Below are 72,089 nucleotides of genomic sequence, written 5' to 3' on the forward strand. Positions count from 1 at the left end.
TGTATACAGGCATAAGCTGCGTTCACCATGTGAACAAGGATGGATCTTTTGATGTGGAAGGTGTTGTGGTATAATAGGAAAAAGGCCAGGTTTTTGAGTACTGGATTATCTGTAAAGTTTTGAATGATAGAATGCACTTGGCCTAAAAAAATGTCCCAATTTAGGGCAAGACCAAAAAATAAGAGATAATCCGGAGAAGGCCTGCATTTCCAGTAGAAAACTGACTGTATTCAGCAACATAAGGTGAATTGTCTATAGCGATCGGTTAGGAGCTTGTATCCCGACTCTTGATATTTATTGCTAAAGGAAGATTTAAGGGGCAAGGACAGGATTTGGGTTCTCTCCTTTGGGGCAAAATGAATAATAAAGTATGTTTTCCATCTATCCAAGAGGGGGGGGGGGGGGGGCAGTGGAATTCTCTTGTAGAGGAACCCTGTAAGGTAAAGTATGGAATGTGTTAGTCTCCTGCAGTGTTAGAGCATTCCTGCTCAAAGAGTGTCAAAAGGCATTTAAAAGTAGAGGCAAAGGGAAAAGAAATGAGAAAATTCATGAGTTGTCTCTGTCTAGGATAGAGCAGAACAGGATTGATTGATATGGTAGTATACGTGAGCCACTGGTGATGCACCGTCTTACCTTTTTCTTTCTTTTTAGTAATGTAAAGGGATGACTTTGAATGCCACAGGGGAAGGTGGTGTTCTATAGAATGGGAACAAGGGAAAAGGTCACAGAGATAGGTTTTTCCTGTTGAGAAAGGTTTGTGACCATGCACAGGTTGGTCTCACATTGGGAACTGTATGTCATACCACAGAAGCACATTCCATCCAAAGTTTCAAGACTCACTATACTCGCTCTGACAGACTGTCTGTGACCTAACCACACATCCAGAAGTTTGCACAGATGCAAACAACAATGGCTGAGAGATAGAATGATTCAAACTCCAGCTGGATCTGTAGGTCTCACCAAGGAGATCTGGGCTCACCAAGATCAGGTGATGGCCTTAGAGCTGGGACTTTGTGTGGCATGAGGTAGCGCCATGTTGGTGTTTGCTCTAGCAGCTGAGTCTCATGGCATAGGCGTGAAGTACTTATGCAGGGCAGTCATGGACGCAAGTGTACAACTGCTCCTAGCCTTTTCACATTTGGGCATGCTGTTGTGGCACTGCCAGAATACAATTGGTGGCACGCAATCTATTTTGAAAAAAGTATGGTGCCCGGGAGCACCGAAAGGACGCTCCTTTCACTGCCATAAGAAAGACACGCCGTCCATGATACATTTACTTAAAGTGTTACTCTTGAATAAAAATTAATTTTATAAATCAAATTAGGGAATGTCAATTTGGTAATCTTTCCAGTTGAACTCTTCAAACCATACACATAATCCAACTCTTTATAAAACTTGCAGAGTTTAACACTGCTATGCACAATAATACTTACAAAGTTTGGTTTACAGTAGGGTAAATGTCAGAAGCAGGATCCTATTGACAGACTCTTTGGGGAAAATACAAAGCTCAGCCGGATTAACTTTGCTTAAAAATATACCCAATTATAGATAGGATGTCATGTAAGCTCAGGATAGGTATGGGAGGTCACTGTCTTCTTTATCTTGTTAAGCACAGATATTATGTGCTGTAAGAAACAGGATAATGATCTCTTGCTTGCTTATTTGGCACTGCATGTTCTTCCTTATTTTCTTAACTTCTATATTTCCTTAACAACCATAGCATGAAATAATTTATCTGACATTGTCTTAATAAAGCATACAGTATCATTCTAAGTAAGGCAACCATGTTGTAAAGTAAACCAACATTTCTTCGACTATATCCTGCATATTAAAAAAAAGGTACAGCTATTACTAATATTTTGTTTCCTTGCCATACAGTGGGAAGAAAAAAGTGACTAAACTAATTAAAAAGTCCAGGAACATTCTATTTGATATAATAGTGGAAAACAATAGCCAACATATTCCTGGGGGATTTCCTATCCCCTTTCATCAGAAGTTAAAAATAATACATAGAACAAATTCAGCACTGCTAAAATAGTTTGCTATTATATAAAGCTAATATATTAAATATATGTAATTTATAATATTTTAATGATCTTGATTAGACTGTAAGAAAATACACAGATATCAGGATGTAAATTGGAAAATCTGAATTAAAACATTAAAAATTTTTGAGATACAGTATAATTATAAGTTAATGCACTTCATTAAAACAAAAATATAATTTGAATATTCTGATAAAAGGGGGGGCACATGCACGCAGCTGAAGAAGATGGCTGCCTAATCCTCTAGCTCCACGCCACCGAAACCCAGCCCTGGGTAGATCAGGCTCTCACATCCTTCCACCAGAACTCTGACTGCAGGCCATACCCCATTGATGCCTGGGCAATGCACAGGAATGCATCGCACTCCAAAAAAAAGCCCAAGCACCGGGCACAACAGAAGGCCTCCCCACTCTTGAGACCAGGCAAGATGGCGCCTGATCCCCCTGAGCCGGACGACACCACAAGGCTCTCTGCTGCCAACCCTGACTGTGCAGAGGACTGCCTGCAGCAGTTCCCATCCAAACTGACCAGTCCACCTAAACAATACCCTGAAGCCCTGCTTCAAAAATTCCACTCTATAGTGTGGGAGGAGATCACAACCGCGTCCCACAAACTCTCCTTGCATCTGGTGAGAGGCCTTAAAGAACTGGGACACTGTGCACTGACCTATCTCTCTCACCAATATAGATATGAAAATTCTTACTAAAATTCTAACTAATCGCCTGAATTCCTTTCTCACCCATTTAATTAAAAAAGATCAGGCAGGTTTCGTCCCACACCAACAAGCTGGAGATGCCATCAGATGGGTTCTACAACTATAACATTTAGCTCACACTTGCACGATCGACATGATGCTCTTGTGTCAAGGTCCTACCTTTCCCCAGAGGTTATGCTGCTCCATGTGCTGGCATCCATCTTAGGTTTCTGCAAAGCATGGTGGGAGCCTTTTATGCTTTCAGGCCTCTGCGGTCCATCCCCCAGAGGGGCGTGGTTGATCACATTTAAGCCTGTTGTCTGCACTTGCTCTTTGCATTCGTGTCCTGTATGTTCCCTTGCAGCAAGCTCTTGTTCTGTTCTCGTTGCTCTCCTGGTAACCGGCTCGGCTTGGACAAGACTATTCTCTGCTTTAACCCTTTACCTGACCTCCCATTGCTGAACCCGGCCCGTGACCTGAGTATTCTTTGTCTGACCACTCTACATGTTTTCCCATCTAGCTCCCACCAGCTGTACGCCATTAGCAGCAGTCGCTACCGCAGCTGGGGTTACTCGGGGGCCTGCGACCTGGTCTCAGGCTGCGTCAAGTCCCCCCCCCCTCAGGGGCCCTGGTGAAGGGCACCTTGGGGCTTAGACTCCGCGCCCTGAGGGACTCTGGTCTGTGGGTAGTGGCTGTCGTCAGTCGCTGTATGACCTTACCATAGGCCTGCTTGCCCATTCCATCGCTCCTACCCTGACATCTTGTCCCTAGACAGTAACAAAGCCTTTGATACATTGTCCCGGTCCTATCTCACATCTCTCCTCCTCCACTATGGTTTCGGTCTGTTCTTTCTATGCTGGATCACAGCCTTATATATACATCTCAGCAAGCTAAACTCAAATATTATGGCGTTGAGTCCTCGACTTTTCCGATCCGTAGGGGAAGCAGACAAGGTTTCCCACTTTCCCCTTTGCTATTCATTCTGGCACTGGAACCATTGGTGGAGGCCATTCAAACTCACCTAGACATCATGGGTCTCAATATAGCGGGTTCCCTACATAAAATATCTCTGCCGATGATATACTATTGACGTTAACGAATCTGGGTATCACCTTGCCGAATTTGATCTCAGTCCTAGACACGTTTGCTGCTCTGTCGGGCCTTCATGTTAATCCTGCCAAATCTAAAGCTATGTCCGTAACTCTCTCCCCATCATTATTAGCAACTTTAAAAACCTTGTTCCCCTTTCAATGGCTCCCATCGCTGCCATATTTGGGAGTCCAACTCACCCCATCTTTACCAAGCCAATTTCCCTGCTTTATTTAAAAAATTGACAGATGTTATTTTCCTGGGCTCACTTCCCACTATTGTGGTTTGTCAGAATTAACGTGATCTGCATGACTTATCTCCCCAAATTACTATATATATTTTGCATCTTGCCAGTTCCTGTTCCCCTACACATTTTACGTATTCATCAATGTAAACTCCTGACATTTATCTGGGGTTCTTCACGACCTATAATCAGCAAGAAGATTTTTTTCACTCGTAAGATTAATGGCAGTCTATCTGTTTCAAACCTCCAAGCCCTTTATCTGGCAGCCAACACCGTCCCTTTATCCCATCTTCATGAATCCCAGAATATCCCTCTGTGGGCTACAATAAATCTGATGGATTCCCACCCGACGCCACTATCCTCCCTACCGTGGCTCCCTCCTATTCATCATCCTGCACCCCATAGTCCGAAGTTAACTCACACACTCCAACTATGGGACTCAATTAAGAACTCGGAAGGTTTGATTTCATCTCATCTTCCCCTAATGCATCTCCTCTACGACCCATTTTTTCCTCAGGGCCTCGACAACCCAGGACAGTTTGCCTTGTGAACTGTTCATAGTTTCAAAGATATTCACTCTCTTCTTCCCCCTGCTAGGTTTCTCACCTTTGATGCCATTCGGTCCTCCCATGACATTCCATTGAGGGAACATTTCAGCTACCTTCAACTCTACCACTTTATCACTCCATTTTTTCATGCACAACCCACGCCCTATAGATTGACTCCTTTTGAGAGCCTCTGTAGAACTAGACCTCACTCCCCGGGCCTGATATCATTAATTTATTCCTCCATTATTTCCTACAGAAAACCCCCGCTACGTCCCTATCACCAGCATTGGCAAACTGGGTTAGGAGGTCAGCTCAATCAGCAGGACTGCCAGATCATAACCTAAACAAATGCTCAAAAAACATACTCATTTTGGAAAATGCCTTTAAAATCCTTTACAGGTAGTAAATTACAAAAATGTGCTGCGCTTCACTCAATAATGCTAATATCAAATGATGAATACATCCAAGTGCTATTAATAATAATTGCCATAAAAAAAGAATAAACAAACAAAGAAAACAATATCAATAACCGTAGTCAAAAGCAATGTCCATATATATGACAAAAAAGTCCATATATACTGTACTTCTTCAGAAATACATGTTCACTTTAAATTAAATAGATATCCAGTGCTTCTTATTTCATCTTCTGTGTGAAATAACTCAAAATTGTGTGCTCCCCCACCGGTTGTGCTCTCACCTCAAAAATATGACCGTTAAGTAAGGTCATATAATGCATGTGTCCCTTTAATTGGACCAAAATATGGATGGGTAGGTATCCTGCTGAATGGTATCCCCCTTCACTCAATCGATAGGCTCTCCTTCCACGGTGGTTTATATAAAGGAATAATCAAATCATAGTGTTTTATCCTTTAAAAACATTTTATTAATAATGGTAATGCACTCACATGTTAATTTAATATAAACCGCTTTGTGCAAAAAAATGTATCCTCCTGAGTTTTGGCAGTGGTTGGAATCCTAAAATTACCAGCTGGTGTCAGTATGGAACCATCAAGCGTTGTGATTAGAGATGAGCGAATCGAACTTGGCGAAGTGGAATTCGTTTCGAATATTAGGAAAAATTTGATTCGCGCCGAATCCGAAAATTAGCAAACTTCGGATGCACGAATCGAATTTTCCCCGATCGGCCGATTTTCATCCCTTCTACAGCCGGCAAAAAGTGTCCCTGCAGAGAGCTCCGCTATTTCTGACAGTTCTCTGACAGTTCCTTCACATTTACAGCGGTTGAAACATTGTATCTATTTGTTTCCATTTAGGATACAGATGTTTTTATTCGGAAACAAATAGATACAATGTTTCAACCGCTGTAAATGTGAAGGAACTGTCAGAGAACTGTCAGAAATAGCGGAGCTCTCTGCAGGGACACTTTTTGCTGTACTGGAATTCTTCTTATTTTCATCCTACTTCTTCTTCTTCTTCTTCATCCTCATCCTCATCCTCTTCTTCTTCTTCTTCTTCTTCTTCATCCTCATCCTCTTCTTCTTCTTCTTCTTCTTCTTCTTCTTCTTCTTCTTCATCCTCATCCTCTTCCTCTTCTTCTTCTTCATCCTCATCCTCTTCTTCATCCTCATTCTCTTCTTCTTCATCCTCATCCTCTTATTCTTCATCCTCATCCTCTTCTTCTTCATCATCCTCATCCTCTTCTTCTTCTTCTTCTTCTTCATCCTCATCCTCCTCTTCTTCTTCTTCATCATCCTCATCCTCTTCTTCTTCTTATTCTTCTTCTTCTTCTTCTTCTTCTTCTTCTTCTTCTTCTTCTTCTTCCTCACCATCATCCTCTTCTTCTTCTTCTTCTTCTTCTTCTTCATCCTCATCCTCTTCTTCTTCTTCATCCTCATCCTCCTCTTCTTCTTCTTCTTCCTCATCCTCATCCTCTTCTTCTTCTTCTTCTTCTTCCTCATCCTCTTCTTCTTCTTCTTCTTCTTCTTCTTCTTCATCCTCATCTTCTTCTTTTTCTTCATCCTCATCCTCTTCTTCTTCATCATCCTCATCCTCTTCTTCTTCTTCCTCATCCTCATCCTCTTATTCTTCTTCTTCTTCTTCATCCTCATCCTCTTCTTCTTCTTCATCCTCATCCTCTTATTCTTCTTCATCCTCATCCTCTTCTTCTGCATCATCCTCTTCTTCTTCTTCTTCTTCTTCTTCTTCTTCTTCTTCTTCTTCTTCTTCTTCATCCTCATCCTCTTCTTCTTCTTCTTCTTCTTCTTCTTCATCCTCATCCTCATCCTCTTCTTCTTCCTCATCCTCATCCTCTTCTTCTTCATCCTCATCCTCTTCTTCTTCTTCTTCTTCTTCTTCTTCATCCTCATCCTCTTCTTCTTCTTCTTCTTCTTCTTCTTCTTCTTCTTCTTCTTCCTCATCCTCTTCTTCTTCTTCTTCTTCATCCTCATCCTCTTCTTCTTCTTCTTCTTCTTCTTCTTCTTCTTCCTCCTCATCCTCATCCTCTTCTTCTTCATCATCCTCATCCTCTTCTTCTTCATCCTCATCCTCATCCTCTTCTTCTTCTTCTTCTTCTTCTTCATCCTCATCTTCTTCTTCTTCTTCTTCTTCTTCATCCTCATCCTCTTCTTCTTCTTCATCCTCTTCTTCTTCTTCTTCTTCTTCCTCATCCTCTTCTTCTTCTTCTTCTTCTTCTTCTTCATCCTCATCCTCTTCTTCTTCATCATCCTCATCTTCTTCTTCTTCTTCATCCTCATCCTCTTCTTCTTCTTCTTCTTCTTCATCCTCATCCTTCTTCTTCTCTTCATCCTCATCCTCTTCTTCTTCATCATCCTCATCTTCTTCTTCTTCATCCTCATCCTCTTCTTCTTCTTCTTCTTCTTCATCCTCATCCTCTTCTTCTTCTTCATCATCATCATCCTCATCCTCTTCTTCTTCTTCTTCTTCTTCCTCCTCACCATCATCCTCTTCTTCTTCTTCTTCATCATCCTCATCCTCTTCTTCATCCTCATCCTCTTCTTCTTCTTCTTCTTCATCCTCATCCTCCTCTTCTTCTTCTTCTTCCTCATCCTCATCCTCTTCTTCTTCTTCTTCTTCTTCTTCTTCATCCTCATCCTCATCCTCTACTTCTTCTTCATCCTCATCTTCTTCTTCTTCATCCTCATCCTCTTCTTCTTCATCATCATCCTCATCCTCTTCTTCTTCTTCTTCTTCTTCCTCATCCTCATCCTCTTCTTCTTCATCCTCATCCTCTTCTTCTTCTTCATCCTCATCCTCTTCTTCTTCTTCCTCATCCTCATCCTCTTCTTCTTCTTCATCCTCATCCTCATCCTCATCCTCTTCTTCTTCTTCTTCTTCTTCTTCATCCTCATCCTCTTCTTCTTCTTCCTCATCCTCTTCTTCTTCTTCTTCTTCTTCTTCATCCTCATCCTCTTCTTCTTCTTCATCCTCATCTTCTTCTTCTTCTTCTTCATCCTCATCCTCTTCTTCTTCATCATCCTCATCCTCATCCTCTTCTTCTTCTTCCTCATCTTCATCCTCTTCTTCTTCATCCTCATCCTCTTCTTCTTCATCCTCATCCTCTTCTTCTTCTTCTTCTTCATCCTCATCCTCTTCTTCTTCTTCTTCCTCATCCTCTTCTTCTTCATCATCCTCATCCTCTTCTTCTTCTTCTTCTTCCTCATCCTCATCCTCTTCTTCTTCTTCTTCTTCATCCTCATCCTCTTCTTCATCTTCTTCTTCTTCATCCTCATCCTCTTCTTCTTCTTCTTCTTCTTCATCCTCATCCTCTTCTTCTTCTTCTTCCTCATCCTCTTCTTCTTCTTCTTCATCCTCATCCTCTTCTTCTTCTTCTTCTTCCTCATCCTCATCCTCTTCTTCTTCTTCTTCATCCTCATCCTCTTCTTCTTCTTCTTCTTCTTCTTCTTCTTCTTCTTCTTCTTCTTCCTCATCCTCTTCTTCTTCTTCTTCTTCTTCTTCTTCTTCATCCTCATCCTCTTCTTCTTCTTCTTCTTCTTCTTCTTCTTCATCATCCTCATCTTCTTCTTCTTCATCATCCTCATCCTCTTCTTCTTCTTCTTCTTCTTCATCCTCATCCTCTTCTTCATCATCATCCTCATCCTCTTCTTCTTCTTCTTCTTCTTCCTCCTCACCATCATCCTCTTCTTCTTCTTCTTCTTCATCCTCATCCTCTTCTTCATCCTCATCCTCTTCTTCTTCTTCTTCTTCATCCTCATCCTCATCCTCCTCTTCTTATTCTTCCTCATCCTCATCCTCTTCTTCTTCTTCTTCATCCTCATCCTCATCCTCTTCTTCTTCTTCATCCTCATCTTCTTCTTCATCATCATCCTCATCCTCTTCTTCTTCTTCTTCTTCATCCTCATCCTCTTCTTCTTCTTCCTCATCCTCATCCTCTTCTTCTTCATCCTCATCCTCTTCTTCTTCTTCTTCTTCATCCTCATCTTCTTCTTCTTCTTCCTCATCCTCATCCTCTTCTTCTTCTTCTTCATCCTCATCCTCTTCTTCTTCTTCATCCTCATCCTCTTCTTCTTCTTCCTCATCCTCATCCTCTTCTTCTTCTTCATCCTCATCCTCTTCTTCTTCATCATCCTCATCTTCTTCTTCTTCATCCTCATCCTCTTCTTCTTCTTCATCCTCATCCTCTTCTTCTTCTTCCTCATCCTCATCCTCTTCTTCTTCATCATCCTCATCCTCTTCTTCTTCATCCTCATCCTCTTCTTCTTCTTCTTCTTCTTCTTCTTCTTCTTCCTCATCCTCTTCTTCTTCTTCTTCTTCTTCCTCATCCTCTTCTTCTTCTTCTTCTTCTTCATCCTCATCCTCTTCTTCTTCTTCTTCCTCATCCTCATCCTCTTCTTCTTCATCCTCATCCTCTTCTTCTTCTTCTTCTTCTTCTTCTTCATCCTCATCCTCTTCTTCTTCTTCTTCTTCTTCTTCTTCTGCTTCTTCTTCTTCATCCTCATCTTCTTCTTCTTCTTCTTCTTCTTCTTCTTCTTCTTCATCCTCATCCTCTTCTTCTTCATCATCCTCATCCTCTTCTTCTTCTTCTTCTTCTTCTTCTTCCTCATCCTCTTCTTCTTCTTCTTCTTCTTCTTCATCCTCATCCTCTTCTTCTTCTTCTTCTTCTTCTTCTTCATCATCCTCATCTTCTTCTTCTTCTTCATCCTCATCCTCTTCTTCTTCTTCTTCTTCTTCATCCTCATCCTCTTCTTCTTCTTCTTCATCCTCATCCTCTTCTTCTTCTTCTTCCTCATCCTCTTCTTCTTCTTCATCCTCATCATCTTCTTCTTCCTCATCCTCATCCTCTTCTTCTTCTTCTTCTTCTTCTTCATCCTCATCCTCTTCTTCTTCTTCTTCTTCATCCTCATCTTCTTCTTCATCCTCATCCTCTTCTTCTTCTTCTTCTTCTTCATCCTCATCCTCTTCTTCTTCATCCTCATCCTCTTCTTCTTCTTCATCATCCTCATCCTCTTCTTCTTCTTCATCCTCATCTTCTTCTTCTTCTTCATCCTCATCCTCTTCTTCTTCAATTGAAGCTGCTTCTGCTCCGCCACTCTGCCATTGGACTCTTGATAGTCGTCTCCCCACACTGCTGCTGGGGGGACTTTTTAACATAGGCCTCTGTATGGCCTTCAATTTAAGCTGCTTACGCTTCGCCACTCTGCCATGGGCCCCTGTACCGCCTCCTCATGCTGCTGCCAGGTCCAGAGTGTGTCATGGGTCCCTGTACGGCCTCCCATTGCTGCTGTCTCCATCGCCACACTCTGCCATGTGCCACTTTCAGGTCTCCTCACACTGCTGGTGGGTTCCATTTTGTCATAGGGTGCTGTATGGCCTCCCATTGCTGCTGCCTCCACCGCCACACTGTGGCTCCACACTCTGGTTTTGGCCCCGTGACTGCCCAAATGAGTGAAGTGTGCGGTGATTCTAAGATCGACGGCACTCATCTGCATGTCATACTGACTGACAGTATTATTTCTCTTCCCCAGCAGACTCCAAGGGCATTTAAATTAAAGGTACAGTGTTCTGCACTAATATAAAGGCTCTCTGAAGCCTAGAAACCCTTTTAATAAGTTAAATTCGCAGCGAATAAATTTGCATCGAATCGAATTTATTCCGCAAATTCGGCGAATCAGCCGAATCGAATTTTTTAATAATTCGCTCATCTCTAGTTGTGATGTCAAAGCCTCTCCCCTACGCGTCACGCCACCAGTCACGTGGCTTCATCAGGGGGAATGATCTTTACAGGTGGCACTATACACCAGTTCACCCGGCCCGTTTTATCCCATCTTATTTACCGAACTGTTTTCGGGGCTGCCAACAGGCTGGCACAATGGCTCACATTTGGTGGTCTTGCCCTAGGGTATGCAGACTCTGGGTCAGGGTTTATGCTCTCCTTTACACTATCTTTCATGCAGATATTAAACGCAACCCTTACGAAGCGCAATTGGCATTACATTTATTTACAGCCACCAAATTGACTATAGCGAAAGCATGGAAGACCCCTCTTCTCAGTTTTGAGGCGGTCAAACATCGGATGAACATTATAATGGTTAATGAGAAATTGACAGCCACACTTCTAAACCTGCATGCTAAGCCCTGTACTGTGATCCCCCAGGACTATTTTCCTTCCTCCTTATTTTCTTTTTCTGCTTTTCCTTTTAATTCAGTATCTGAGTTGATTTTTTTTTTTTTTTTTTGGGACCTTAGTTATCCTACATAATCACTAGATTTCCTATGGGACAAAAAGATTGGTGTATTAACACCTTCTTCTATATGGTTATACATGGCACTACATATGTTGTTTGAATCACAGGTTTTCACATGCTAATTAAAACTAAATTGTTTTGCATCCTTAACTTTTATATATTGGAACCATTTCTTTTATTTGCTTCTGTAACTCGCAGCATTTGCCTCGTTTCATGTTTTATTTGAGAAATTGCACGTTTCTTTACCCCGCACTGTAATTTCTAACTCTGGATTTGTTTGATGGAAATTATATTATCAATAAACACCATTGTAAAGGAATATTCTGATAAAAGAACAACACAGTTATTATTTACCTGTTTCATTGTCTGCATTGCTAATCTTCACTCCCTGCCACTGCCAAAGAATCTTCTGAATGTGGCAAACCTTCTGGCATATCAAATGCCTACTCTCCTGTACAGTTCTGTGGTTCCTTCTGAGGCCTTGTTCAAATAGACTTTCTTAAGTATATACCTGTGCAAAAAGTTGTGTTTGTCCACAAGTGATGCACACTCTCCCATGAATCCGCATGCAGACAGTCCCATTCATATCCATTGGGATGCAGTAGGTCCATAGATGCAGCTGCTGCTCCCAATTTGACATCTGTGCAGGGGCATGTCCCCAGGGCACACTGTCTGTGTTTGGCAACCCACACAGTTGTCAAATTGGGACCAGTGGCTCTGTCTGTGCAGCCGCTACATCTCAACAGACAGGCATAGGACTGCCTGCACATGGATGCATGGTTCTCTGTGAAACCCATGCGGGCAAACACATTCCTTTGTATGGATATGACTATGCATTAAGTACACCTATGTGAACGAGGGCTGATGGTCCCTACATCTATTGTGCTGTGTGAACGAGGCCTGATGGTCCCTACATTTATATATAATTTGCATGTGTTTTCTAAGCTATCTTTGGTAAACCACTAATTCCACTGCATGTGATGGAGATCAATAGAGAAAGACCTATTTATAACCAAAATCAGAAGAGCTAGTGTTATAACCATGGCTCCTCCATAGATGGACAAGTGAGTGTATCCACACAAGGACAGGAAATATGTTATTCGCAACATTAACAGCTGAATGTAAGGGGAAAATTAGACCCTCCAAAAACAGAAAATGGATATATGCACAACATCTAAGTCTGGTAAGCTCCAATATATTACATTTTTGTTTTAGGGTTTAGAAATGATTTAGATCCCACCCTGAACACCATGTGCATGGAAGTTGGACTTATGTTTTTAACATGTTTGTGTGGGTGTTCTGGCTTACGTTTGCTGCTCAAACACACATTGACAAATTATTTGGCTTTTATTTAGAATTGGTATTAATGTGTGCCTGTGTGTAACAAAGTGACTTCATTAAGGACATTATAATATACCTTCTTTCAAGGCAGGAATTGATGTGAATGGTTTTATATTATCTGCAAAGCAGAATAAGTTCCAATAACCATTTATGTATATGCCATTCTTCTTTTATCCTTTACTGACCGCTTTCTGACATGAGCGACATCTGCTACTGTTTACCAGTCATTGTTATTTGTGCCATTTTCTTTCATTCTTCAGTGTTTCATTTATTTACAAAGTCACTAAGAGCGCTCATTAATCATAATTGTTTGTTACGGTAATTTCATGCACCTGAAATTATGACGCTGAAACATCACTCTTAACTCTTTCTGAAGCAAGTAAATAGCTTGGTACTCCCTGTACTGGGACTGCTGAAGATTATTTAAAGCTGCTTTCTTTATTTTTAATTACCTGGCCTCTAATTAGCAGCAGGACATGATCTCCAGGGATGGACCATTTTAAATTAATTGGTTTATTTAAACCATGGACTTCCTGACTTCAGGACCAGTAAGCTCTTGGTACTGACAACTGAGTTTCTAAATCCGAATCAAGAGGTGACAACTTAGGACAACCGGCAACTTTTCCTTTGCTATTTCATCTGTAGGCTGATGATTTAATGTACTGGACATCTATAACTGTCCACACATGAGCTGGAAGCAGGGCACCTCTTTACGGTCAATTTGCAGCCGTACGCTACGTCATACCAGCGCTCATGGAGTGCCCAATATCATACATTCCCAGGACCGTTGGAGAAGTTGCTGTTGGACAACATTTGTGTTGCTGGTGCTAGGCTGTATGCTATGGCAATGCAGTCAGTTAACTGCTACCTACCTGCAATACCCAACACAAGAAAAAGTCACGCTTGTGAACAGCGCCAGACTCCCTTTTCCAGCTGTAACATTTTGCAATCTTAATCGTGCCAGAATGTCACAACTTAACTCTTCAAAGTATCAATATCTAAAGGAATATTTGACAGATCCATCACCAGACACATACGAAGAAGGGGTGCATGGTCTTGAAAATGAAAGAAACTTTGCTTTTGCTCTGTCTCAGCTAAGTACCGAGGATCAGTTCGAACTGGGACACCAACTACAGGACATGCTGATTTCCTGCGTTTTTCACAATGAGGTTTGTAATGAAAGGTCAGTGAAGCATTTACTGGATACTGATAGATATCATTGTATATTTATTAATAATGGCTCCCTAAATGCTGTGCAAATTACTCAGCAGTATAGATCCAACAGTTGTTAATGACAATTATGCCACGTTATAAGGGTTCATGCACACTGGCTTAAAAAAATGCTGCTCCTAGAGGAGTTTAGCGTTTTGCCTGGAGAAGCAACTAATGTTATCCTATGTGTCCATGCACATTAGGTACTTCAAAGGCATATTTTAAGCTCAGCCTTTAGAGGTAGAAAAAAAAGCCCTTCTATTTTGCATTTTTGAAAGCAGTTTTCTAGCATAAAAAAACCTAAACGCTCCAAAATGCTCCTTAATTCTCCTAAGTGCTAGTACATAAAAATGCTCAAAAGTAGCATTTTATTTTCTGCAAAGAGCACTGGCTTTTTTTTAAGCCAGCATGCATGGACCCTTATACAGTACGTATCTGCAAAGATTGTATTTCTTATTTTCCAACAGTCCGCTGACTTTCTATTATAATTTTGAAGCTAGAATAGTCTACATCAGGACTTCTCAACCTAAGTTCTATAGAATCCTAGAGTTCCTCCAGAGGTTGCTAGGGGTTCACTGATTAAGGAGCAATTTCTGCCTCTCAGATAATTCCCACTAAAACCATCGATCTTTTTAGCTTTATGTAAGGGGGAAATTCCTCCTAATTATCACAAGTGTAAGGAGCATTCTTCCCACTGACCATCAAACTAATGTATCCTGATTTGTAGATATAGTAATTTTTAGCAGAGATTCCCTGAGACCAGAAAGATGTACTATACTGCCAAAAGTATTGGGACGCCTGCCTTTACATGCACATGAACTTTAATGGCATCCCAGTCTTAGTCCCTAGGGTTCAATATTGAGTTGGCCCACCCTTTGCAGCTATAACAGCTTAAACTCTTCTGGGAAGGCTGTCCACAAGGTTTAGGAGTGTGTCTATGGGAATGTCCATTCTTCCAAAAGCACATTTGTTAGGTCAGGCACTGATGTCAGACAAGAAAGCCTGGCTTGAAGTCTCCGCTCTAATTCATCCCAAAGCTGTTCTGTCTGGTTGAGGTCAGGACTCATGTCTTTATGGACCTTGCTTTGTGCACTGGTTCTCAGTCATACTGGAACAGGAAGGGGCCATCCCCAAACTGTTCCCACAAAGTTGGGAGTATGAAATTGTCCAAAATGTCTTGGTATGTTGAGGCCTTAAGAGCTCCCTTCCCTGGAACTAAGGAGCCAAGCCCAATCCCTGAAAAACAAGCTCACACCATAATCCCCCCTCCACCGAACTTTACACTTGGAACAGCGCAGTCAGGCAAGTAACGTTCGCCAAACTCGGACACATCCCTCGGATTGCCAGACAGAGAAGCGTGATTCATCACTCCAGAGAACATTAGAAATTATTATTCTAGAGAACATGTCTCCACTGCTCTAGAGTCCAGTGGTGGCTTGCTTTACACCACTTCATCCAACGCTTTGCATTGCACTTGGTGATTGTAAGAAATCAAATTTATGATTCGGCACTTATATCGAGCAAGCTTGCAAAATATTTGGTTTTTATGATTGATCATAATTAATATTAATATGTTTAAATGGATGCCTTAAGCCAATAGTATTACAATTCTTCAATTATAGCTGAGACCGAAAGATATGGGTAAGTTAGGTGAGACCAGCTAAACCAACTGAAGACTATATTTAGGCATAGCTGGTTAAAAGTCTCTGGTAGTAAAATGTCAAAGGTATTAGAAGTGACTTACTATTACATTATGTATTTTAATAGTATCTGTGTGTTTTTAGTATACGTTTCTAATATTGATACATATATAGATTAGTGATTATACATTGATATGTTGTAAAGATATGTTCTTAAGTTATATTATTATTATCATATGAATAGCTAAAGTTACATCATCAGCTTACAGTATTATGTATATCAGCATCTGTACCTGTCCATCAAACATCACATATATAGATACTGCTTTGCTAAGCAGTAATAATTTCCATAAAAGGTATTAAGATCGCTAGGTATGACGCTTGTTCCTATATAAAAGGTCCATAAGGGACAGTTAGCACTCGCTAACACTGACACTCTTGCATACACATACTGTACATACATGTCTGAAAAGCTGCAACAGGTGCATGCTGCAAAATCGTCACTTCCGTCTATTTCCGACTTCTTCCCAAAAGACATGAGAAGGACAAGAAGAACATGGAGAACAGCACATGGCCAGGACAGCCATGACAAATAATGGTGACAAAGTCTTTAAACTTTTGCTTGATATTTCTACAGTAGTTTTATCTACATGGAACTGTTCATGATACGCTTTACATTGTTATTTTAAACCATTGTGTGATAGAATAAAATCACACTTCATTTTTTATTTCAATGGCTCTTTCATTCATAAATGCCTCAAGACACTAAAAGAAGTATTATATGTGTCTAAAATCCAACAGTGATGCAGCTACTTGGCCATGGAAACCCATTCCATGAAGCTCTCTACGTAGTGTTGTGCTAATCTGGAGGCCACATGAAGTTTGGAGGTCTTTAGCTGTTGACTCTGCAGACAGTTGCTAAGTTCTGCACACTGTGTGCTTCAGCATGTGCTGACCCCGCTCTGTCATTTTACATGGTCTACCACTTGAGTTGATGTTGTTCCCAGTTGCCACCACTTTGGTATAATACCATTAACAGTTGACCATGGAATATTTAGTAGCAAGGAAATTGCACAGATGGCAACCTATCACGGTACCATGCTTGAAGTCACTGAGCTCCTGAGAGTGACCCATTCTTTCACCAATGTTTGTAGAAGCAGTCTGCATGCCTAGGTACTTGATTTTATACAACTGTGGTTATGGAGGTGATTGGAACACCTGAAGCCAATGATTTGGAGGGATGTCCCAATACTTTGCACAATATAGTATATTTCAAGTGTTCCTCTGTGTTGAAAAGGTTGAGAAATGTTGGTCTACATAGCAAAATTAAAGTGTATGTAGAAGAAAAGCTTTAGATTTAGGTGAAGTGGGAAAGGCTAGACTTGTATTCAACTATTATTGCTGTCTTTGGAGACTGCTGGAGATTATTGTCACTGAAGCAAAAAGTGAGGGAAAAACCCAGTATTTTAGAATTGTCACCACAGCAATAAATGAGAGTAAATCATTCAGTAAGGACTTTTGTTCAGGTCCCAGCTGTCTGAGATGGGAACTCTGAACTCTGGGAATATTACCTCTAATTTTCCAATGCTTCTCCAGGACAGAGAATGAAGGGAAATTTCTCTTGTGTGACACACAGCAATAAAAATAACCAGATATGGTTTTAACCATTTTCTACCAGATCTGAAACTAAAGAAAATAATTGTTGTTACATTTAAAGCTGAATTCCAGGCAACAGTTGAAATGCATATACAGTATGTATTGTACACTATTTTAATTGCCGAAGAATTTTCCTCTAATCAGCCAGTCCTGTAATCCAAGCACTTCTGCCAGGCTGTGGACATCTCTACAGTTTGTATATAATTAAAACAATTCAGTCTGCTGAAGAACCTACCCTAACATATTGGTTGAAGAAGAAGCAGATGTACAATAATGACGGGATTACATTAGGCTAATTTGAAGTCAGACTTGTGCATTTATACTAGTTCTATGTAAAATGTATTTTAAATACTATTTTTCATATATTTGCCTGGAGTTCAGCTTTACAGATGAAGGAAGCAGGAAGGCTAGTTTAGGACAAATTTGAATCTATCTTGGCTCTACTTTGAATGTGAACTTTGAAATGCTTAGTTCTAAGCAGTAAGTGTTACAACAATGCCTTATAAACACTATTAGGGGAATTCAGTGAAGCTGTAATATCACTTTTCTGGCAGTATGGACCCATTAAAATACCCTGCACCAAATTCAGGCAGTTACTACTACTGTCACGTTTAGAATCTATCACTATGGCTGCAACAGCTTCTAAAAGATGACTAGTTTGCAGATAAGCACACTGGCGGTATTTAAGACCAAATAAAAGTTGGTGTACCGGAGGAGAGTATTGTGTGTTAACTACTTTGCTAATATATTTATTTATTACAGGTATTTACTGCATATAGCACTGGCAATTCATGCAGCGTTTTACATATATATTGTACATTCACATTAGTCCCTGCTTTCAGGGAGCTTGCGATCTAAGGTCCCCAACTCACATTCATGCATTCACATACTAGGGCCAACCTACCAGCATTTCTTTACAGTGTGGGAAGAAACCCACGCAGGCACATTAGAGGACATGCAAACTCCATGCAGGCATTGCCTTGGTTAGGCCTCAAACTGACAATGCCAGTTGAATATGTTTTACCTTTACTTCGTTGGTTGTTAGGATGCAGGCACACTGAACTGATTGTGGGCGGATCCTGATGGAGAGCTTTAAGAGACCAGTTTCCAATCAGGTCCACCTTGCCTGTGATTGACAGAGGATGGCAGTGGGCAGATTTCATAGCCACTATTCAGTCTAGTCTTTGTAATCTGCCCATTGCCATCCTTTGTCAATCACAGGCAAAGCAGACCTGATGAGGAACTAGTCTCGCAGAGTTCCCCATTAGACTCTGCCCACATGACAACTCAAATTCATGGCTGCTGAACTAGTTGGGTGGTCAGATCCTGATGGGGAAATCTGAGACTAGTTCCCCATCAGGTCTGCCTTGCCTGTGATTGAAAAACATAAAAACAAAATTGGGATCCACAGCAAAGAAATCATACAAATTATATAGCTGACTCACCCAAAAATAGGGGTGGTGTCCTCAGGACCAAAAAGACACATGACAACAAGCTGAATAAAGAGAGTAAAAGACCCACAAAAAGAAGTCCCAACAGAGATATTTTATTGAAAAATAACAGAATATAAAATATACAATTATCCCTCCACCTTACACAATTTAAAAACCAAATGACAATGTTGTCATAACATAAAAACACCCTCCCGGGCACAAAGGCATAATCACCACTCACACCAGTACAGGCACTAGAACAGGGATAGGACCATAGGGACCAAAAACCATATGGTTATGGTCAGTAGTGCTGGATCAATGGATAAATAATGTCATTTGCAATAGTAGTACAATAGAATTATGTGAAGATGCTGGCCCCTCAAGAGCTTTTATGACCAGAATCATCATGTATGTCAAAATAACTATCATTCTCCCTGATGAAGCCACGTGGCGTAACACGTAGGGGAGGGGCTTTGCTTTCACAACGCTCAATGGTTCCATACTGACACCAGCTGGTATATTTAGGATTTTCACCACTGCCAAAACTCAGGAGGATATATTTTTTGCACAAAGCGGTTTATATACAGATACCATGTGAGTGCACTGCCTTTTATTAATAAAATGTTATCTAAGGATAAAACACTATGATCTGATTATCCCTTTATACAAACCACCATGGGAAAGAAAACCTATTGATGAAATGAAGGGGATCCCATTCAGCAGGATACCATCCCATCCACATTTGGTCCAATTAAAGGGACACAAGCGTTATATGACCTCACTTAACAGTTTGGTCATATTTTTGAGGTGAGAGCACAACCGGTGGGGGTGCACGCAGTTTTAAGTTATTTCACACAAGAGGTGAATTAAGAAGCACTGAATTCATTCATTTCAAGTGAACACGTATTTCTGAAGAAGTGTATATGGACATTTTTTTATATGTATATGGACACTGTTTTTTGCAGCGGATAGTTTATTCTTTATTGCACTAATTGTCAATAGGAGCACGTATGTATATATAGGTGAATATATGATTTGATAATATTGTTAACAAGTGGAGCGCAGCACATTTTGGATATTTATGCCAGTGAACCCTATTGCCATAAAATATGGCCAATATTGGATATAGAGTGTTAACCATACAGATTGAAAATAATCAATAAACGTAAAATAAAAATGATTATTCAGTAACAAGATAAAGGAAACATAGGGATTAGGATTCTAGAAACACCTATAAACTCAATTCAGTGTTGAGTCCCTTGGATGCCAAGGACTCAAGTCTGAATATCCATTCATTCTCCTTCCACAGGAGGATCGTGTCAAAATCCTCCCTGCGGTTTGAGAGGTTCAGAGCATAAATTGACTTAACCTTAAAGCGGACCTCCACCCAAAAGGGGAAGTTCCACTTTAATGCTTTGTCCCCCGCTCCCCATTAAGGATTGGCACCTTTGGGGAGCGGGTACCCGAATTCAACAGGTACCCGCTCCCACTTCCGCTGCGATCACCTAGATACATTAACAAATTGAAGCCAAACTCCAGGTAACACTTTTTAGGCAGTTACAGCCAGGGGCGTATTTACCACAAGGCAAACAAGACATTTGCCTAGGGCAGCATTTTTCAGGGGGGCAGCACCACCCCCCCGGAAGAAGGGACACATGCGGCATGGGGACCAGGTGGGATTCGAGAGAGGTTGCGGGCTGCTTGATGGTGTATGGAGAGCCCAACTCTCGTACTCAGGGATGTCCGGAGCTGTAAAGGTGAGCTGGGGGGGGGGGGGTTGGGGTTGTGTGTTAGTGGAAGGGAAGAGGTGGGCAGAGGTGTTGTTGGTGAATGTCAGGCTCTCTCTGTCCTTCATATGTCCTTAGGATTTACTGTAACCATTGACCGCACTTTGATATTTCAGCTTTATTCCCACCTGATAGTGGAATCTGGTGTTATAGAACTTACATCTATATAATGGTTCTTCACATAAGCCAGTGTATCCAAGGGTGCATTCACACTTGCAAATGCACTCTGCCTGCAATTATATGTGAGAACCTCAGTGGGGGCTTCCAGTGATTAGCTGTGAGAGGCAGCACAATTGACAACAATGAGAGGCTGCTGGCTCCCACAGCTCATCGCACCCACTCACATGTAATCTCTCATGCAATGATCACATACTAGTGATCAGCCCTGACATTAGGGAGTCTCACATGTGATCTCTACATGATAGATTATATCCAGGTGGGCGCAATTAGCTGAGGGAGCCAGCAGCCTTTCATTGGTTTCAATGGGGCTACCTCTCCCACCTGATAGCTGGAATTCCCGCTAGAGTTGTTGCATATAATCAGACTTGGGAGCATCAAACATACTATCAGAAGAGATCTAAAGCAAATAAGAAATTTCAATTGGACCTGGAAAACCTCTTCAGTACAGCTCTGCAATGCATACATTCTTCCATTTGAACATTGTAAATTTGTTATATATTTCCTCTTGTGTTTTAGCTATTTCACTACTTTCTTGAACCCAAAGCTTGGAAACTGTTACACCTTCAATGGACCAAAACACCCGTCATCAAGGATTCAGCAAACAGATGTGTTAAATGCCACCAAAGCCGGCTTCAGTTATGGTGATTACAATATCAGTGTTCCTTTTACTAGCCCATAAGTGACCTGTGTTATAGCAGATCAATATTTGTTGGGAAGATTACTGTACAGTGTTGTGCGACAGTTTTGCTATCTTATCTCATTAGTGAGAAGGGCCACGAGTGCTGTGCTGATATGTGGAGGTGGGATGGTGTGCTGGGAGCTTCAGCTACACTGTTTGTCTTTCCTTCACTGAGAGAGTGACTGCAGTGCCTTTCCTGTCAGAAGGAGCAGGGGCCTTCATAATGCCTGGAGGCAGGATTGTGCTCTCTCCTCCCTACATTAGCAGCTTACTGTGGGAGGAAGATCTCAGTGAGGCATCGCTGCAGAGAGAGGGTGGCCTGCCCTTCTTTTCTCTCCTTGTCATGTGATATATTGCATGACCCTAAATGGGAAGAAGGAAATCTGCTTTCATTCCCCACAGGCGGCACTCATAGAAGAAGGTCTGAAGTGAGTACACAGGGGGAAGCCCTAGATCTCCCCTTTCCTACTCAGAATCTCCTAAGATTCCCTTACCCTGCTCCTCCCTTTGAGCCTTCCCCCCTCCTCCCTCAAAGATTCCTTTAGTTCCATACACCACACAGAGCCCACTTTCCACCTCCCCTTCTTCATTCCATTGACATGGATGACAAACCAGTCTTCCTCAGACTGACAGTACCGATGCAGAGGCATTTTTTCCCCATTGACACAATAACATTTTTTTCTTTTGGCAACACTACAAATGCAGAGATATTTTTCCTTCCAGTGACATTACTGACACAGGAACATTTTTCCTTGCAGTGACATCACTGATACAGGAATATTTTTCTTTCTAGTGACATCAACTACACAGGGACATTTTTCCTTCCAGTGACATCACCGATACAGGAATATTTTTCTTTCTAGTGACATCAACTACACAGGGACATTTTTCCTTCCAGTGACATCACCGACACAGGAACATTTTTTCTTCCAGTGACATTATTAAGGCCTTCGCTGCATATGTTTTTGTTTTTTGTCTTGACATACACTTTAAATCTATAGTTTGCATTAAAATAATACCTGCCAATCCTGCCAAGAAGGTCTTTGTACAAACACCTGCTTCTATAGGTTGCATCAGTATGTCCCTGCAATGGGACAAGTTCTGGTATGCAACAAAGGATAACAAAAGTGAAAAAAAGTATTTTATTAAAACAGACATGACAATTGTTTGTGTCTATACACAATGCATTAGCAATCAATGTAATTCCTTTGGGATTTACATCTATTTTAATGGCCCCGTATACCCTCTAGAGTCCAGATCTATAGACAGAAGAACTGCAATTCCAGTCAATGAGGGCAATGCTGTATTGCAGATGTTTTAGATCAGAAGCCCCTTAAGACCATTATTGTGAATATACTGGTAAATAAATACCTATGCTGCCAATACAAAATAAATACCTATGCTGCCAATACAATCATTTGTATATTACTTATTTCAATGACAGGTCTGACTATGGAGCTTTATATTGAGCAGAATGAATATATGAGAAGTGTCAGCACAGCAGCCGGATTGAGAGTGGTTCTGCATGGACAAGAGAAGATGCCATTCCCTGAAGATGAAGGAGTCAACATTCCTCCTGGGCAGGAGTCAGACATTGGAGTAGTGAAGGTATGAAGTTACTACTAAACAAATACAAGACAAAGAATGTTCCAAGGCTGATTGTACTAACTGGGTTTAAAGATGAACTCCAGGCAGATATAAAATATACAAATTAGTGCAACTTAGTGAGAAGTGGAAGGAAGCTACCCCCAGTGTTTTTCCATGTCTGAAGAGCAATAGGTGGCACATACAGCTCAGCCAAAGAACTGAATTGCTGTACGCACTTGTAGTTGTATAAACACCAATGATCATTTGATTTGGCATTTACCCACACATGCCGTACCTATGACATATTTCCCAAACAAAAAACTTTCATTTTTGGGAAATATGTCATAGGTACATGCATTGGCAGAAGACAATATTTTCTGAAAGGTTAGTTGATGCTTGGAATAGACTTCCAGCATGTGTAGTGAGTCAGTCAACAGTAAATGGTTTCAAACATACTGTAGATCTCTACTCAGAGAAAAAAGTAAAAAAAAAAAATACAAAACGTATAAACTAAAAAAAAAAAGAGGGCAGGCTTCATGGACATGGTACCGTCTGTCTGCAAGCAGTGATCCCTGTACTCACTTTGCCTCCTGAATCTCCTCCTCTCAGTACCTCTGTAGTTCAAAAGGCAGGCTCTGCAAAATGTGTGACACAGCAGTGACTACTCACAGGATATAGTGAATACATGCCACATAATTCTATGTAAATTTGTGGGAATTTTCACAAAGTAAGTTTACAAACTTCAAGATTATTCAGCTTAATAGGAGTAGGCTAGAAATAAGTGAGATTCAATGTGGAAATTAATATATTGATTTTAAATTTTAAGATACACTATAAGCTAAGGAACTGCAGACACCAAGTCCAGGCTTTACTATACCAAGCTCCTTCATTTTACAATGTAAATAAGATAAACTTAGGCAGCTGGACTAGTCATTGCTATCTGTAAAACATGTTGATTTTAAATATAGCCAGTCCTTGGTTCTGCCTTAGTCAGTGGCCTATGTGCTCTTAAGCTATAGTCTCATTTTGTGTGACTACAACTCTTTCTGCAAATAATGTGAGCTCCTGACATACATATGCCTTTTATTTCATGTTTAAAAAAATAGCTCACCCAACAGCAGGACTATGGCCATTTGCTGAAAAAAATAGCATATTAACAATCCCCTCTCCCCTTTCTTTTCCATTACAATCACCATTGGAATCCTTCCTATTCTCATCTGATATGAACCCAGAGTTTAGTAAATGAAGTAAATGTAGTCCAATGAATACAAATAATGTAGCAAAAAGTTTTCTGCCTTTTTTACTTGAGATGACATTCAGCTGGCCCAATCTGCCCTTCAACATCCCAGCTCTGCTGTACATTACCAGTTTTAGAGGCAATGTTTATGCTTTATCACTTGTGCTTTTATAACACTTCTTCAGTTAATGTTTAAAACCAACAAATGAATAAAATGGAATAAGGAAGCAAATGGAATGGAAAAGTCAGGTTTCTTCCTATCCATCCTGTCAACATTCTCTGTCCCCACCAGGCTACACCAAAAAAAGGTGCACTGTTCCACCCTTAGTACAAAGAGGGACAAAGAAAGGTGGTGTAATATCTCACTCAGTTCATCATGGCACCGTGAACAGGATAATGCTATTTATTACACTGACAGGCAATATGCTGCATGTAAATGCACCACCATCAAGATATGGGTACCATGCAACAGCTGAAATGGATGCCTCCACTTAATGACAATTGGTGGAGTGGTGAGAAAATGGGGCCTTTCAAACATTGCCAGTGCTTCCACTAGGCAAACTAGGTGGCCACCTATGGTGCACTGCCACCTAAGGGCGCCTGGGTGCAGCACAGGCTGGTACTCTCTGTATGTGTGATGCCACCACACCATGAATGATCCTTCAGCTGAGGGGAGGGGCAGCAGAGGGGAGGAAGAAAGGACAGAGGAAGATGAGGGTGTGTCAGGGGCTAGTGCAGCAGCTGAACTGCTTCTTCTTCCAGTTTTCCACTCAGACACAGTCCCTTACTGCAAGGCGGCTGGCAGTTGCTCATCACTGTGGAGTTCTAGCCCTTCTCTTCCCATTCATCAGCATAGGCGGAGCTGTGCCTGCAGGGGAAGGTAATGTCTGACTCTGATGTGAAATGTGTCAGTGAGTGATGACATCATCACGATGACCCTACAAGGGTCTCAACAGTCACAGTCCCTATATCACTGCCAGAACACATTAGGAAAAAGTTTGTCCATGTCTAGTAATAACGGTCATTGTACATAGTGCAGTTTAAAAATAGCATTTTCATTTTTGTATATGTGTGTTTCTATATACTTGGAACTTTGCATTGGTTCACATATGTGATCAAGGAGTTTTGGTCAAGTATACTCTCCCCTCCTTATATTAGATGTGTATGTCTGAAAATTAGCAATGAGAATGTTAAAGCAACAATGTCTATCAAATCGGTAACATGAATTTTCAAGCGTGTTGGAAATTTTTTTAAAGCATAATCATACTCGGTTTTACATTCAATTTATTCTAAATCTTTCATTAACCCTTTTATTACTCTTTACTTATCTATCCCAGTAAAAGACTGAACTTTGCAAGGATTTTCTGTAACAAAAAATAAAAGAATCTCTTCCTGACAGGTCCATGTCAAACGTTTGCAAGAGCCGTACAACAGTCGGTGCAGCAGTGGTGATAGCATAAGGAATTATTATGCAGATGCTTATAGAACTGACTACAGCCGAGAGGTAAGCCTTTGACTGTGAGAATCATCTGAATATATGAAAGTGCTTTTGCCCATTTTCTCCAGCATTTCATACAATTTGCTTTGCCTCTTGCTACTTCTCTGATTACAGCCACTTGATGGTTAAGCAAATCCTCTAGAAGAATATAATCATAATCCATTATGCTTATAATCATAAAATGGAAAACAAATACAGGGAAGAGATTTGTATACATAATGGAATAGATCATATTGGAGGGTCTAGCCTGGCTAGGATGCATAATACATAATAATAATACAAATGTACTTTTCTGTGATTCATTCTTTTTCTAAAGGATGGGGCAATGAGCTAATGTTACCGAAGATCACAACAATTTAATATATTTCAGATTACCGTTCTCTAATCCGTGATTGATTGCTATAGGTAATTATGACTTAAATACTACCATTGTTACATTGAAAAAACCCTGATTAGGTAAAACATTTGTTACGCTGTTTAAAGAAGAAACAGATCAAGTCACAGATCTGTTACATATTAAGCTTAGTAGTGCTGCAGCCCAGGAACCCAGAAGATCAAAATCACACCACCTCCCTAGAGTTGCGCAGTTGGGCCACATTTTTAGCATTCCCCCCAATCACCCCCCTTAAAGTGTTACTTAACCCAGGACCCTGCATTCACTCCATCTGGTCTCGCACAGTCCACAGAACATGAAAATGTTATTATTTTAGTAAATATAAACTACTAAATACTTTTTCTCATCAGCAGTTAGAGCAGTCTTGTGACTTCAGCAGAGCACTGGTTAAAGCTTGTAGGAGGAGTTTTCTTTCTACTCTAGGAGGATGTGAAACCCTTGACCCCCTGTCTGGACAGTGCTGATTGGCCCTTTGCTGATCACATGCACTCTCCCGAGAAAAAAAAACTCTAGCAATATACACCAAACTGAGCATGTGCATGAGACTGTGGATTCAGTCTGTATCAGGTGGTCATTTCAACAAGAGGAGGGGCAGAGAAGAAAGGATCAAACATCCTTTTTACACAATGCAGAAGATTAACCCCTTAGGTTCCACAGTGAGTATAGCAATCATGCTTTGCTGCATATACAGACTGATTTTACTGTTGTGGGTTTAGTAACACTTTAATGTGCATAGGCAGCAGATGGAGGTATTCACATGCCACGGTTCTGATGCTTTTCTATCATGGAAAAACATATGCCCCCACATACAGCAGATGTAACACATTCATGTGAATGGGGACACACTGCAAATTCTCTGCAAACTTGTATGATGCAAAGTTGCTGCACATTGGTGAGACATTCAGGGGTTTAAAAGAGGTGGTGAGGAGGTCAATGCCTCTTCACTGCCTGTCAAATGCCTCTGAAAAGGCATTGTATTAGTAAGACAGTAATTGTAAGCTTGTGTAGGTGAGAATTAGTAAGACAGACATAGTAAGTTTGTGCAAGTAAGTGAAATTAAGATAAAAATAGAATGTTTTTCTAAGTATTAGTAAGACAGAAATCGTAAGCTTGTGCAAGTAATAGTAAGAAAGAAATTAAAGTTTATGTAAGTAATAGTAATGTAAAAATAGTAAGTGTCTGCAAGTAAGTAATAGTAAGACAGAAATAGTAAGCTTGTGCAAGTAATAGTAAGAAAGAAATTAAAAGTTAAATAATAGTAAGATAAAAATAGTACGTGTCTGCAAGTAAGTAATAGTAAGACAGAAATAGTAAATCTGTGTACATAATAATAAGACAGTAATTTAAAGTTTGTATAAGTGAGTGTTAGTAAGACAGGAATAATAAGTTTATGCACGTAAGTAATATTATGACAGAAATAGAAAGTTTCTGTATTAATAAGACAGAAATAGAAAGTTTCCATAATTAATAGTAAGACAGGAATAGAATGTTTGTGTAAGTAATAGTAAGTTGAAATAAAAAAGGGAGTTTATTTGGTCTCATAGGAAAACCCTTCTTCAACTCCAACTCCTTCACCTCCCCAAGCGTCGTCGGGGAGCAAAGCAATGCAAAGCAGAGTGTTTACACAGCTCCTAGATTGTAAGCTCGAAAGAGCAGGGCCCTCGATCCCCTCATGTTTTGCATTGTATTGTATTGTTATTGTTCTGTCCCCCATTGTAATGTACAGCACTGAGCAAACTATTGGCGCTTTATAAATACTGTATATTAATAATAATAATAATAATAATAATAATAATAAAGCACAGCACACAGTAAAATACACACAGCACACAGTTAACCCTTTGATCGCCCCAGATGTTAACCCCTTCCTGCCCAGTGTCATTAGTACATTGTCAGTACTTTTTATTAGCAATGATCACTGTATTAGTGTCTCTGGGGATGTCAGTGGCAGTTAGTCAGTCTCCTCCCCCAGTGTCAGAATGCCCGCCACAGTCCCTCTAAAAGTCACTGATCGCCACCATTACTAGTATAAAAAAATAACTAAAAATTCCAGTATATATACCGCCATTTGTAGATGCTATAACTTTCACGTAAACCGATTTATTTACACGTATTGGGATTTTTTTTTTCACAAAGACATGTAGCCAGGGGCGGACTGACAACTCATGGGGCCCCCAGGCAATAGGGGATTATGGGGCCCCTGTGTCCTTGCCCAAACTCAAAAAAGCCTATGAAAAAGGTACCAGGGGCATCTCATGGGGCCCCCTACTGACCCCGGGCCCTCAGGCAGTGCCTGAGTTTCCAAATGGTCAGTCTGCCCCTGCATGTAGCAGAATACATTTTGGCCTAAATTTATGATGAAATTTTCTCTGGACATGTTTTATAGCAAAAAGTAAATTTTTTTTTTTTCAAAGTTGTCAGTCTTTTTCTGTTCATAGCACAAAAAAATAAAAAATGCACAGGTGATGAAATACCACCAAAAAAAAGATCCATTTGTGGGAAAAAAAGGACAAAAATTTAATTTGGGTGCAGCGTTGCATGACCGCGCAATTGTCAATTAAAATAATGCAGTGCCTCTTTGGTGGTTTTTTGGTCGTATTTAATCATCACTGGGTTTTTTTATTTTTTGCTAAACAAATGAAAAAAAAACAAAAATTTTGAAAAAATGTTTATAGTTTTCTTAGTTTGTTATAAAGCGAGCAGTCTGTGATGTCACCAGCGCAAGCTCCGTGTCATGCCGTGCATGCGTGGGAGTGACGTCATCACGGCTTAGGCGATCGCAGCGGAAGTGGGAGCGGGTACCTGTCAAATTTGGGTACCCACTCCCCCTCGCTCCCCAAAGCTGCCAAGCCTTAATGGGGAGCGGGAGACAATGCATTAAAGCGGAACTTCCCCTTTTGGGTGGAGCTCCACTTTAAGTAGGTTTTGCATTACCATACAAGTCTATGAGGTAAACATAAGCTGCAGGTCAAATGTACCCGTCAGTGAATTGTGTATGATCTCAGAAGTGACTCAAACTGAACTCAAACTGATGCCATCATCTCAGGCCCTAAGGAACATGTTTTGTATATTGAGAAGAATTGGGAACTCCAGAGCATTTGTGTCTATATGGGTTCTATATCTAATCATTCATCTTCCTATGAATAAAATATATGTTCTTTTAGTATATATTAATGAATCTTGCTATATTTATTGTATAAATTTGTGATCTACCGTTAAAAAGACAGTGTCACCTTGCCCATATACAACAAAGTGACAGCATGTTTGCAAAGGACATCCACCAATACCCTGATACTTAACTTTCCAGCATTTTTCAACAGTTCCTTGCTTCTCCACAGCTGGTGCTGAGGTCAACTGTATCGTTGACTTGGGGGATCGGTGACATAGCTCCTCAGTGACATAGCTCCTGACATAGCTCCTCCAGTCCAGTGAGAGGACTTAGGATAGTGATTGGCTGTTAGGCCTGAGCACCATCACAGGGGAGCAGGTCACATACTCCATAATCAGAAGTGCTGGGTATTTTTGCCAGCTGTAGAGGTGCAAGGAGCTTCAGTGAAGCACAGGTATGGTTAGTATAAGGAGGTTTAGGAGGCCCTTTGTAGACTCTTTGCCACTTTGCCCTGCATGTTCCAGGTAACTGTTTTTTCAATCACTTTCACCCCCTTCCTGCCCAGCTGTCAGTGGTATCACACTTTGAATGACAATTGCGCGGTCATGCAACACTGTACCCATATGAATTTTTTAGCATTTTTTTGAGACAGATAAAACTTTATTTTGGTGGTATTTATTCACCACTGGGATTTTTATTTTTTTTTGCTATATAAATGAAAAAGTCCCAACATCTTGAAAAAAAAGTATTTTTCTTATAACATTTTGCAAATAAATAATCTTTCTTCATACATCTTGGCCAAAATGTATTCAGCTATCTTTTTAGTTAAAAAAAAAATAACCCAAATTAGTTTATAACCAAAAATTATAATTTAAAAAAACATTTTTTACATGTTTATTTTATTTTTTTATATTATTATTTTTTAACATACTGTCACCCTAGCAGTACAGTGTCACCATAGTGACTCTTTACTACTTGTGGGGGGTGAGGAAGATTTTTTTTTTTTTTACATTGTTTGCTTTTACACCCATAAAGGCTGTAAAAGCAATAATTTCTCCTTCTCTCTGACTGCATTCTTGCAGCCATTGAGAAATACTGTGAGAGCTGTGATTGGTCACAGCTTGTCACATGATACAAGGCTGTTGTGAATAGCCTTGTACCATGTGACCTCTGTGATCATTCACAGATTTCACTAGTAGTAAGCAACGATGTCAGCAAGTGACATCTTGCTTACTACTATTCATGTGATCACTGATTGGCCAACCAGTGATCACATGACCGGGACCTCACACAGAGGTCCCGTACAGCGATCGGCATTCCCAGGCAGTGAATGCGGAGGCCGTTTATAAATGGTCACTCGGTCCTGCACTGCTCCCGCCCGGCCGTTTATATACATGGGTCGGACTGGAAGTGATTAAAGTAACTGTATTAATAGTTAGAAAGTGTAGAATTAAAATGAATTAAAATGAATGACCATATTCCTGATATTTGGGTGTCTTTGTTTTGATTTGTTTATTATAATACTAAAACTGAAATTAAATATAGGAGCAGCTATGGCTGGTTATCACATTTTTTCAGGTGGTAGAGAAATAATACAGACATCCATAAAAGCATTCCAAACTTAGTTTTAAGATTACATCACTGATTGGCTCTTCTGAGTGAACAGACATTATAATAAGTAATAGTCACTCAGTAAATTAAACTGAAAAAAAACATCTTATCTTACAAACCCTAGTAGTTTAGTTCTGAACATCTCTGGCCAGTTTTGCTTGACAGGGCAAAAAAACAATCTTTACAACCCACACCAGTCACTTAAATCAATTCCCTGGACCAAAATGCTACCACAGCTTCTAGAAATGTTCACTCTGGATACCTTGATTATCTCATGCATTAATTCCATTAAAAAAACACTTTCTAAACATGTTCTAAAATTGTCTGTTCTCCGTATGCACCTGACAATAACCCATGCCTTTTGTATAGACCTGGGCATAAATCATTACATTGACCTAAATATATTTAAACAGCTCTTATAGATTATATTTAAACTATTTACAGATTAAACAGCATACTTTGTTTTTCTATTTTATTTTAAATGTGCTTACCTTTAAACCCTCTACACATATCCTACTATGTCTTTTTGTGGTCAAAAGGTCAGCCCATATTCAAGATGTAGTGATTTATACTGAGACGATGATATACAGGTACCTACATCATTTATTTTTTATTTTTTAGTTTTATACATTTTGTAGTTATATTTTTTCGTGACTTTTACGTGATTGCTTCTTTTTTGTGTACCATTAACCACTTGCTGTCCAGGCCAATTTTCAGCTTTCAGTGCTGTGGCACTTTGAATGACTATTGCGCAGTCATGCAACACTGTACACATACTAAATTTGTATCATTTTTTTAGACATATAGAGCTTTCTTTTGGTGGTATTTAATCACCACTGGGTTTTTTATTTTTTGCTAAACAAATGAAAAAAGACCAAATATTTTGAAAAAAAATTTTTTTCTTAGTTTCTAAAGTTATAAAGTAAGCAGCAGCCTGTGATGTCACCAGCGCTTGCACTCTGAAGGAACGGTATACCTGTGTCATTCCTTCAGAGCTCCGTGCCATGCCCGGGGCTCCTGCATGCATGCACGTGAGTGATGTCATCACGGTTCGGCCAATCAAACAACCGGAGCCCATGAACTCCCTGTTAGGGGTGACAGGGCACCATTGGAGGGATTCATTCTAAAGGTAAGTTTGTCATAATGTGCTACTATGCAGTGCATACTAGCATATTATGGCCTAAACCTGTAGAGGGGATCCTTTTTTTTCTTTAGTAACTTTACTACCTCTTTATACACTGCCGCCCAAAACAGGAATGGTTTTACAGGTGGAGGCCACTGACAACTTTTTCCCTACTCATCTTCTCTGACTGTTTTTCACTAGTTTTGCATTTGGCTAGGATCAGTGTCACTACTGGTAATATGAGGCTATACGTGGACATTACAGAGGTTGCACAGTCAGTCCAACTCCTCCAGGATGGCACATCAATACGTACCACTGCCAGAAGGTTTGCTGTGTCTCCCAGCACAGTTTCATGAGCATGGAGGAAATTCCAGGAGACAGGCAGTTACTCTAGGAGAGCTGGACAGGGCCATAGAAGGTCCTTAACCCTTCAGCAGGACTGGTATCTGCTCCTTTGTGCAAGGAAGAACAGGATGAGCACTGCCAGAGCCCTACAAAATTACCTCCAGCAGGCCTCTGGTGTGAATGTCTGACCAAACAATCAGAAACAGACCTCATGAGGGTGGCCTGAGCGTCAAACGATCTCTAGTGGGCCCTGTGCTCACAGCCCGGCACCATAGAGCTTGATTGGCATTTGTCATTGAACACTAGAATTGGCAGGTCCACCACTGGCACCCTGTGCATTTCACAGATGAGAGCAGGTTCACCCTGAGCACATGTGACAGACGTGAAAGGGTCTGGAGAAGCCATGGAGAATGTTATGCTGCCTATAACATCGTTCAGCATCAACAAACGACTAGTTTAATGTCCTACAGACTTTAGAGTGGCCAAACTGTGGCAAATAACAGTAGAAAATGTTCTGGCTTCAGTAACAATGGCCCATCATTGGCGTCCGAGAGAGGAATAGTGCCCCATCATTGGCATCAGTGGGAGGAATAGTGCCCCATCATTGGCATCAGTGGGAGGAATAGTGCCCCATCATTGGTGTCTGAGTGAGGAATAGTGCCCCATCATTCGTGTCAGTGGGAGAAATAGTTCGCTATCATTGGTGTCAGTGGGAGGAATAGTGCCCCATCATTGGTGTCAGTGGGAGAAATAGTTCACCATCATTGGTGCCAGTGGGAGGAATAGTGCCCCATCATTGGTGTTAGTGGGAGGAATAGTGCCCCATCATTGGTGACAGTGGGAGGAATAGTTCGCCATCGTTGGTGCCACTGGGAGGAATAGTGCCCCATGGTTAGTGTCAGTGGGAGGTATAGTTCCCCATCATTGGCATTAAAGGTCTCTTTTACTCGCAAATAGCTAGTGCATGGGCTGAATAGAGAAGGGTGCCTATTAGGCAGCATGTGTGCCTTAAGTGAGTCCACATCTGTTGGTGTATGAGCCCCACCCAACCATACTTCTCCAACTATGACCCAACCTAAATCTAAACTTTGAGCATAAGGAGCATTATGAACCCGTTAATCTGCTCACGCACCTTCTGCACATTGAGAACATCTCTCCCTAGCAAGAGGAGTATTTGGGCATTAGAATCAATTGCAGAATCTTATCTGTTAAGGATTTCATATGAGGGAAATGTTGTGTAATCGCAGGGGTTGGTATTTCTGACCTGTCATCGGGCATCATGTCACACTCAATGGGAGAGGGAAGTTTTATGTGTGTTTTCTCCTAAATAGACTGAACAGTGAAATTAGATGCCCTACGCCCTGTTTTTAGCATAGAAGCTGAGCATATTTTTAGTGTGTAAGAAAACTTTTCATTATTAAACACATTAAAGAACTCTGACTTGGCTAATGAGCGATTACTTTGATCATCTAACACTGCATATATTTTCACAGAACAGTCAGGTTTGGTAAAAGTGTCCGGACAGGAAGTGGTTAAAGAGGTATACAGTCACCAAACAGATTTTGGAACATGATCTGGGCCTTGTTCCTTCTGCGCATACCTCCATACACTTGGATACAACAGTTGATGGGGTAGGTTCATCCTTCTCCCTGCCTTGCACTTTGTTCCATACCAGAGTCCCTGTTGCCCAAGGGGCTGGACCTGAATGCAGTGCCAAGGTATGCTGGTCACTACTGCACTCTCTGCATTTTATGTTGGCCTTGGAATAAAGCAATATGTTTGCTGGATGCACAAGATCTGAACCAGATAGCATTTTTCTTCAGGTGAGCTTTACGTTCATCAGTGTGAGCCCATGACACTTTGACCGTCACCTCCTGGACACGCTGGCACATGCGCAGCCCTGCGGAGTGGCTCAGTCAGACTGCAGGACCTGACATCCATACATTTTCTCTGTGGAGCCACGGCTTTCCCTACGGCATGTACGGCCGCAATCCTTAGCCACTATATTGCACCGCTATATGCGGTATGTCATATATCAATCCTTGCCTATCATCATGGCACGTTTTGGACTATCAACAGGAGTTTGACCCAGCAGTGGCTGATAAGCTTTCCCTACATTGGGAGGATCCTCACTTGCTAACACACAGGATTCAACTTCACTGACCTCAGCAACTATCTCTGCATGGGCTATAGGTCTGAGGATGATTATCAGCTGCTACAGGTTTGACACAAGCTTTCCACTTTATTATACCTGTATTATTTGAGGACTTTTATTGAACTGGGTCTCTATCTGATAATCTCCTGTGCTCCATTATTCAAGGCATTTATATATTATGCATACTACTGGCTCCACCAAACAATTATGCCATCTGCATGATACATGTTTACATGACAATCATTGACTGGCCAAAAGATTCCTGGGATATTGGGCATATTATATCATATATTGCCATTTTTCTTGCCATCATCTAACCACTCTTGATATATTATAGAGATGTATTGTACATAACTCTGCATTACAAGCCTATTATCACGGCACTTTTGGGGCTGGCAACAGGAATCTGACCCAACAGTGGCTGGATCTTCACCTGTTAATACACAGGATTCAACTCCACTGACCTCAGCAACTATCCCCGCATGGGCTACAGGTCGGTTGATGACTATTAGCTGTTACAGGTTTGATACAAGCTTTCCACTTTACCATATCTGCATTTTTTGTGGACTTTTACTGAACTGGGTCTTCACCTGACAACCCCTCGTGCTTCAAGTATCCAAGGCATCTATATATTATGCATATTATGGGCTCCGCCAAGCTATTATGCCATCTGTATGATACATGTCTACATGATAAACATTGACTGTCTAAATGACCTTTGGGATATTGGGCATATTATGTCATATATTGCCATTTCCCTTCCATCATCAAACCACTCTTGCAATATTGAGGAGATGTATTCTACATAATTTTGCACCACAAGCCTAACCACATATTTTTGATGAGAGATCTGTAATACTTTCATACTTTACCTGATACCTGAGGAATGACCTTCAGCTCTTTACCCTGATACTAGTGATTATATCAATTATTTTTGATGGTTGCATCAAGGATCATGTTTATCTAGATTGATTATTATGCACTTCTCGTGTATGTTTATATGGTTATGTGATTTATACATGAATCCTGTCCTTGGTACTCACCATACCTTCTTGAGCTATCTATATCATCACCTGCTTGTCATCTTCACTGTCTTGTTCAAATTTTGAGACTATATTATTCATCACAGGTCTACTATTCATCACATCTTTATGGGCCTTTTTGCATGTATAGTGTTGTCCAGGTTGATCTTGCCATTCTGCTTTTGACTTCCTTTCCCCCTGGGTGGTGGTGAGGTAATTTTTTGTGTAATGTTTTGTATATTTTAGCTTACCATGCCATATATGTCTTTGTGATATTTGTACTTTTTTACTGCAAATTAAATTGTTTTTGTTTATTATTTGGTTTTCAAGGCTGCAGTTTGTCCTCATTTGGACCCCCTTTTTGGCCTCTGGGTCCTTTACCCTCTGGTCTTTTTTCTTTATTTTCCCAATCGGCCTTGTAATAAAGTAATATGTTTGCTGGATGCACAAGATCTGAACCAGATAGCATTTTCTTTCAGGTGAGCTTTACGTTCATCAATGTGAGCCCATGACACTTTGACAGTGTGTGTGGTTTTTTACGGATTGCTCATGGACTGTCCGGGTCCATGGACTTCTTTTCAGAATTGTTAAGATGTAAGGCTGTATCAGTGGCTGACACCTCTGTCTTTCTGACTGACACTGATGGCCTGTTACCATGCTTTGATCCAATGTTCTATGTGTTTGCTGACATCTGCTTACTGCATGTTAATAATATGAAGCCTGGGTCATTTCTAATCTTTGCATGGTTGACAATAAACTTGGTGAGGAAACTGAATGGTAGGAAGGAGATATGATGATCTTCCTTGCACTTAGAGCCTTGAGAAATCCACTTATCTTGCAGACTGTATGGGAGGTTTTCAATTATTGGTTTAAGTCCACATGCTGTGTCTAGGAATCCCAATACTGGTAAGTGGCCTTTGCTCTTGGCTGCATTGACCTCCAACAACATATCACCAAGTTCTCTTAACTTTAGATTGTCTTTGATAGAAATTTTAGGGAAGTCTTCCAGTTTTGTCAACTGAGCATTCTCAATAGCTTCAGGGCTGCCATATCAGTATGCTAATCTCTGCCATATCATTTTAACCCCAGCATCTGGATCATGAATGTGTACAGACCTGATTCTCCTGGCATGTCGAGATGACTCTGGTCTGAGCCACTTTGTTAGCAGATCTAGCTCCTCTCTAGCCATAAGACTGAGATCTCTGATGATACCTTGGAAAGATGTCTTTCATGCTGATAAGTTCTTGGGGAGATCATCAAATGCTAACAACCCGGTGCGCATTAATTCTCTCCAAATTAGGTGCTTAGCTAGATCAGTTTTCCCTGAGGATCCTAACGGGCCATTTCCAAAGGAGGTTGCATGATAAGCCATGTCACGTGATAGATGCTGAAGGTCAACATTGTCTTTGCTTTCTTGAATGTGTACATTTGGCGCTGGGACAGTTTCAGAGTTACTGTGAAAGCTGGAGACAGTACAGGCATATCTGAACAGGGCTGGCAGTATGTCAAGTCAGGAAACTGTGGGAATGTGTTGGAGATAGGCTTGATAGAAGCATACTCTGTCATATCTTGATCTGGAGCATGGTTCTGTACATATTCCTGAGTCCTTTTTACTGAATCTTGAGTTTCTATTTCCTCAAGATCTTGGAGCCAAACTCCTTCCGAACCAATCACAGTTCCTTATACTGAGGCTTCTGCTGCTGCTGCCCTTTGAGTCTGCAGTACATGCATAGTAGCTTCAAGGTCTTCTTTCGGCCTCAAAGAGTTGGCTTACAGTCTCAGAAGTTAGCTTCCAACTCGGTTTTCTGCCTAAGGGGTTGGCTTTTAACTCTGCTTTCTGCCTCATCAAGCCAGCTTCTTTTTGAGAGTATAAGGCCTCTGCATGTTCTGCTTTTGCCTTTGCTCTTGCTCTGAGGCCTGCAGAACTGGCTGATGATGTTCTGGAATGCACTGAATATCTGAAGTCAGCCATGTGAGACCTGGTTACTGAAGTTTGATGCACAATAACCGTACTCCTGCCTAGATATATGATGTATGAATCAAAGTGGAGTACAGTCCCAAGTACAGTTTTTGTGTGGATTCTATCACTATAAAATGAAGCTCCTTATCTTTTCCTGTATACGTATGCTTTTTTACTGTGAAGCTTCTCCATCTTTATCTGTATACGGATGCCTTTTCACTGTGAAGCTCCTCTGTCTTTGCCTGTATACAGATGCCTACCTTTTTACTTGTGAAGCCTCTCTATCTTCGACTGTATACAGATGCCTTTTCACTACGCTTTCCTACTAACAGTTTGCCGACAGCTAGTTAACAAAATTGATAGAAGCAGCACTGTGTTTCATTTCAAAACTGAATTTACTTCTATGAATAGTTCTTTAAAATTGCAATACAATCACATAAACTGAAGTTACAATATGCTTGTAAACATGTCTCTCACAAATGCATACAACAAATGCATTTCTTACAAACAGCTTCCTACAAATCACATTAAATATATTGAAATGTGATCTAGATATATACTGTATATGACTTTAACAAACACAATGGATGAACTCACAGGTATACGTGTATCAAAGGGAGGAAGTAGGAGACCTTCAGTGGTGATCTTCTATAGCTAAAATGGCTGCAGTGGTTTATTGAAAATCTTTATTCTTAACAAACATGAAACACTTCCAGTTCTTGTTGAAAGGGAATTGAAAAAAACAGGTACAGTTGCAGTGAAAAATCACTAGATGGCTCCCTACTCAACACGATGATATACAATATACAGAACACCACCTCTCCTTCCTATTCTTGTTATTCTAATTAAGTAACAGTGTTTATGTGAGTTATTGTGAGATACTGCTGCATATGTGACTCAATCTGATCTTACTGCAGAATAATGAAAACAAAACAACGCATACTTTATGGAAAAATTTCTATCTGATAGGGGCCTTCAAACTGCAGCCTGCCGGCTGAATGTGGCCCTTTGCTTGCCTTTATCCATCTCTTGGGGCACTAGTCCTTCCACTCATAAGACACATTATTCCTTCCACTGACAACAAAGATGAGGCACTATTCTTGACACTGACACCAACAATGGGGTGCTAGTCCTTCAACCTGATACCAGTCATGGGCAATAAATTCTCCCACTGACTTCAATGATGGGGCACTATGTAGTAATTTTTTTTTACTCCCATTGATCACTAAGCATATGGCATGGTTTAGTACACCAATGCCAAGACATTCTCTACTCCCACTGTCCGGCCCCACTAAAGTTTGAAGGGCAGTAAACTGGCCCTTTGTTTCAAAAGTTTGGAGACCCCAGTACTATGCAATAGCTCTGTACCAGTTCCTATTCACAATACAGTTTCTATTATTTCATCCACAAATGTTCTTTTGTGTTGCAACTTGTGTTTTTCATATTTCCTACCTATAAACATACAGTTATACAATTACTGCCTGCTGGATGTATAAAACATGTATTTTCTTAACATGTGTAAAAAATAATGCCATAGATACAGAAAGCATTAAAGGAACTAGCTGGAAGTTGTTGTTAGCATTTTTAGTTAGAATTAGTTCAGATCAGGGGCAGACTGACCATCTGGAAACTCGGGCACTGCCCGAGGGCCTGGGGTCAGTAGGGGGCCCCATGAGATGCCCCTGTACCTTTTTCATAGGCTTTTTTGTGTTTGGGCAAGGACACAGGGGCCCCATGATCCCCTATTGCCCAGGGGCCCCATGAGTTGTCAGTCCGCCCCTGGTTCTGATTTTAGTATTTAATATTTCATTAGGCTGAAGCTGATTGAACATTTTATTAGGTCAGGCTGTGTGTGGAACAGAAGGAAGTCATAAATTCTAGTAGTACCCTATCTTAGTTTCCATCTACAAACAATATACATGTGTATAATATATACATTATGTGTAATGTGTATGTCTCCCCAGGCCTGCAAGAAGAGCTGCGCTCAGACCAAAATGATCAAAAACTGTGGGTGCAGAATATGGGAGTTCCCAGCACCCCCTGGGATTGATGTACCTCTGTGTAATATCAGTGAAGCTGCTGTCAGTAAGTACACATTCCTGGGATCTATAGGGAGCACATGATACATAACTTACTCTGAGTGTCCTCCAACAAGCTGTTCTTATGCTTTTTATTCCTAGATCACTGTGTGGAAATGTATGAATATAGACTATCCCATGATCAGCTGAAATGTCACTGTCCTCTTCAGTGTCAGTGAGTATCAACAAAGCACATATACCTAATATATCTTTTGCAGACATTGAGGATTATTTAAAACATAATGTAAGTGTATTTTCAGCAAGTACCCATGTTCAGATATCATGGTCATCTTTAGGTGGAAGTCATTCTGATTTGACACTCCCATTGTACTAGCTGTGGGCTGCATATTTACATGATTGTACAGATTTTAAAGGCTACTTACTGTATGATGGCCCCTGGTGAGAGGCCAGGCAAACAGCTAATTACACAGATGAAAACAATATGAGGGAGCTGTTTCACCTGCCAAAGGATTTGTATTTATGTCCATCCAGTTCTGAGATTTACACAGCACTCTCACACAGAGCAGCCAATCACTCGCACTTAAAGTGGATCTAAACTTGGAAAAAAACAGACAGACTCTTTATTGCAGAAAAGACATGCAATGTCTCTTTTGCAATAAAATACACTTACCTGCTGTTTACAATGCCATGCAGGAGCGTATTTACCGCAAGGCAAATAAAACATTTGCCTTGGGCGGCATTTTTCAGGGAGGGCGGCAACGCCCCCAGAAGAAGAGACATGCATGGCAGGTGACAGAGGATGGGGACCAGGTGAGGCACTGCCTGAGCTCTGCCATGGGATGCCGACTCTCATTCCCACACAAGGACCACACTGGGCTTTCCTGACCATGTCTCCATGGATGGCAGGCTGCTTTCATTCCGGAGGTGAGTGCTAGAGGAGCATCTCTCTCTCCTATCCCTCCTCTCTCTCTCTCCTTTTTTTAAATTGCATGTGTGTGGGGAGGGGGCACCCAATTTTAGTTTTGCCTAGGGCAGCACAAAAACAAAATACACAACTGCATACCTCAGTTTCCATTCTGGCACAATGACTGTGAGCCGGGATTACTCCCACACATTGTGCATGTGCTGGGGTAATGTCAACCTGTGCTGGCCAATCAAGACAGCTGAACACTGGCACCCAGAAGAAGGTGAGAAGATGCCAGCATCGGTGAGGGACCTTGCAGGCATCAGATCGCTGAAACAGAGGTAAGCATTTTGCCTTTCATTCCACATTAAGAGGAACACACTTTTGTCCTCTCTAACCCCCAGTCTGATGACTGGACAGTGACAGAGCAGCATCAGGTTAATATATGCAATCTAGAGAAAAGAAAGGAAAGGGGGGACAAGGTTTAAATACATCAAGGATGTGAATAAGGTTCAGGAGCACAATATTTTCAATAGGAAACTAAGATCAAGAACACAGGGACATGACCTCAAACTTGCATGAGGAAATTTCAAAACTAATTTTAGAAAGTATTATTTTACCAAAAGAGTAGTTGATGCTTGGAATAGATTTCCAGTAGAGGTAGTGAGTCAGTAAACAAATGGATTTAAACATGCTTGGGACAAACATAGATCTATACGCAGACAAAGAAATAAAAAAAAAACATATAATCAAACAAAATGGGGCTCAGTGGACCACTTATTCTTTCTTCTGCCAGCACTCTTTGTTTCATAAACAAAACACAAAATATACTGGATTGATAATATACCTTGTAATGCTCTTTGATTTGACAATATATTTAAAGTAAGTTTTCCTTTATTGCTAGAGAAGAGATTTTTCAACTCACGCTATCTTCATCACAATGGCCAAGCAGTAAATATTTGGTAAGTTTAGCTGTCTTACACATACAGTATGAAGCACTACTAAACTCGCTGAAGCTTTTGGGTCCCCCTATAGTTCTGCACAGCCAGGCAACATACATTTTCTTCAGACCTTGCACATAGGAGACAGTAACCAGTCCTTAGGCCTGTTTTTTTAAGGGGTAATAAACTTGGATGGTGTTGAGGGATGTATGGGATGCTCAGGGGAACTGTAACTGAGGACAACTCCTGAATAACTATGTACAAGACTTTATAGCGGACCTCTTTTTTGAGAGCTCTCCAGGCTCTCCTGGTGTACCACCCCAGGCCTCAGATGAATCCTCTTCTCATCTAGCTGTACTGAGGGAGTCGTTGAACAAGGAGTCCCAGAATCTGTTGCTTTAGGTGCACAGTCCCAGATGGGGGGCTAGTCAGGTTTCCCACCAAAATGCCCTTTCCCCTTATCTGGCCCAAGGGGTGTAGGATTACTCACTGTTTCTCACCTGCAGGCTTGTTGGGTTGGTGGCTGCCTTCAGGCCTTCTGCTGGACTGGCTCCTTCCCTGGCTCTACAGGTGGTCCTTTCTCTGGGGACTGGTGAGTTCAAGTGATCCTCCTTTCCAGGCCCCACCTGGAGATAGGCTCCTTCCCACTGGGCCCCCTCCCAGGCTCCTGCATCCCAGCCTCTCATTCCATCTTCCACCCAAGCTCTCCTGCTGCTCAGCAGGCTCAGTCATACTTAAGGGCGGTCCTGACCCCATGCCAAGGCTCCTGCCTGGTGATTAGTCAGGCTCCCTTAAATATGCAGATCAGCGTCTCCTTACCCCCACCCACTGCTTTCTAGAAACTTCTCAAGTCTCTAGAGTAGAGGAAGGTATCAGGAAACTCATGCCCAAGCTGCTACTCAGCCTTCCTCACTAAAAAAAAAACTACCGTAACTAGCTCTCCTGGCTACCTAGAAGGGCGCTACGAATATATAAATCATTTTATTAAAGCATAAAAAGTACTCTAAGGTAATGATGCCCGAATAGCATGGACAGGCTGTTTTATGCAGCAATTCTAACTTCCAGGTGCTGCATGCAGGTAGCTCATTGAAGTCTATTAGGATATGCATCTACACGGACACAGCCACTTGTCCTAATGTGATAGGTGTTTACATGAGAGGTCCTGAACACAGACAATGTCAGATGCAGTCACTGTTTAGGTATTCAGACAATTACAAGTATTAAGGCTGTCTGAATGCTATGGTTGACAAGGAGGATTCCTTCATTCACACTGTTTGGCATGGAAGGAGGATTTTATTTTTATTTCTTTCGTTCAGCCAGCGGGCTAAATGAGAAAAATCTACGCATTTATGGTCAGTATTTGTAAATAAAGTGAAGCTAGGTTCTCTTTGACTTCCCAATCATGTGCAGGGCCAATTAAAAATTGGATTTTTTTCTAGAACATAACTGGGTATTCAAAATTAGCATTTTTACTTTACTTACTAACATTCACTTTAAAAAGTGGACATTTAGTTTGCTAAGTGAACAACCGCTAAATTTTTAGTGAATGAACCCCTAAATCTGGCACCTAGAATGTTTCATGGAGATTTAGGTTAACCTACCCTGCTTCACTGTGAGTGAAGAAATTAAGATGGCCATAGATGGTTCAATTCTTATATGACATGGTTACAACCAGCCTGTAGGAGTTTTCATGTAATTATTGCCAGCGGCTATAACCGCTGGCAATAATCACTGTGTTCTCCCATCAGGGACAGCTCCTCCCCTTGCATAATAGCCTTTTCTGGTCCAGTATTTAGCAGTATGGACAGGGCATGTGGCTGAGACTTTCTCTCTCTCCGCTTCTGCGGTTTCAAAGCTAACAACCAGGGACATGAAATGCATATATAATACATTTACAGGCTTTTAAAACATTCAGACAGTCAAGGGAAGCAGATCCCTACACCCCTTTTTAATGAACAGGTCTGTAGCACACAGTATTGTACATTGTAGTGTACTGCAAAGTACAGCCTGTTAGCATCTACTCTGCTAATGCATTGGATGCCATTTCGAACACACAATAGGCCCAACTGACAAAGTGTGAACACCAGCTTAAAGCAAACAACTACAACTAAGGAAGATGCCATCTTAGCCTTTGTTTAATCTGCAGTTACCATGTTGCTGCACATATGACCATTTATGACACCAGCCAATTGATGGCTTGACAGTTCAGTTGAGAGTACAACCATCTGAAACAGTTATTATTCATGGCATGTCTTGAATTTAAAGTGTTACTAAACCCATGACCCGCTATATCTGGTCTCTCGCAGTACACAGAACATGGAAATGCAACTACTTTAGTAAATATAAACCTGCTAAATACCTTTTCTCATCAGCAGTTAGAGCAGTCTTGTGACTTCTATCAGAGTCCAGCAGAGCACTGGTTAAAGCTTGTAGGAGGAGTTTTCATTCTCCTCTTATTGTCCTATGAGGCTGAAGGACCACTGACCTTCAGTCTGGACAGTGATTGGCCCTGTGCTGATCACATGCACTCTCCCAAGAACAAAAAAAAAAAACACTAGCAATACACACCACACCGAGCATTCACAGCTTGCCCTCAAGGCTCTGTTCTATCAGCAGATGGATTGGGGACAGTTGAAGAATGAGAGGATCAGAGAAGACAGGATCAAACATCCTTTTTACACAATGCAGAGGAATAACCCATTAGGTTCCACAGTGAGTATAACAAGCATGCTTTACTGTTGAGGGTTTAGTAACACTTTAACTGTTTTGGTTAAGATTTAAATCAATGGGTTTACTAAGGATATTTATCCTGGTCTGTTAGCTTTGTGAATTGAGCCTTGTGTGTTACGTTAATGCATTAACGCAAAGCATAGGTGTGAAGGGAGCCTGAAGGGCAGCATGTCTTAACGTTGTGTCTGGTTGCATGCAGTTTCTAGGGCAATGATAGCACTTACCGCAAAAATGTATATGTTCCACTCCAGTGCCCCAACATACTGTACATGCATGTGCCCTTTTTTTTGCTTCCTTTTAATTGATTAAACCCATACTAGCCATCCAAGCTGTTAAAAAAAATAATCCTGGGTATTTGTTGCTGTCCTTCTAACCAACAAAGTTTAGAGCATCTTCACTTCGAGAACTAAAATATTGTACCATGTTAGCCATGGGTAGCAGTAGAAAAGTAGAAATGTAGAAGATACCATTTGTGTGTGGCTAACTGAATACATTTTGAGTTGCACGCTTTCAAAAACATTTAGGGGTTGACTTACTAACAATAGATTTACATGTTTTAGCAATCTGTATATAAATAATTATTCGTTTTCAATTATTTTTATTAAACAAAGTCTGAAGACAAGATTTCAAAAAGACAATTGAAAACTAATAATTATATATATACAGATTGCCCAAATAGGTAAATATTTAATTGGTATAAATAATATATATGAATCGTATTCATTCATCAGGATTACTTTTCAAACCATATTCAGATCAGACATGGCTATGAAGATGTGCAAAATTTAAGGTGAGTGAATTCACTTATTTAATATATATATTTGTAGGTGTGTTACATTGAATGTGTTCTAACTACAGCCCTCTGAACTCTGTATATCCTTTCATACATTCATTATGGAGAACATACTAAAGTGAGGTTACCATTCGTCCTCTTTGTGAGGGATCTGTCCTTGGGAAACAAATGTCCCTAGGAATGGTCCCCAGGAACTGGACATCATACAGTACCTTTTGTATTGCGCACACTCACACTGAACTCACACTGTGCAAGCTGAGTGTCAATCAATAATCATGCTTTTAAAGCAGCCTGCGCGTGCATGGCAGTACATGATTCAGCATATGTGTGGGGCACTCCAGCTCCTTATTTTTCATTGATGCTTCCGCAGTGTGACTTGAGTTGGCGCATACACACACGCAAGGTGCTCGCCCCAGGGATGATGCTGGGCCCTAGCAGCTAGAGACAACCAGGAAACAGTAGAGGGAAGTTAGATGCTGGAAGAAGGGGACACCGGCCGGCCGTAATCTGTGAGTTATTTGCCTAATCCTGACCCCTGAACCCATTGTATTGCTTACCGTAATTCCGAACTCTGCACTATTTATTTCTGACCTCTGCTTGTTACGTAATCCTGGCCCCTGAACTTACTCCTCACCTTTGCAATCTCTGCATTATGTAATCCTTACCTCTGAACTCTGTGCAGTACTGAATCTTGACCTCTGAACTCTCTGCAATTCTTAATCCTGGCCCCTAATATGACTGTGTTGCTTACACCTTATCTCTGAACTCTCTGTGTTCCTCAACCCTGAACTCTCTGCGTTACTTACTCCTGACCTCTGAATTCTCTGAATTACTTACTCCTGACCCCTGAGCTCTCTGTGCTATTTACTCCTGACCTCTGATTTCTTCGCAATACTTACTCCTGACCCCTGAGCTCTCTGTGCTACTTATTCCTGACCTCTGAACTCTGTGAGCTACTTACTTCTGACCTCTGCACACTGTGCATTACTTAATCTTAACCTATTAACTCTCTGTGTTACTAAACCTTGAGCACTGAACTCTGTGTGATACCTAATTCTGATCCATGAATTCTCTGCGTTACTCTTGACTTCTGAACTCTCTATGTTACCTAATAATGACACCTGAACTATTTGTATTACTTAAGGCTGACCTCTGAACTCTCTTCTCTGCAGTACTTACTTCTGAATGCTCTTCTGAATATTAGGTATTGCTGTGCAATACCTAATATTGTTCCATGAACACTCTGTGATACTCCTGACCTCTGAACTCTCTATGTTACTTAACCTCCCTGGCGGTATGATTATTTCAGATTTTTGGTGCTGAAAGCGGTACCATTATTTTGCATAAGTAAATAAAGTATTTTTTTTATTGTAGGCTGTAATTTTTAGGAATAACTCACTGAAATCTGTCCGAACGAGAGTCTATTAAACATCCCGGGTATGATAAAATTTGAAACACGAAATCATAAATTATAATTTAATAAATAATCATAAAAAATAATAATATAATAATAATAATACATTTAATTCAATAATATAATCAAACCGAAAACACTGAAATTTGAAATATAGCGCCAAATTCGCACATTGCTGAGCAAAGTCGCAAAATCATTTTCAGTGTCTGATGACGAATTTCCCCACAAATCATTATCACTCAATTCTGCAAGTGGTTCTGATTTACTATCGCTGTTCTCTAGCTGATCTAAACCCGCTTTTGACCTAAAGGGACACTTTTTGGACGCCATGGACATTTCTCAGTTTCCAGGCAGAAAGAACAGACAAAATGCAGACAGGGCACAGGACAAAGCACTAGGGACAATATGTATGTGAAATGGGTTGAAACAGCAATGCTTTACTATGAAAAATGTGTTTTGAAAAAAATGAAATTTTTTTAAATTTTCAAATTTCCCGCCGCCGCCGGCGGCACCCGTACGTCCCAATGTCGCAGGGACCGGAACACAGAAGCCAGATGCCGGCATCGGCCGGAGGAGATGGCCTTGGATGCTGCAGGGGACACATCGTGGGAGCGAAGGACAAGGTAAGTGCTGCAGGGACTCCCTATGCAGCACCGCTTTTGGCACTGACATTTTACCCCGAGCTACACTCGGGAATACCGTTAGGGAGGTTAATAACATCTGAACTATCTGCATTACTTAATCTTGACCTCTGAACTCTCTTCTCTGCAGTACTTCTGAATGCTCTACATAATTTAATTCTGACCCCTGAAATACTTACTCCTGACCTTTGAACTTTCTGGGTTACTTACATCTGACCCCTGAACTTTCTGCGTTACTTACTTCTAAGCACTGTGTTACTGAATCCTGACCCCTGAACTCTCTATGTTACTTAGTTCTGACCCCTGAACTCTCTGCATTACAAACTCCTGATCTCCTGACTACTGAACTCTGCTTTACTTATTCCTAACCTCTGGACTCTTTGAGTTACTTAGTCCTGACCATTGAACGTTCTGCATTACTTCTGCATTAGTTACTCCTGACCTCTGAAAGTTACCTACACCTGACCCCTAAACTTTCTGCATTACATTCTACTGACCTTTGAACTCTCTGTGTTACTTACTCCTAACCTTTGGATTCTGTGTGACACTTAAACCTGACCCCTGAACTCTGTGTTACTTAACATAATTTTGCGGGTGTAGTTTTGTGGACCTGGTTAAAAGTGGGTGCCAGTAGGGTGTCCCCAGATTCTATTTTTAAAATGTAGTAACCTTATACTAAATTCTTTTGTATATTGCCTTATTAGACCTCAGTTTATAACAGCTGTGTCTTGATAAATATATAACCAATAGTGAGTAAACAAAATAATAAAAAAAATGGTGGTAGTAAAAGGAAAGTGAGCACTATTTTAAGTGACCCATTTGTGGATTGGTTCAGGTTCTTTAAGGTGTTATAAACCCCCTCCCCATCCCTGTTATATCTAAAAAAAAGTATAAAAGTACACAAATAAAACAAGAGTTTAAAAATCTAAAATGAGTTAATATACATAACCATATCCACAATTTTATTACCCCAAACACTAGCTGCTTCAAATATCTGCTTGGACACAAAAATTACCCTGATGTCATACACCTCCTTGTCAATCACAAATCCACGAAAAGAGCAATGTCACCCTTTTTTCTGTCTGTTAAAATCTTTAAAGCATTATCTTAAAGTATATTTAAACCGAAGAACAAAAACGTAATATACTGCAGCTTACCAGCCCTTAGTTTTGGGGGCTGCATTCGTTTTCTTTTTTCAGCCTTCTTTTCCATTTATGTTCACCTGCTGATCTGACCAGGAGCATACCTCCTATCCTAGGGTAACATTTACTCTCTCTTCAGTGTTTTTGGGTGAGTGGTGGTGTCATCCTAGGACAAGAAATTTGTTAAAACTACAGAAGCCCTCCCCCTTAATGGATAACAGTACAGATAGTGACAAGCTTATTTCTAGCAAGAAAAAAAGATATTACTAAACATTTTCACTTGTAAATTTAGAGCAGAACAATGCAAGCTCCACTTACAAAATTCACTCCCCCATAATAATTGATTGTTGATAGTATTTGGCTAGAGCAGTGGTCTCCAAAGTGCGGCCTGAGGGCCGGATGTGGCTCTTTGCTTGCTATTATCCGACCCTTGGGGCACTATTTCATCCACTGATACCAACAATGGGACATCATTTCCTCCACTGACACCAATGAAGGGGCACAATTCTTCCCAGTGACACCAACAATGGGGCCCAGTGACACCAATGGTTAGGCAGAATTCCTCCCAATGACACCACTGATGGGGTTCTATTCCTGCCACTGACATCAGGACCTTTTCTACTCCCAATGGCCAGTCCGGTCCTCTTAAAGTCTGAAGGACAGTAAACTAGCCCTTTGTTTAGAAAGTTTGTATACCTCTGGGCTAGAGTTACCAAGCCAAGAGTGAAATCTTGCTCCTTCCAGCTAGAACCTGGGCAATGCACAGCAGCCCAGATCTCAAGAGGTGACACTCTTGGACTATCTTGGGACTGTCGTCTTATGAGTGTACTCATCATTCCCCAGGAATCTCCATGGAAGGATAGTGGCTTCACACCCAGCAATTGGGAATAAAAGGTATAGGCAAATATAAAAAATAACTGTTTACTTTATAGATTCATTTTGGAAACACTATCAGCCAGCGATTTATACTGGGAAAAGGGACTGGACATTATATACTGCATTGTACTGCAAGGTCTATTTTACCAGACCAAAAGATGAACATGTTTTGTTAATGGAAATAAAATCCACAACTGCTAGCCTAGTGTTTGGCTTGAGGTTGTAATGCAGCTACATTGACTTGAATGGATCGTGTTCAGCGGTCATACTGCCGCTGAATGTGACAGGAGGTATCATTTTTGCTGCACCACAAAGCCTAACAGCTGCAGCATGTGTTCAAACCTGTCCTGCTGCTTTTGCAGTTCAAGGGGGGAGTAATAAAACTGCTGCTCAAATGCCTATTTTCACCACTCCCTTGACTGCAAGAGTAAACAAGGCCTGACGGTTTGCATGCAATTTAGAGGGTTGATGATGCAATTTTCTTTCCTGCAACCAATGGCTTCCCCATCAACACAGTCAGTGTTGATGGAGAAATCCTTCCCGCAGTGCTGTTGTGTTTTACCAGCAGGGAGCCTTCCTTGTCGGCAGAACACAATTATCACTGGTGATAGATAAAGCCACTGGCAGTAATCTCATGCAAAACAATCCAACAGGCTGGTTGTGTTGAAGTCGATTGATGGATCAACTTCTGAACAACCAGCCTGCCCATAGATGGATCAAATCTTAGCCTGTCCCTGCTGAACCAGCCAAGATTTGACTCATCTATGTCTGGTTTAAATTCACCTTTAAAAAAAAACTCCCTATTCAGATAAGGGGAGTCTGTAAATAAAAACAAACCGCGCAGCTTTGACTAAAGCTGAAAAATGCCCTTTCTATAGGTGTGGGCCATTTATGTACCTCATGAAGCCTGACTGGAATACTTACAGGATGTTGCTAAGTGACGTCTAGCTGTTACTGTTCAGCTTCACCTTCACAGAGCTGAGTTCTAAAACACCCCACATGGAAGAAAAAAATATTTGAAATATATTTTAAAAATATTCTTCTGAAATATATTGACATATATTTGAAACACTACAATTTTAGCCATATTCAATATATTTCAAAATCTATTTCAATAAATATATATATATATATATATATATATACTGCATGTTGAAATGCATTTTTATTACAAAATATATGAAAAATATTTTTAAAAATACATTTAATCTATATTTTTGGAATGCATTTACAAATATATGTAAAATATATGTTAAAATGGCTTTTTTATATGTTAAAAAAATCTGAAGAATATATTTAAAAAATATATATTTTTAAAAATATAAAAAAAGTAATTTTAACATATATATACCTCTGTGTGAGGTCCTGATCATGTGATCATTGATTGGCCAATCAGTGATCACATGAATAGTAGTAAGCAAGATGTCACTTCTGTCATCATTGCTTACTACTAGTGAAATCTGTGAATGATCACAGAGGTCACATAGTACAAGGCTATTCACAACAGCCTTGTACCATGTGACAAGCTGTGACCAATCACAGCTCGCACAGTATTTCTCAATGGCTGCAAGAATGCAGTCAGAGAGAAGGAGAAATTATTGTTTTACAGCTTGCTTGCTTACTGATTGCTTTTATGGGTATAAAAGCAATCAGTGTAAAAAAAACATCTTTATCACCCCCACAAGTAGTACAGTGTCACTATGGTGTTACTGTACTGCTAGGGTGACAGTATGTTAAAATAAAAACAAAAAAAAAAATATAAAAAAATAATAAAAATGTTAAAAAGTTTTTTGGAAAATTATCATTTTTGATTATAAACTAATTTGTTTTGGGGTTTTTTTTGTTACTAAAAAGATAACCCAATACATGTTGGCCAAGATTTATGAAGAAAGATTATTTATTTGCAAAATTGTATAATAAACATTTTGGGACTTTTTCATTTATATAGCAAAAAAAAAAATAAAAATCCCAGTGGTGAATAAATACCACCAAAATAAAGTTTTATCTGTCTCAAAAAAATTCATATGGGTACAGTGTTGCATGACCATGCAATTGTCATTCAAAATGTGATAGCACTGAAAGCTGAAAATTGGCCTGGACAGGAAGGGGGTAAAAGTGCCTGGACTTGAAGTGGTTAATAAAAATAAGATTTATTAAAAATAAGAACATATTAAATAAAAAACACAATGTAATCATAACAGAGACAAAATTACTGATTAATTTATGGAGTGTCTCCCAATGAGGGCTTTGGATAAAAATAATTTATTTTTAATGTCATAGGACATTAGGACTCAGAAAGAAATGAACAAGAAACAAATGGGTTGTACAACAGATGTTTGATTTATGTTTGTACTATGACCTACAGCCATTACCTTATCTACACTAGAGTTATATGCAAGGAAGATCCTTTATCCTTCACATTGCGGACCTTTCATTGGTAAATGACAATATTGTTGAAAGAACAAAGAAGCACTAAACTGACAAAGACACACAATTTGTTGATGAAGAAGGAAAATGCAGCTCTTCCAAATGAGTGAGATGTTCCTGAGGACTCTAGTAGTACTATTATTTGTTTCCAAATAAATGTTTAAGGCAGGCCTGTGACAAGAATGGTTATACTTTCACCAGAATGCCTTTCCCTACAGCTCCTCCCAAAAGTCGGGCATTTCACCTCCAAAATGCAAGTCACTTCATTCACAATTTAGGTTAGTTCACCAGGGGGTTGATTTACTAAAACTGGAGAGTGTAAAATCTGGTACAATTTCTGCGTAGAAACCAATCAGCTTCTAGGTTTTACTGTCAAAGCTTAATTGTACAAGCTAAATTAGAAGCTGATTGGCTATCGTACACGGCAGCACCAGATTTTGCACTCTGCAGTTTTAGTAAATCAACCCCTAGATGCCTTGAGTTTTTTCCGCTTTTAACATACACAAACATGTCAACATTTGTAGTGCAATGGGTTGATTTAGTGTACCAGTAGCGTGCAAAAGCTGGTGCAGCTCTGCACAGAAACCAAGCAGCTTCCAAGTTTTTTGTGAAAGCCTAACTAATTCCCGCCTGGCCTATAGTCAAATGACGGCCAGGGCGAACCTCTCGTCCCTCTGAGAGGGCTTCATATGACGTCTTTCCCGGATCATGCTTTGCACATGCCCACAGGGCCTTGCTGTGGCGAGATCTTTCACTGGCTGTGTACCTCGAACACGGCCGATGACAGATCTGTGTACTGGCCCCATTGCCATCCAATGTATACAAGTGTGTCTCGCTGTGAATGGTCACAGTGATCACATGCACAGGCTGGGCCAGTCACGGCCCATCTGAGTCATGTGATTAGCCGTGGCCAATCACAGCTAATCACAACAAAAAAAGCTAAATGAATCGATCAAATTCAGTTAAATGCTTGCTTATAGCAAAGAAATTCTTTGCTATAAGCAATCAGATTGTGTGAAAAAAAATACTGATCACTTCCCCATAGTACAATGTTACTATGGTAACGTTATACTACTTTGGTCATAGTGTAATATGTAAAAAAAATATTGAAAAAAAAGAAAAAAATGTAATAAAAAATAAAAAAAAAACTTTTTTTTTTAAATTATACCTTTTTTTTTCGTACTGTCACCAGTCAGTGTCCCTGATCACCGCCACACCAGTTATATGATGATGCTGTACTGCACTGGTGACAGTATGTAAAAACAAAATTGTGAAAATAATTTTTTTTATTTCGTTTTCCGAAAAATTATGACAAAAAAATTACAACTTCAAAAAACTCACCATGCCTGTTATGAAATACATTGGACTGTCTACTTTGCAAAAAGTGGTCATTTGGGGGATATCTGTACTGTTCTGACATTTGTGGGCCTCATGACTTCAGGATTGATCAGTTTTCAGATATATCCCATAGTTTGTGAACTTTCCTACAGAATAAATAATAAATACTGATTTGGGTTATTTTCACCAAAGACATGTAGCAGAATACATCTTGGCCTAAATTTATGAAGAACAAATATTTATTTGCAAACTTTTATAACAGAAACAAAGAAACGTGGGTTTTTTTTCAAAATTTGTGGGTTTTTTTTGTTAATTTAGCAAAAAATAAAAACCCCCGCTAGTGATTAAATACCACCAAAATAAAACTCTAATCGTGTGGACAAAATGATAAAATTTTGTTTTGCATTCAAAGTGTGAGAGCGCTGAAACCTGAAAGTTGACCTGGGCGGGAAGGGGGTAAAAGTGCCTGATATGGAAGTGGCTAAAGGATAAGTTCACCTTTTGGGCAAAAATAATAAATGCACTTTTTTTGCAGGTAAAAAAATGTGCATTTGTTATTTTTGTCAAAAAGAGCCTGGAACGTACTGCACCATGCAGTTCTCCTGCCGACTTGTTAGAATATCTGCTTGCTGTACGGGATTTAGCAGATATACTGAAAGGAAGCTTCAATGACTACCACGGTGCACCACAGTGCCGTGGTAGTTCATTGAAAACTACAAGCCAACAGCCGCCAAGGCTGCTGGGACTTGTAGGCACTCATTCACAGAACTCTGACATAGCCGTGTGGGTGGAGCTCCGCACGGCCATGTTGTTTTCAAATTTGACAGATAGTACAGGGAGAAGTTTCCCCATACTAGCTATCTGTTAGAGAGGGGGGGGGGGGTGACGGTCGCAGCTGCAGCTATGGGAACATGTTACATGTTTCACCCTAAAAACGGGTGGAACGTGTAACATGTTCCAAAGTCAAACTTATCCTTTAACCACTTAATCTCCAAAAGATTTTACCCCCTTCATAACCAGACCATTTTTTTGCTATTCAGCATCAGGCTACTTTAACTGGTAATTGCTGTACCCAAATGAAATGTATAGAGCTTTCTTTTGGTGGTATTGAATCATCACCAGTGTTTTTTTTATTTTTTATTATATAAATAAAAAGGAACATTTATTTTCCGCTACAAAACCTATTTAATAAAAAATACAGAAAATCTAAATTCCCAATAAATTTAGGCCAAAATATATTCTGCTGCATGGCTGGTAAAAAAAAAAATCCCAAAAAGTGTGCAATAAATGGTTAATGTGAATATTATAGCATCTACAAACGATGGTATATCTACTGGAATTTTTAATTTTTTTTTATACTAGCAATGGCAGTGACTGGCGACTTAAAGTGAGACGTGATAGTGAGGTGGGCAATCTGACACTAACTGACACTTTGTGGGAACTGAATATTGCCACTGACATCTCCAGTAACACTAATACAGTAATCAGTGCTTTCCTTCCTTACACCAACACTGTCACTTTACTAATGACACTGGCTAGTAAAGGGTTAACATCTAAGAGCAATCAAGGGGTTAATTTTGTGTCTAACAATATATAATGTGTGTAACATGTGCTGCTTTTTACTTCAGATCAGTTGGTTTCTTTTTCCCTGCTTTGCTCTATAGAGAGCTCTGTGTTGTTTGTCAACACAGGGCTCTAGGTTGTGATTCGACACAGTCGATCAGCAGGTCCCAGCCATGTATATTTGGCCGAGGTCTGCTGACAAATTCCCACTATGTCAAATCACAGGGAAGTAGGCAGGTGGAGTTGTGTGCACCCAAAACCTGGAAACAGGCAGCAACGTACAAGAACGTTTCTGTGCCTGTAGGAGCCGCCCCACTGCAGTATATGTACTGCGGTGGGTCGGCAACAGGTTGTTTGTACAAGCTGAAGTTAGAAGCTGATTGTCTACCATGCACAGCTGCACCAGATTTTGCACTTTCCAGTTTTAGTAAATCAACCCAATTGTGTTTTTCATGGGTTAATATTAACCCCATTTTGGTGAACTGACTTGGTCTGACCGGAAATGTGGTAAGTGGAACAAGAATTCAGCAAACACTATTTTTTGTGAATAAAAGCCAAAACATAATAATGTTTTACTTCAATGCACTTTTTTACTGAGAATTGGGAAACAATTATAATGGGGAGCAGATATTGCCATCTGCTCCCTGTTGTGTATGACAATGCCAGTAGTCCACACAGACCATTCATAAAATGCAGGCCACAGTATGGAGCCTTTAGTGTCCCCCAGAGTTCTCTCTAATTATTTTTCCATGAAGTTAAAAGTTTCTTTATTATAAACTCAATTTGATGCCCTTGTTTGTTCTTTTATTCCTTCAGGGACAATGTAGTAAAGCTTGTGGTTTATTACCAGCAGCTAAATTATGAATCGATAGAAGAAGTGCCCTCAATGCAGGTAAGATATGAGACAAACTACCTTACTGAGGTGAAGAATAGTGAAACCGTCTTGGTCAGGGGCGGACTGACAACTCATGGGGCCCCCGGGCAATAGGGGATCATGGGGCCCCTGTGTCCTTGCCCAAACACAAAAAAGCCTAAGAAAGAGGTACCAGGGGCATCGCATGGGGCCCTCTACTGAGCCCGGGCCCTCGGGCAGTGCCCGAGTTTCCAAATGGTCAGTCCACCCCTGGTCTTGGTAGATATAGGGGGCCCCATGAGTTGTCAGTCTGCCCCTGACCAAGACGGTTTCACTATTCCTAGATTGTAAGCTCCAAGGATCAGGGCCCTCGAACCCCTCATGTATTGTATTGTTACTGTATTGTCTCATGTACTGTACCCCACTATAATGTTCAGCGCTGAGCAAACTTTTTGGAGCTATATAAATACTGTATAATAATAATATACATAGGAGTTGTCAGCCTTCAGTTTAAGCTGAACTCCAATCAGGTACAGAAAAGATTATTTAAAGTGATTGTAAACCTTTACATATACTCAGTGAAGTGACTGGCCTCAAGTGATACACAGAGATTAAACAAATCCTCTGACATAAATTGTACCTGTTTATCTGTAGCAATCTCTTTTCTACATCCAAAGTGTAGAATGTATACAGTTTATCTAAGTTTCCAAAGCAGGGGAAGGAGAGCTGAAATTACACACTTTATAGTTCAGTGAGGGGAGCTCTGATAGCTGATTGTAGGGAAGGGGCACACCCCCTTCACACAGTTTACAGGGACAGAGTTAAGGCTGTCAGTCTGCTGGAGGTCCTTCCCTTGTCATCATTTTTCTCTTGGTGTCAGCAAAACTTGTCAGAAGTGGCTCATACAGATAACAGAGGAATGGGTCAGCAGACAGAAAAATAAATGATTTAGTGCTCTGGATTGAGACAAGCACACACTATAGAGGGATTTGTTTTGTTCATATTTCATGTCAGAGGTTTACAACCACTTTAATACATTCTATACCAGATATTTTTTATAGCTTGGAAAAGTATCCAGATCTGCCTCTGTTTCAGCCTTCTGTAATATCCTAAATAGCTGGGTTATGACTGAAGAGAACGGGGCAGTACTGTAAGCCAATAAAGCTCAACTACACTGCACACTGCATCTTATTTAACACAATATTATTGAGATAAAGAAAAAGTTTAATAGTACAGCACTCTATTACAACCAGAAAATCAGCTGCATAAAAGATGAACTCTAGACAAGCACATAAACACACACAAAAAAATACATATAAAGGAGTATTTGTATCTTTGTCAATCAAGTTTTTGGATTTACTCAGCCCTGCCACAAAGCACAATCAGATGGATGACACCCCTTTCTCTGTTAGAGTTATAGGCTGTGAAAAGAATACAGTTGTCTCTTCTCTCCTTCCCCAGACTGCTGATTGAACAGTGAAGTAGAAACAGTAGACCTATGTGGTCATCTCTCTGCTCACTTTGCTTTTCCCCCCTCTCAGCATGTTCCTTGTCAGCACATTTGCATGCAGCATTTCTGATTGGCCCCAAGTCCTGCCCCTTCCTCTCCCAGTTTGAGTTCTGCTATTTAGAGGATTGCAAGATGTTAATACCAAGGGAAAATCATATACAGTACTTACACTTCTTGCATTAAAAAATGCATTTAATGGTTTATTAACCCCTTCCTGCGGCTGCCTCTTGGCTCTTTAAATGCCGGGAGGTGGAGGTGGGCATTCCGATCATTTGACTACTGTGCTTGGCAGTCACATGATCAGAAAGCTTCTGATCGCAAGCCCACCCACCAAGAGGTTGAATATTTGCAGACCTCCAGCAGGAGATTATTATTTATACTATTATAATACAGGATTTATATAACGCCAACCAGTTTGCACAGCGCTTTACAACTTGAGGGCAGACAGTACGTTTACAATACAATTTCATACAATAAGAATCAGAGGACCCTCCTCATTACAGCTTACAATCTAAAAGAAATGGTTAAAGTGGTATTAAACACAAAACCAAAAATGTAATATATTACAGCTTACCAATCAATAGATGTGGTGGCTGCATTAGTTTAATTTTTTTAGATTTTTTTCTCTCTGTTATCACCTGGTGATCTGGGTAGTAACACACCACCTGTATTAGAGTACCTACACTCTGGATGAAGGGCCACAGAGGCACCTTTGTACAGCAGCATTATTAATCTGGGGATGGGAGTGTTAGATACACTAACAAATTGAAGCTGAACTCCAGCTAACACTTTAGAATCAGTTACAGCAAACATTTGTTTTCTTTCTGGGATAACATTTTTTAATTATTTAAATAAAAGCTGATCACTGCAAGAACCCCTGTCAGTAGTAAATGGTTTGTCTCAAACCTGTAAGGGGTACATCTGCAAAACAGCTTGTTCTGTTGAAAAATAACAGACTTACTGAGCAGATCACCAGGTGAAAAAAAGGAAGGAAAGCCTAAAAAAAGAAAATGAACGCAGCCATCACTTCTAAGAATTGGTAAGCTTCAGTATAATAATTGTTTGCATTTGGGTTTAATACCCTTTAAAGGATATAGATATGCATAAATTTGTGCTTTATATATGGATTTGAATGTATATGTTTTTCATGTCTTGTAGCTGGTGGACCTGTTCTCTAGTATAGGAGGTCTGGTGGGCCTTTGGATTGGAGTGTCTGTTTGCACAGTGGCTGAGTTCCTAGAGCTTATACTGAATTTAGTGACATTTGTCATTGGTCGGATACCAAAAAGAGAAGATGCACCAGAAAATCCATATTCAATACCAAAGTCTCAACCAGATGCATGTTCTCCAGTGAATCCTGGTGACCACTGTCTTCTGTGGAGTCCTCTAAATGATATCTCCAGCCTTCTCAAGGATGATTCAGAGGACACTCAAAGTCTACACAATCCCTATCAGAGTTATGAGACATTGAACGAATGTATATTTAATGTATGAGGGAAAATTGGCTTTACATATTGTGTTCTATGATGGTTGCATCAGAGTATATTGCACATACCGATGTGTGAAGAAGTAAATATCAAAGAAGAACCAACACAAACAATGGCTCAGTAGATGTTTGCATATTTAAATATCTGTGCATACATTTTCAATAAAAAGGGAAGCTTGCTTCATAAACCCATCATCTTTGTGTAATATGATTAGCACATAGCAACTACAAACATCACAATTCCCTGTAATCAGCTCTTCTTTAGACATCACCATTGCTCTTCAGCTCACTGTTTGTTTCCTGATTTCTGATTTACTGTACCTTCTCTTTATAAGGCTCTGTAGGGGAGGGCTTTAGACTCAGAAATTACTTAAATGTGGGATGCCCTGACTTACATTTAAGTTGCTTTGACTTGATCAAGTATGTTTTGTCAAGCTGCTTGTAGGCAGGTGCAGTTAGCCTTTCCACTTGCAGGTGACCTAATGAGATTATTGCATGTGAAGGTGAGCCTTGTAAAGGAATTGGTCCCTTAGAGACTCCATTCAATGTCTTGAGGAAAATAGACTGATTGGACACTGAACTCTTGAGAGACTTCGGTGGCCATTTTGGATAAGGGAGTGTGTAAACATTGAGATTATATATTATCTGGATTGCTTAAATCAGTACTGAAGAACAATGCTTCTGTTGCAGCAACCAAACTGCAAGATTTGTATATGTAGCACTACGCCCAGGGGTGGACTGACCATTCGAGCAACACATGCTGAAAAATTATTTGTGGTGGATTGTTCCTCAAGGAAGGGCTAAGCTGCAGTTTCCAGATACTCATTTGCACTATGTTATACCCTAAATACAGGTGTAAATAATTGTCCGGCAGGGGCGGACTGACCATTTGGAGACACAGCTCGAGGGCCGGGGTCAGTAGGGGCCCCATGAAATGCCCCTGGTAACTTTTTTATAGGCTTTTGTGAGTGTGGGCAAGAACACAGGGGCCCCATGATCCCCTATTTCCCGGGGGCCCCATGAGTTGTCAGTCCACCCCTGACTACGCCCTTAGGGGTTGCTGAGTTTTGGGTCCCACTATAACTCTGCACAGCCATACAACATGCATTTTCTTCCACATCTGCACACTGGAGACAGTAAATAGTCATTGAGCTAGTTTTTTTGTTGTTTTATTAAGGGGTATTGAACTTAGAAGGGGTTGAGGGGTGTATGGGATGCCCAAGGGAACTGTGAACTGCGAGCACAAACTCCTTAGCAACTATGTACAAGTCTGTGGACAAAAAGAAAGAAAGTCTTTCCTTTAAAGAGCTCTCCAGCCCTTCCGGTGTACCACCTCAGACCCCAGATGAATCCTTCTCTTCACCCAGCTGCCTGAGGGTATTCCTGGGCAAAGGGACCCAGAAACTGCCACTTGACAAAGCAGTCCCAGATGAGAAGCTAGTTAGGTTTGCCACCTGACTACCCTCTCCCTTTATCCAGCCCAGGGGGTGTAGGATTACGCACTCTCCTGTGAACATGGTGAACATAGTGGGTTGATGGCTGCCTTCAGGCCTTACGCTTGGCTGGCTCCTTCCCTGCTCCACAGGCTATCCTCTCTCTGGGGACGATGAGGCAGAGAGATCCTCCTTCCCAGCTCCTGCCTGAAGGGCCCCCTCCCAGGCTCCACAACCCAGCCTTCACCCCATCTTCCACCAGACTCTACTACTCCTGCTGATCAAGCTCCATTATATTTAAGGGCTGTCCTGGCCCCATCCCAAACCTCCTGCTTGGGGATTGGCCAAGATCCCTTAAATATGCAGATCAGCCCTCCTCACCCCCACCCACTGCCGTCTGGAAACTTTTCAAGTTTCTAGATCGCGGGAAGGTATCAGGGAACTGACCTGCAGAGCCCTCAGCCCTGATTCAAAATAAAAAAAACTAACTAGCTCTCCCAAGCCTAACTTGAGATGTGCTACATATAAAAGACTACCCTATAAATCTCTAACACTGACTTCCTTTCCCATTTAAGCAATGTTTTCTGTCTGATGCCAAATCATTTTTGTTAGTCTGTCTGTTTTCTGTTTTACTACTATTTGCAACCAGACTCTTGAATCTTCACTTTCCTAAAGACTGCCATCATGTGTTTCTATTAAAGAAATGTTTTTATGTGATCTCTAGGAAAGGTAGTGAGTGGAATATCTAAACCAGTGACACAGATAGCTATAATACTCAAATACAGTTGTTTGGAATTTTATTGATACTCGTTATACGGTACCTAAAGGCATTTTCCCTCACTTCCTGTATGGTCAACAAAATTAAAAATCTGATAAATTCTTCTCATCAGGGAAGCAGAAAGTAGTAAAATCTGACAAAGGCTTTAACCTGTTTAACCAGCCAGATTCAACCCACTTCCTCAGTGTTCTGGCTGTCGTGGAACTGGCCCCTGGGGGGCATCATTATATAGCCTGGGTTCCAAATATTACTGCACTGAAAGTCACTTAAATTTTTTTTTATTTTTTATTTATGAAAATATTTTACAAACAGGGACCAAAAGAAAGGTTCACCAGTGTATATAAAAAACAATACAGGCAGTTACGTCATACAGTAATCCAACATAAACATGTTACAGAGAAACAGTGGGTTTCTGCAGAATAAGACTTCAGAGGTGAATGGAACTATACAGAAACCATATCAACTTATCGTCTAGAGATTATGTAGGTTACGTCTCAGCAATGAGGCAAATATGCTGATTAACAATTAGTACGAACATCTCATGTAGTGCTTATATGTAAAGGGAGACTTAGATGATAAGGCAAATCCCCAAGATGATGGCCCAGCCAGTAACAGATAAAAGATATGGAAACTGAGGGGAGGAGAAATAATGGAGAGAAAAGCCCTAAAGAAGGGACCACCTGACCAACATCAGAAGTAACCAGAAGAGGTAGAGGTACAGTAGATCCAAGTGAAATAAGAAAATTAACAAAAGAGAAAGGCAGAGAAGACTAGGGGACAGAAAATAAAGAGGGTACAGTAGGAGCTAGTCATTTACATTTTATCATGTATGGACCATCCTTCACTAATGTTGGAGCAGAAGAAGAAGAATCTGGTCAGTCAGAGGAAACTTGTAATAAAGCTAAGTGGGGATGAGGTTTCAACAATGTTCTGCATTAAAGAATTTTGAGCTCTTTGGTGAACCAGTCTGAATGTATTTGACATGCTGGCTGATGTTGAAGAGCTTGGATGTAGATATCAATGAAATGCTCCAACACAGAACACAGACACCTCTCTCTCATCATTCTCTGGTACCTCCTCTTTTCAGCAATAACATCATTATATTATGTAACATGATTTGGGGAAGCTTATCATTTTCATCAGCCTCCTGATAATTTACATATTTGTTATCCTTTTTTTATATACAGTTTTTGCTGCACTTCCTGTTCTATGTACATATCATTACCAGCATATCACTTTGTTTTAATGTTTATTATTTCACTAACAATCCTGTCTGGGCATTTCTCACTGCAGAACCAAACTCTATGCCTAAGGCTGGCCATACATTATACAATTTTCTTGAGAATTTTGCTTAAGATTTACCAAAAAACCATATAATATGAGGTCACACCGAAACAACACTTTCAACTGTATCCAATTAGGCAGGTCCTTGCACTACATAGTTGAAGGTAAATCTAAAGGAAATCGGGCAGAAATTGGACAGAAATTTGTAAGAAAAATGTATAATGTATGGCCAACCTAATTCATAAATCCTGATATGATAAAACTACCTTTAAAAAAGTGTCTACATAAATACAGTAAAGAATAACCGTCACTTTGATGCTACTCTTGACTCTGCTATAATGTACAGTGGGCAAATTAGTCATATTACATCTTCTAAGAGATACATTATGACTGGTCACTGTCAAACCGCTATGTGATGATAACTTGTAACATAATATATAATATATATAATATAATAAACTAATATGAAAGTATTGATACAATTAGAAAAAAAGCTGACATTGTGTGAAGGTCTGCTGAAAGTATTCAAAATAGTTTAACTCTTCTACCTACCACTGCTCAGAGCCTTAGATTGGCTGTTTCATTCCTGTAATACCCCACGCCTCAGGGAACACTGAAATGGCTGCAGCTCGAGAGATCTCAATTATCAATCACAAATAACACACCTATGCTGAGAGTTACTGAAATTCCAGTGATGCTTTCTGAACCAGACTTTTTCTACATTGTATTGGACTCTGCCACAGACTAGACAAAACCTTGTTAGACCTCATTCACACTGCTGCTCATAAACATCAGTTCAGGAGCTTCTGGCATTTTTTTTTTGCCAAAGTCCCTGAACTCAGCTCAATAAAAGCCTGTGTCCATGCACACAAATACTTTTATCAGAGCTTAACAGCAGCAGAGTTTAGGGCCAGTAAGCACCCCTCTCCTGAACGCAGAAGAATCACATTAAGGAGAGGAACGTTTGGCCAAAAAAACCCTAAATGCAGCAAGGTAAGCATACCTAAGCACTAACCATTTTTAGCACCTGGGTGTTTATTCATTTCAAAGGCAATTACTTTGGCCAATGAAATGAATAAACATCCAAGTGCTAAACGTGGCTAAATGTGCTAACATGTTTATACATGTTTTTGCCGTGTTTACGCGATCCTATTCTAGTGCAGACAAAAAAAGGGTCCTGCACCTTTTTGGTGCAGATATGGTAGGATTTGAGCCAAACAAAATGTATGGCTCAAATCGCACCGCACAGAATTTGCATGTGATTTGCACAGGAATGCGGTGCAGTTCCTGTGCAAATCACATGCGATATGCTGTACTGCAGAAGTGTGAACCCAGGCTAAAGGCTTTTTTTGACATATCGCAAATAATAAAAAAAATTAACAAAAACCCCACACCAATAAACCTGAATATCGAAAATAAAAAAAAACTAAGCTGCCACCTCAAAGTGATATAAACTACCATAAATGCAAACAAAACTCTATAGGGGGCACTAACTGACCACAAGTAAAGTGATTCAATTGAATCAATCTCAAGAGTGAATAAATACATAAATTAGTCCAATAAATAAACATATTCGGTCCATAAAGTGTGCAATATCCAAACAAAATGTGCAATATGCAATCAATCTGATTGTGCATTTAAACATAAATACTAGTGTCCATATATCATCCGATTGGATCCATAGACTCCATAGAGTCCACAATATTGTTAGGTGCAAAAATCCTTCACCGTGCTATGTGCATCTATCCATCCATTTCTATCTTTGGGTCTGGTGTGTGTATTGTCGAAGCCTAAGAGGAGATTGGAGCATTCATCACAAGACTAAGTGTCTCTCTATCAAAATAGAGATATTGACAAGCGTAGCTGACCTTCTTTTTAATTAAAGAGGTCATGTACATCTGGTGAGTTATTTAGTAATTACCATACCACTGGGTAATTTATGGATATGTCATGGTGAAGGATTTTTGCACCTAACAGTATTGTGGACTCACGGTTTCTATGAATCTAATTGGATGCTATATGGACACTAGTATTTATGTTTATATGCGCATTGAGATTGATTGCATATTGCACATTTTGTTTGGATATTGCACACTTTATGGACTGAATATGTTTATCTATTTAGACTAATTTATGTACTTTTGAGATTGATTTATTTTAATCACTTTTCTGACATACCACCTATTGGGAACTACTAATTTAAGCTACATTTGCACGGGCATTTAGCCACGGTTCAAATGGCAGTGACAGGAATCTGCTGATTCCTGCTGTTGTGTTTGACACCAGTGATCAGTTAGCTGCAACCACCAAGCCCGTACAGTACACTATAATGAAGGTTACTGGGGGCTGCAGCTATTCGTGACTGTTCACAAAGTCAGTGATTACACGCGGTGATGGCTGCTGAACACACACTTTGGGTGCATTCAGCAGCAATCACCACTGGTAAAGAATCAGTCATGAATAGCTACGGCCACCAGCAACTAGTCATAAAAGTGTACTGTACAGGCTCGGTGGCTGCAGCTAGCAGTTCACTGGTGTCAAAAACAGCAGGTTCCTGCTGCAGCCATTCACTGTGGCATCCAAATAAAAGGGATTCCTATTTTAAAACAAGGCTTGGTAACTACTACTTTAGAACTTTTATTGGGAACTACAACTTCAGAACAGATATTGGGAACTACCACCTTAGATAAAGGAATTAGGAACTGGAACTCAATTCTCCAATTCTATTGCATGGTACAGGCGGTGCTGTCTTGACTGGAGCAGTGGCTGGTGTTCATTTCTGGAGCATCTATGTGGAAACTGCTTGGTCCATTTATGCCAGAAGGTGCAGGAATTTGGGCTGATCTGAGGCCTGAAGGAGCAGAAATTGGGCTGATCTGGGGTGTGAAAGTGTAGGAATTGGGGTGGGCAGAGGTGTGAAAGTGCATTAATTAGGTGAACAAAGGTATGAAAGTGCAGGATTTGGAGTGAGCTGAAGTGCGAAGGTGCAGTAATTGCGGTGATATGAGATGTAACCATGCAGGATTTGGAGATGATCAAAGGTGTAAAGGTGCAGGTATTTGGGTGATCTGAGGTGACAAAATGTTGGAATTAGGAGGCCTGAAAGAACAGAATAAAAATTAATAGATTATTGAAAGATTAAAAAAATCCAGTTTTTGTTACAATATTCAGTGTCAACCCAGAGATTTCCCCCGCAGTACTTTTTACTGTCAATAGATGTCCTGCATCATTCAACACACTTTCTATATGCCCAGGTCATTCAGGATCAGCCCCAGACTGTGACTGAATAGTGAAAGAAGATGCAGCACAGTGATGAGTTCATTTCCCTGTCACTCTGCTTTCTCTTCCTATCAGCATGCTTCCTGTCAGCACATGGTTGGCTTCTTGTACTGCTTCTTTTTCTCACACTCCACACCGTGTATATCTGGACAAAAAAAAAAAAAGATACAGGGGTTGGACAAAAATATGGAAACACAATGATTTGCAGGTGTGTCTAAATGACGATTTCCTGTTCAAAGCGGAAGTGATGTAACGATCTTTTGCTTGCATTGTGTGATGAGACACCTAGCTAACGGGTGGGAGGCCTTACTTTCGCCAGTCACTGTGTGCGCTGCTAGTAATACGTCAAGTCAGAGCTTACTGAGTTTTAAAGAGGGCAAATTGTTGGTTCCCGCTTAGCTGTTGTCTCTGTGATTGAAGTTGCCAATCTATTTGCAACGTTGCGAGGTACAGTATCAAAGGTTATGATGGCATATACAGTTTCTGAGAAAACGTTGTTTGATAAGCATAAGCATGGTCGACATGGTCAACTGACTGAAAGAGACAAAAGGACATTGTGCAGAATTGTGACCTGGAATAAGAGAACAACTGCTGCAAAAGTTACTTCACAGCTCAATCCCAGTTTTCCAAAGCCTGTGTCCACAAAGACTGTGTGAAGGGAACTCCATAAGCAACACTTTCATGGGCAAGCTGGAATTGCCAAACCACTAGTGACTGATATTAATGCTCAGAAGAGGAGAGAGTGGTGCAGCACCCATAAATCGTGGACTATCGATCAATGGAACCAACCACTGGACATGTTTACATGTGGCGAACACTGTCCCAAGATTACAACCAGGACTGTCTTGTGTAAAGCATGGTGGTGGAGCAATCATGGTTTGGGCAGCCATATCTTGGTATTCTGCAGGCCCCATCATCACCTGGAAAGGTAGAATCACTTCCAGCAACTATATACAAATTTTGACCATGTGGATCTTATGGTGCAGACATTGCCATTTACCAAGAAATAATGCTCCAATTCACACAGCTGGTATTGTCAAATTGTGGTTTGATGAGCATGCAGATGAAGTCTCGCACCTTCCCTGGGCACCGCAGTCGCTAGGCCTCAATATCATAGAGCCACTTTGGTCAATTTTGGAGAATGGTGCAGACTCGTTTTCCACCTCCAGCATCTCTGCAAGGACTGGAACGATTTTTGCATTAAGAGTGATATCAGATTCCATGAGCCACCATCCAAGACTTATGTTTGTCAATTCCCAGGAGAATTCAGGCCATCTTGGATGCCAAAGGCAGTCCAGTACTATATTAGGTAACGATTTTGTTTGTTTCCATAATTTTGTCCAAATTCGTTATCATGTGTCACCTATATGCATTTAGGACATTTGACAGAAGTGTAATAATAATTTAGCACCATATTGTATACATACAATCCTTCCATCACTAGGAAAGCCAAACTGCAATATCATTAAACATTTGGTGTCATTATACTGCAAGGGCATTTCAGTATGTTGTTATAAACCTCTGACATTAGGCTACCATAACTTAATAAACAAAGAAAAGGTTAACTATATTTAAAAGGTTACGGACTCAAATTTGGAATTCCTGTTTTATGTGACAGCAAGACCACATTCCATGTATAGTCACATACAACATTTATTACATAAATCAGACTCAGGCTGAGTTATACATTGAATTTATCCATGTGTACAGAGCCATTGATGCGGAACACCGAAAATGAGAACAATCTGTGGATATCCAGTTGGAACTCCATATTACATTAAATACAGATTTCATTACATGCACACATTTGCTGCCAGAAAATGAATTTTTAGTATGGGGAAATATCTGCACAGGTCTGCACGAGTCCTACATGGCACCAGCAATCTGCTGATCACTAGTGCAATGCTTTCAAGACTCCTAAAACAAAAAATAGTAAATGCCCTTTTTTTTACCTGCCAAAAAAATGTGCATTTATTACTTTTAGTTAACAGTTGAACTTTAAACACGTTTTAGTGTATCCACAATCCAATAACTGAAGTTTAAGAGCTTGTAATACACATTTAAAACTAATATTGTCTAAGGAATTGCACTGTAAGTGCAAATACTGGCTATTATGGGATTGAGTTGATAATACTCAATTTGCTTGCCCCCAAGGTTTTCTACCGTACTGGACTGTTCTCCCCACTCTTACTGTATTTCAACATGCAGGAAAGTGATATGCTTAGGATATGACATGATGAACTTCAAGGTATATTTATTAGAATTCACGTAGGCCAGGCATTTCTGGAAATAAGCCTCAGATCCATCCCAGATGATGAAAAAACACTTTCTATGTACCTTTGCCATGTAAGAATGTGGCACACATACATAGACGGCCCATCAAACTTTTCAACCATAAGTATGGATACGGGATAATTGTTTATTCCTTACGATGTCCATGCACATTTTTTTAACAATCATTGTTTTTCATAACAACTGTATTACAACCTTTGTCCGCTGGTTTGACAGTTATTTGATAGTTACATTCTAACTGTTGTAGTGAGGATTGCTGTTGTTTTGTAAGATTTGGTTGGCTACAGTGATGGATTCAAAAAGCTGGCCACATTAGAATTAATACTAGGAAAGGGGAACCTTTGTGATTTCTTTTTAAGTGTTTTACCAGATTAATTCACAGGGGTTTTGGGGACATCAGACAACAATGCATCCAAATCAATTTTGTCAATCAAATCAAGGGGACCACTTTCCTCTAACTGTAATGTTAAATCACTCAGGACTTTGCAATCCCAAATAGTCACTTTTGAACCTATACAGTATCCATATCCTCCGGTGTGGATGGGACAGTCTTCCTATCATGCAGCATATGTAAAATTGATTTTTGTTAGAAGCTTTCCATAACCTAATATCTAATATCTTCTTATTAACAGTACTAACATGTATGAATGAGTTGGATCTTAATAGAATAATTGAGTTATTATATTTATATTTGTTCTAGATTGGGAAAAGTGAGTAATTAGACTTCAGAGTCTGTGAATATACATATGAACATATATCTTGGGTTCTTCCTTTACATTCTAGCCACATATGAGAGCAATTAGCTATACCTTCCCCCATCCTCCCCCATCTATGTAAGAGATAAAGTTACACTCAGACTTTGAGAGAAGTAGATTGGAGGTTTTGTTTTAATACCTCCTGTTGGTGTCAATTATCTTAGTGGGACTACAAGAGAATACCAACCCACTTTTAGGAGATGGTGGGGGCTGGATTGCTCTTTTAAGAGCAGAACAAAGACTTTTTAAGGTCACACTTTGCTAGAAGCCTTACACACTACACACATATATATATATATATATATATATATACAATCTTATTATCAAGAACATAACTATATTTTTTGGACATTATTTAAACATTCTGTATGCCAATATTTTATTTCTAATTTTATGCAACATTATTATTAAATCATCTTTTTGAGTTTATGCAAGAAGTGGAAGGACTTTCTATCTGAACATTTCTCATCAATACAATTTAATAAAATATCGAGACAATACGATATTTTACAGTGGCGAGCCTCCAGTTCGATTAGTTTCCGTGGATCGATTGTTTTTGACTTTTTTCTCTTTCTCCTTGATGAGAGGGAAGATGTTTGTAAGTCAACAAAATATGAAATCAAGCTTTCAGGAGAAGTAAAAGTCTGCAACAGATGAATCGTCGGCATAATCGAGAACCTAAAAGCAGAATTGGTGAGAATTTTGCGCAATTGCAAGAAAACGCTGTTCCTTGGTGATGTCATTTCCCGCCAAGAGAGAAAAGACGCATTATGTAAAGAAAGACCTTCTTAATCGGTAAGTAATGGATTTTATTGATGAATTATCTAGAGAGAGTAAGTTAGAATTCAAGAATCTGTCTACATTTGTTAAAGATGATGAACTTTGGCGGTACATGTATAATGAGTGCTTACAGGCTAATAGTAAGATAGAAAAATCTAAGTTTTCCTTTAAGAAACTGAGCAAACAAGTTAGAAATGTAATGAAGTTAGTTAATGTTTTTAACGCCATGATTTTTGATGTTCCTAAGACTGCTGCTTGTGTAATGAAGCAAGATCAGAGCAGTGTATGTGCTAATTGTCAGACTTTGACTGAGCAAATTGATGATCTGCAAAGTGCAATTCAAACAAAAGACATTCAGTTATCTGACCTGCAGAATGATGTAAAAAGAATTTGTGTGAATACTAAGGCAGAGAAACAAAAATCTTTTGTACCAGACATCCAGTCTATAGAAGGAGACCCTATAGATCAGGAAGAAATGTTTAAGAGAAAATTAAGGGATAAAGCTGCAGAACTTAATCTTAAAATCCTTGATCAGCTCATGAAAATTTTGAAGGATATGCCAGCCTATGATAAGGAATCTAATGCTTTCTATAACATGGAGGTTTATGAAAATTTTTGTAATAATTTTTGTTTAAATCAGGAGCAAAGAAATTTTCTATTCTGTTTATGGCTCCCCAGCGTTATGGCACGTAGATTAATCAAAACGCCATATATTGAGGATGATGAGGAAATGCATAGCAATGCATCAGACCGACTACGTCAATTATTGATATTTACTACTAGAGAGGAAACTCCTTCTTTGGAAATCTTAGACTCCTTAAGAGCTACGATTAATGATGATCCTTTTGATTTTAAAAATAAATTTTCTAAAGTATACAAAATGATATTTAATTTAGACAATGAGACTCCTTCTATGGTAAATGCTTTTGTTAAAAAATTCAAGTATCTTGATCCAGCATCTTTTATTATTGCTACTTAAACAATCAGAAGAAGGAAAGTTTAATTGTTCAAAATGGAGAACAGAGAGAGACCATGTGCTTAGCCACACCCAGTTATGATGATGAATACGTCACAGGCAGGACGAGAGTTTCAGAGCAGACAGGAAATACTATTTGTTTCTATTGTAAACGATTTGGTCATTTGAAAAGAGATTGTATTCATTATAAATTAGATTTACAAAGAAAATCTTTGGAATTAGAAGACCAAAATATAATTTCTGAACAATCTGCTCCTCCATGTTCCAACAATAGTCTGTCTGAGTTGCCTTATGCCTCAGAAGTTAAAAAGATCAGTTCACTGAGAGTTAACAACAGCTTAAACAATATGGTAAACAGTGCTGTTGTCATTAATAGGAGTGGTTTATTGCCATTGCCGAAATTTAAATCAGGATCAAATCGAGATTCTTCTTCTTTACCGTTGGAATATGTTGCTCCACATTTATTGGATGAAAGTGGAAGGCCCAAATCAACATCAATTGATTCTTCCATGTACTGTAATGTTGGAAGTATTTGTACAGCAACTGCTGACATGTCTTCAGATCATAAATGGCCACATACAGGAACCAATCTTGAATTGGAACAATTGGTTAGATCACATAAAGATCTTTGGAATCAAAGCAAAAATGATGTAGGTTTGTTTACAAATTTTGAAGTTGACATTGAAGGTAGAGACCCTAAGCCTCAACCTCAATACAAATTGCCATTAGAATCAATTAATCCAATCTCTTCCATTGTAGATGAGTTTTTACTGCAAGGAATTTTAAAGAAAGTACAATCAGTGGTGAATAATTGTATTTGGCCTATCAAAGCTGATAATTCATATTCTTTATCAGTTGATTTCAGGACATTGAACAAATGCATCACAAATAACAAATCTATTGTTCCTGATTGTAACATAATGTCACATCTGGATGCCAAGGCCAAAATATTCTCTGTACTTGAAATTGCCAATAGCCATTTGTCAGTACCCTTAGCTAAGAGTTGTCAATATAAACTTGCCTTTAGCTTCAACAAAGAAACGTATACATTCACAAGATTAGCCCCAGGCTTGGATATAAGTGATGGAATTGTTCATGAGTATTTGGGAAAAATATTATCTAAATTCTCTAGGCCAGAATGTATTGTCCAGCATGTAGACAAGCTTCTCTTGTCTACACAAAATATAACTGAGCATATCACTCTTTTGTCTGAAATATTTACGTTGTTACAAACAGCAGGATTGAAATTGAATACAGAGAAAGTTCAGTTGATGAAAAGACAGGTGGAATTCCTTTATATGCAAATTAGTCATGGACAGAGACAGTTGTTGCAAGAAAAAGTTAGAACTATTTCTGCTTATCCAATTCCAACAAATCGCAAGGCTTTGCATCAGTTTTTGAGTGAAGTAAATCATTGTAAAGATTTTATACCCAATTTTGCAGAGAAGTCTAGATCGTTATTTGATCGTTTGAGACGAAAAGATGGAGTGTTTGACCAATGGGATCAAACTGAGAAAGAAGCTTTTGAACTATTGAAATGGGATTTGCAGAATGCTACTACATTAAATACTGTTGAGTTTTGTAGTAAAATTCCTTTTGTTTTAGAAACCAATGTTTCCAATAATGCAATCTCAGCAACTTTGTCACAATTAAAAGAAGGTAATCAGAAAATAATAGGTTTCTTCTCAAGAACTTTGACAAATATGGAGAAAAACTTTGATGCACATATGAAAAAATTGTTAAGTGTTTTCTTTGCAGTCAAGGTAACTGAAAACATTGTGAGATTCAGTAATATCATATTACAGACACCTGATTCATCACTGAAACTCCTAAAGGAAGATGGTTCAACAGAAAATTATTGTGAAAATTATCCTATATGGTACAAAACACTATCATCCAAACACATACAGATAGAAGTAACAAAAAGACCTTTTCAGGAAAACATACCAACACATGTTTGTACAGCTGTAAGTGAGAAGTTTGTACCTCATGTTTTCAACATAGGAACTAAGAAAAGTTTGAAACCAGTATGTGTTACTGCAGATCATTCTTACACTACAAGAAGTAAGCCAACACAAAAAACAGCTACGCATATTTCCAATTTTATAGAGATAAGATCAAAGGCATAATCCTTTGTCATCTCTGGGTTGATACAAAACCTTTCTTTGGTTTTGAAACCAAGGTTTTGATTCATGACCAATAATGGAGATGTAGCGTCCTGTTATATTTATTTTTGTTTATTTCAGGTACTTATATAGCGTATACAATTTACGTAGTGCTTTTTACATATATAGTACATTCACATAAGTCCCTAACCCTCAAGAGGTGTACAATCTGAGGTCCCTAACTCACAGTCATACATATACATACTAGGGCCAATTTAGATAGGAGCCAATTCTCCTACCAACATGTCTTTGGAGTGTGGGAGGAAACCGGAGTACCTGGAGGAAACTCACACAAGCACAGAGAGAACATGTAAACTCCAGGCAGGTGATGCCATGGTTGGGATTTGAATCAGCGACCCTAGTAGTGTTAGACGGAAGTGCCCGCATTCTAAAATAGAACACTACAAGTCAATAAGAA

General features: G+C 40.0%; 1 protein-coding gene across 1 annotated transcript; it reads left to right on the top strand.

Moving 5' to 3' along the window:
• Window positions 1–13,330: 13,330 nt before the first annotated feature.
• Window positions 13,331–58,117, top strand: LOC149467831 (epithelial sodium channel subunit alpha-like). The gene is made up of 10 exons (XM_089671168.1): window positions 13,331–13,827; window positions 21,069–21,193; window positions 22,676–22,839; window positions 25,455–25,559; window positions 39,237–39,357; window positions 39,453–39,525; window positions 41,120–41,177; window positions 44,618–44,676; window positions 54,897–54,972; window positions 57,602–58,117. Exons 1-10 carry the CDS (start codon window positions 13,331–13,333, stop codon window positions 57,935–57,937), a joined length of 1,614 nt encoding a protein of 537 aa, XP_089527294.1. The 3' UTR covers window positions 57,938–58,117.
• The last annotated feature ends 13,972 nt before the right edge of the window (window positions 58,118–72,089 follow it).

Source organism: Staurois parvus, unplaced genomic scaffold (genome assembly GCF_062004578.1).
Source record: "Staurois parvus isolate SC_StPar_1 unplaced genomic scaffold, SC_StPar_1.0 ptg000099l, whole genome shotgun sequence".
Taxonomy (NCBI): Eukaryota; Metazoa; Chordata; class Amphibia; order Anura; family Ranidae; genus Staurois; species Staurois parvus.

Excerpts from the sequence above, each read along its gene's own strand:
- LOC149467831 (XM_089671168.1), top strand. The coding sequence starts at position 13,331 with ATGAGCTGGAAGCAGGGCACCTCTTTACGGTCAATTTGCAGCCGTACG. Across the intron at positions 39,526-41,119 it reads CACTGTCCTCTTCAGTGTCA|AGAAGAGATTTTTCAACTCA; the intron begins GTGAGTATCAAC and ends CTTTATTGCTAG. Across the intron at positions 54,973-57,601 it reads AAGAAGTGCCCTCAATGCAG|CTGGTGGACCTGTTCTCTAG; the intron begins GTAAGATATGAG and ends CATGTCTTGTAG.